We start from the raw sequence: 59,316 nt of genomic DNA, 5'->3' as shown, positions 1-59,316 counted from the left end.
TTCTTTTCTCAGCAAGGAAAAGTGGAAGGAAGGGCAGGGGCCAGCTCTGAAAGACACACTGGCCACCAGACTCTGGACCTAGAACTTTCAAAGGGATAAAAACTACCTGTTCATTTATAACGTAGAGAAGACTCCTGGTGGCATGAACAGTGAACTGCCTTGGAGGGCAGAAACCTGAGAGATGCTCCAGGATCTCCGTTTGCTTGTCATGTGATCTTGGGCAGGCCATTCAAGTCCCTGGAGACAAAAGTTTCAATATATATAAGATGGGAGGAACAATCCATCCCTCTCAGCAGACCTCACTTGGCTATACCGATAATGATAACAGTAATAATAGTGACCTTTTTGAGTAATCATTTTGTGCAAGGGTTTTCTATTATTTCATTTATTTTGTCACATCAACAAAACAGGATGATCTAAAATTATCTGCAATCTATAGATGTGGAAACTGAGGCTGGGAGTCATTACATAATGTGTCTAAGGTCACTGCTATTAGATGCCCACTCTGAGATTTGGCTCTAAACCACACTGCTTCAGAGTCGGGACTTCTAAACACTCTACTATGCCAAGAGCATTTGTTCTTACAAAAATGCATAAAACCTCATGCCTACCATCATAATTTCACTGATGTTGACCAAAGGGAATTATTATTATTGTTCCTTCTTGTTGTTGTTATTGTAGCCACAAGAACCTGGGAAAAAAAAATAAATCCAAGGTGTAAGTAGTAAACAATTTTTAACAATGGACAAATCTGGAACACCAGGTGATGGGCTTTCTTTAAGCAACATACATAGTTGTTATCATTTCCTCGAGCCAGTCAGACTTCCTGATGGAAACCACAGACTTGTGACTGAACACAGAAGTTTTAGGGGAGCGTCTGAAAGGTGAAGACTTTCTATGTGGTTGGAATAAGGTAGCACACCCTATGCCCTTATGGAGAGCACCAAGCTTCAAAATCCTGTGGGGTAAAGGAGTGGTGGAAGGAACCAAACGCATTGAGCACCGTGCATGCTTACCTGACTGTTGCTCTGCCCTGTAAGTTAGGTACCATTCTCCCCATTTTAGTGATGAGGCCATGGCTGCCCCGACAGGATGAGTAACTTGCCCAAGGTCGGAGCTTGCATGTATTAATCACAACAATGGCTAACATCTGCTGAGCTTTTGATACATGACTGGCACTGTTTTAATTCTTGTAATAATTCATTTAATTTTTAAAATGATCCTACAGGGCAAGTATTGATAGTTTTGCCATTTTACACATGAGTAAATGGAGGTGCAAAGAGTCAATTGTTCAATGCCACATAGCAGGAAGGGGCAGAACCAAGGTTTGAACCCTGGCCTGCCTGATTCTCAGGCCTGTGTTCTTTCCACCATGTATCCTGGGCTATTCTACATGGGGTACTGCTCTGACAGGGGTAATTAGAGGAAGGACTTGAGAACAATTTAGACAAGGTCAGATACTCCCATGCCAGCTAGAATCTGAAATTTTAAAAGATGGAGTATGCTACCCTCCTTGATTTCCACAGCAATAGAGATGGTACCTCCCTGTGACAGTGCTAAGTGACAATTCTGGGTTTAAGTGTGCTTTTTGGCACAAATTGTCCTGTCCTAATAGTCTTGATTATAATTATAAAATAATGGGTTTCTGAAAGGCTGCAAGCAGTTCTGGGAATGGCATTAAGGGGTTAGAAATGACATTTTGTTTACGAGAGAAGTGTTTTGTTGAACATTAAACTCAAGTTTAGGAGAAAGGATTGTGTTGTGTTCTCTTAAGAAACCACTCACTCTTTAATTAAATCAAAACCAGTCAGTTGCCGATTTGAGCTCTTGTTTCACAGTAATGTCATCCCATCTCCCACGTGCCAAGCAAGGCAGAGCTGACCTGAAATAACCCTGTCTGATTTGCATCCACTGCCTTCCCAGGCCCAGCTATGAGATGCTATTGCATGGTCCTTCTTGCTGGGATTTGGACTTACTAATACCTTTTAGACTTTCTTGGGGGTCTCCCCATCTCCATGGAAAGGAATGAACACACTTTCCACTTGAGGAATTTACTAGAGGTATTATATGGAAAAAGGGACTAAAAAAAGTTTTATGTAAAGAAATTTCAGAAGTCATAAACTTCTCAAAAATCCCCAGAAAAGCTCTCTTCAAAGGTTAGAAAAGTCATCTCTTTTCTAAGATGCTGAAGACAGACTAAAGTACTTAATCTAACTTGTTTTATTGTGTATCTAGGTCTGTCTCTCTCTTTCTTGCTCTTTTTCATTCTCTCACTCTCTATCTACATTTCTTCCTGTCTCTCATCTCTTTTCTTTTCTTTCTTCTTCTGGCCTCTCTCCCCACCTCATTTGCACTCCATTTCCAACAAGGACTTGAGGCAGCTTACAGTTGAGATCATCTCAATAGAACTATTAAAATGGAAATAATATATCAAAATGGCAAAATTCACCAAGCTCCAAACTATGACACTCAAACAACTGCTTGGTTAAAGAATCACTTTGTGTTGTGTGTATATGTGTGTGTGTGTGTATATATATATATATATATATATATATATATATATATATATATATACACAAAATATCCATATTGTTGGACATTTTGATTCAGTATCACAGGTTGGCAGTAAGGAATCTGTATTTGAAAATATTCCTCAGGTGATTGCACTGATGAGAGATACAGGAATGCCTGTTATGATGGAAAATGGAAGATGATATCCCAAGTTTAATATGATTACTGGTTTTATCCATGAGATTTTGTTACTGAGATTCATGATGGCCAATGCAAGAAGGCCAACAGGATGAAATATGCAGTCATGCTTGTTAAAGGAAGAAAGGCACTGTACTGGGTAGACAATTTTTCTGTATAATTGGTTCTTCTCAAACCCATTGGATCAGACTCTGTGGTATACTACTGCTGGCCTATTTGATTCTGAGCTTAGTGTATCCATTTAGACTTTGTGATCTGGGTAATTTATTTAGTTCTAGTTCCTACCTAATGTCTTGCCAATTTCCCATCTCCATCCTTCATCCATCCTTCATTCTTCCCAGCATAAACTTAAACCACAAAACTGTCATGGCCTGCCTTGAACACTCTGAAGCATCTGCTGCAATTTTTTTTTTCTGATTTTTCAGCCCAAAGATTAAAATCAAACTCGTTAGCTCCACTTTGCAAACTCTGCATTCAGCATGTCATTGACCATCAAGATTCCAAAAATGGCAATTTTTTTTTTTTAAACACTTAGACCTCTTGTGTAAAGAATTGCTGAGTCATTGTCGAAGTCTTCCCAGGAAGCTCTTTCATTATTGTAGGGATTGGGGGCACTGAGCACTGTAGCTTTGGCCATCAGGCCATCAGGCTTGGGACCACGAGTCCTCTGGAGGAGTTCTACCACTCCCCAGTGGAAAACACGGGCTGTAGACATTTCCTATGTGCAAAAGGCGCTTTTGAAATTGACGGCAGAGGGTGAATCTCTGGTTTCCTATCACTATTAGGTCCTGCTTAGTCCCTTCTAAGTGTCATCTTTGGCTGGATAAGCTGTGATTTCAGCCTCTGGTCCAGGATTGAGAACCATTGCATGACTAAAAGTAGGAGGTATCTTTGCCAGTTATCACAACATTAGCCTTTGAGATCAGGCAAAGCGAGCAGAGGATGGAGGCAGTGGGGTTCAGGGGCGCAAGTCTGCCACTGGGAGCCCCTCTCTGGGCTCAAGTATCTCATAGTAAAATGGGAAGTTTGGATTGCATCAGTGTTCTCCAAAGCATGGTATGTTGGTAAACCAGATGATTTTACATAGTCAACAGATGAATATATTCCTTTTAATAGTTGTGTATTTATTTTCATGGTTATTGTCTATTTATGATAAGCTTTGTGAATACAAAGGAAACAATGATCCTTTAAAAATAAATTTAAGTTTAAAATGTGGGCTTATTTAGGAAAAAAGTAGAGAACAACATGAATTATGCACAAGATATGCAGAGGTGGAAAAAAATAACTAAATGACAGTACCATGAGAAAGACTGAAGATGGGAAAGCATTGGGCTAAATGGCTGCTGATCGTTGGGCTAGCTCTCTTACTTTTTGGCATGTGCACATGCCCAGCTCTGTTTCCTTATCTATGGAATGCAGGGGTTGGGGTAAGTGTCCTTCCCAGTAATTATATTCTATGATTTGTGGTGTAACTCTATCATGTAGATGCTCCCTCATTCTTAACACAAGGTTCTAGTATTTTTACACTCCTGATATTCATGAAAAGGGAGGACATTAGTTTCTTAGGGCTGCTATAATGAATGATCACAAACTTGGTGGCTTAAAACAACAAAAAATTTATTTTCTCACAATTCTGGAGGCCAGAAGTCCAAAATCAAGTTGTCAGCCTGGCTATGCTTCCTCTGAAGTTTTAGGGAAGAATCCTTCCTTGCTTCTTCCAACTTCTGGTAGCCCCAGGCATTCTTTGGCTTGCGGCAGCATAACTCCAATCTCTGCCTCTACCTTCACTTGTTTCTTCTCTGTGTACGACTCTCTGTTTCCTCTTAAAAGGACACTGGTCACTGGATTTAGGGGCAACCCTAGTCCGGTATGATCTAATCCCAATCCTTAACTAATTAAGTATGCAAAGGCGCTATTTCTGAAGCAGTTCACTTTCTGCAGTGGACATGAATTTTTGGGGGACTCTGTTCAACCCACCACAGGGAGACTCATTATTCAGTTGGTTGTTTACTCATGTATTTCTAACTTTCCCCATCGTCCCCCTTGTCTGCAGAGGATTCAGCCTGCAACCAACTGAAGTGGTGGTGGAAGGATGAGGAAGCAGGAATCATTAAGAATTGTGTGGCAAATTGGCTCCGCCATGGACAAGCTGTTTAAAAAAGGTAAGCCCCTTTTCTCCTTGACCCTCAGTTTCTGTCTCTTTGCCCGTGGGATGAGATACCTCATAGAGTTGCTTCTATGGCAGCTTTGAGAATCAAATGGGACAGAGGATTCAAGATTTCAGGAAGTCCTATATAAATGTTGAGGAGTTATTATCATAATTGATCAAAGATCCTTTGAAGGAAAGATTCCGGCTGCACAATCCCAGGAACACCTCCATCCTGCCCACACACCAAAGGAGCTTTTAAATTAAGTCAAATGTCATGATTTTCAGATTTCTCCTATAATTCAGCAGTATGTCTACTTAGCTATTTTGAATGATCTTAAGGAGAAAAATACAGTTTGTCTCAATTCAAGTACTTTCTTGGACTAATGCCTGCAATTATCCTTCCCCTCTCCCACACTTGACATTTAAAGTGATATCTCACAGGCTCCCTCTAAACAGTTCGCTTGGAGGCACTATCTGACCTCTTGTGCCTATCACCATCTGTGAATTCTTAGCAGTGGAGAGTAAGCACCCTGCATAAATCTCACAGTTGGAGTTTTACAATGTAAGTGCCCTCTGGTTCCTCATCCCCTCCTGCTTTCCTTCTTAAAATGCCATCGGTGATTGTGCCTCATTGCACTGTGGGGCTGCCACTGTCCCTCATCCATATGCCACTGTATGCAGCCACCTCAGGTGTGTGATGTGGCCAGGCTGCCATACCTCCCAGGCACTTCCCTTCCCAAGCAGCAGTTCAAGCCTCTGCCTTCCTGAACTGTGACATCTGCCTCTAAATCATTCTTCCTCCTTTGCCTGCTGCAGGGGCCCTGTTTTTTGCCCTTCATTCTCTTCTGGCTCCTAAAACAGTTTTGTAGAAAATTCTTGCAATTATCTGGGGTTCAAGTCTGGTGCCATTCTAACCTGTCTAAATGTCACTGCAATCTTCTTTCCTTTGTACCTTCTTATTGGACACTAAGTTGGTTTTTGCCTAGTAAGTCTTGTCTCCTTCTCTGCCTTGAACTGCCAGTATTCCAACTTCTTCATTCTTTGATGTCCATTCTTTCTTTGCTCTTTTCCTTCCCTTCCTAACTCCATTAACTGCTTCTGCATGTGACACTGTCTACCACCTTCCCCAAAGCTTGTGCCCTTCCTTCTTCTAATGTTTTGAAGAAAGCACAGCCTTGGGAATCAGACAATCTGTGTTTTGATCCTAAATCTGAGAGTGCCTTTTTTTTTTCCACTTCAGATATAAAATGGGGATAATAACGTCTACCTCTCAGATTTGTTGGAAGTTTAATTAGTTGAAATGAAGATCTCACCTTCCCTTTTCTCCTTGAAAGTTTTCTTCATTTTACTCATCCTTTCACCTAACATTTACTGAGAAGCTACTCTTGTTGTAAGTACACCGCAAGGCACACTGGGATGCAAAGATAAAGAACAAAGATGTGCTCCTGATTTTGGGGAGTTGAGATTCGATTTGGCAAGAAGACATAATAAATGCACATACTAACTGGTATGCCAACAGAGGGGGTGGCAGGCAGGGAAGGCTTCCTAAAGGGTGTGCTGCCTCAGCTGGATATTTTAAAAGAAGATCTCTGCAGATGGGCCATGGGGGTGATGAGGGAGGGGGATTCTTAACAGAGGGACTAACATGAAAGCAAAGGGCAAGTCTGAGAAACAAACAGGAAGTAGAAGAACGTGGCTACTGCGTAGAGTGAGAGAAAGAGACAGTTTGCTAGAAGTGGTTAATTTGTAGACACCAGCATCAGGTAAACTGGGTAAAGTCATTCACCGGGAATGAGCTTTAGTATGCTTTTCTGTCAGATAAGGATAATCTATTAAATGAGTTGCTACAAAGTGCTTAACTCAGTTTGATGCACTTAGCATTCACTCAAAAAATATTCATAATTTTTTTGTGTGCTTTTTGTTAAGAGATAAGGAGGATATGGCCAGGATGGAAGTCCATGTAATTCCTGATCATTAAATCAACTGGTTTGTGGTGCCTGGGATTTAGGAGACCCATGTTTTCATCCCAGGGTTGCTACGCACTTGCTGTGTGCCACTGGGGAAGTTAAAACTCAGACTTGAGGTAATGTGCTCTATTTGTTTTGATTTAAAAATTTTCCGGGAATTAGGGTGACCCCACCCTCCCTTTCAAGAAACAGGCAGACATCCGGGAATGTTACAGCATTAGGGATGGTGAATCTCTGGTGTAAAAGTGCCGTCAGTTGCATAATGGGGTTACGCAATTCCTCCTTCCCCTATTTTTATGCCAAGGAGTCAAAGATTCATGACAGGGCAGTTTTGCTTCCCCATAGTAAACACTCCAGTTGAATAGAGCCCATCACGGAGACATTAGCAGCTATAAGCCAGCACCCAGAGAGCATTCAATGAATGCAAAATTTTATACCAGGTGTTGAAAACTTCAAAGAGAAGAGACAGCTGCCTCCTGTCCTCAAGGAGATGCCAGTAAGAGACAGAATGTGAAACACCAGGAAATGAAATCTTCCCAAGACTCCACAGGATGGGGCACAGACACACAGCAGCCTCAGGCCCTGCCTCCTCTGTCCTCCACAGCTGGCCTTAGGTCCTGCCCATGTCACAGGGCCAGTGAGAAGTAAGGCCTGGATTTGAGCCAGACTTGCCTGTCCCCAGCACGTGATGCTCCCTTTGTATAAAGGAGACACCACCATAATGGTAGTGGCAGCGGCCTTAGGAAGAGTGGTGAAATGATACTAATATTAGTAATCATAGGAAAGGGAAGGGATGAAGGAGGAGGTAGGAGAGCAAGTGAGAAATCAACTGCAGCAGTTCTACCTGAATCTTTTTCATGTTTTGGGCTGCTTTTTAAGAGTTTCATTGTTGGGGTTTTAGTTTTTTTAGTTGATTTTTTTTTTTTTTTTTAAACTTTTGGTCATTTTAGAAACTTTCACTCAGCATCCTATCCAATGCAGGAATTCCTTCTACTACCACAAAATAATAACAATAAGAACCATAACAGTGAAAAAATAAAGGATTATTAATTTTATTTATACTAAACAAAAGAATCTCTGAGCAGTTATCATGTGCCAAGCACTATGCAAGTGTTCACATGTATTACCCATTTAATGTTCCCAACAACCCAGGGAGGTAGGTGCCCTCATTGTCACTGTTTGGCAGAGGAGGAAACTGATTTTTCCAAGGTCACTCAGCCTGCAAATTACAGCTTGCAAGATCTATGACTTCAATGCAAGTGCACCTGATTCCAAAGGCCGGGTTCTTAAATCCAGCACTTCAGTATCTCTGATATGTGATTGTTCAGATTATGTGTAAAACTCCAGTGATGTGAACTGATTATTTTGCCAAGGGTCTCATTTCATTGTTCAATAGCTCTGTTGAGAGAGAGGTATAGATATAGATACAGATGTAGATATAGATATATAGATACAGATATAATTTCAGTTGAACCCGAATCAGCTTCCCTATGCATGAGGGCTGGTCCATTCTTTTCATCTGGGATAGGGAACAAGTGCTGGGTGCTGTAGCCTTAAATATATTTGGATGTGGAATAAAGATTTGTCCAGAATGGTTGTGGGAGCCAGACCTTGACTTTTGCTCATGAGGAGCTCCTGACTGGCCTGGAGCAGAGAAAGCCTTTGTCCTGGTGGAGGGACCCCATTAGTCTGTCTGGACGAAATCCCCTGCAGAGACTTCTCTTTCCTTAGCTGGGCTGTTTGACCCTCAGCAAGGCACTGCTTGAGCTCTCCGATAGGTAGGAAATGCTAAATGAATGCACAGAGATGTTCCCTCCTCTCTGTGTTCCATGAGGAACATTGTGTTCTGACATTCACTAGAATGGGTACCATAATGTAATACATTTACATGAAATGGGATAATCCATATAAAACATTCAGCATAGTTCTTGGCACATGGTACTGGCATGGTCCCAATGCGTGGTGAGTCTCAGTAAACAGCCGCTGAAGAAATTTTGCACGAAGCATCAGGAAGCAATAGGATGCAGCTTTTACAGATGTGGGTTCAGAAAACAGGATGCCCAGAATCCAGCTGATTCTGCTACTTTTTAACTGTGTGATCTTGGTACAAGGTACTTAATCTAAGTTCAGTTTCCCTAACTATAAAATGGAGATTAAAATGCTATTGGTCTCACAAGTTTATTGTAGGATTAAATGAACTTACTGCTTATAAAGCTTTTAGCGCAGTGCTTGGCATATAGTTAGGGTTAAACAGTTGTTGGAAGTCACTATGACTTTTACTGGTATTATTATTAGTAGTACTACTACTTCTTTCAGTCCTGAAGTTAAGGCCTAGGATTCCCTAAGCACCATTATGAATGGAAGCTGAGGGCATTTTGTGGATTTGGAAGACAATATTCTTTCTCAAATTCAAAGAGTCAAGAATTCCAGAGTGGGAAGGACCCTTGGAATTTGTGATGCCCAACAACCCCATTTTATGGATTAGTCAAGTGAGACCCAGAAAGAGGTGATTTGCCCAAGGTCATCTAGCTAATACGTGGACTCTTTGTCCAGTATTTTTTGGGGGGTCCCCTTCAAGAGTTATGCTATTTCCTCTCTGGTTTTGTACTATTTTCTCATTTTTTCTTTTGTGTTTTGTCTTCATCAGAAATTTAGTGTTGTTTCAGGGCATCAGTGGAAGGTTCAACTTACTTTTTTTTTTTTTTTTTTTTTTACCTCATCCATAATATTTAAAAACTTCTTGAAGTTACATGGTGTGATGGAATAAGGGACCAAGCTTTTGAGTCATACAGTTGTAGGCTTGGATGTCTGCTCAAGTAACAGCATACCTTGGATATTTCTTGGTTTCCTCATCTGTGGGATAGGCAAATTAATACTTTCCTCCTGGTGTTGATAAAAAGCTTGAATGCATTAATGGATGTGAGATACAGGCAAGCTTTCAAGAAACCCACATGAACCCAAAAGGGAACATTTGATAGATCACTGGTGATTGATAAATTGTCCAGAATAGATTGGCATCATTATGTTGAATGGATTTTCTCCTGTACGTTTTTTGTTGCCTTATTCACACTTCCAGATAAGATCTATTCTAGAAACTGGAAGAGGCAACTGAGAATTCCTGACTGGATGACAGAACAGGAATACTTGAGAACACTATGCCCACTCATTCATGGTATATGCCAGGCTCTGAAGGGGGTGGTGCAAAAACCCAAATAAAGCATGGCTCCCATGCTGAGGAAGGTCAAGGCCTAGTTGAGTAGACTGGCAGGAAAGAGCAGTATGATGGGTGCTTTCCTCAAAGTGTGTGCAAAGTGCTCAGGTCACCAGGGAGCCAACTGATAATCATGGCTCACATTTATGGAGAGCTTCCTCCACGTCCTCACTCTTCTCAGTGCTAAATATGAATGAGCTCATTTACTTGTCACATCAAACCACATTATACAGATAGGAAACCAAGGCACAGAACATCTAAGAGCCAGCCACAGATCATCACAACTCTGGAGAGTCACAGAAGCATGATTTGAATCTGAGTAGTCCGGTGCTAGACTAGAGCTAGTGCCCCTGCCTCTCTTCTACCTCTGTGAAACAGAATGTAATAGAACACAATTTGGAAAACATTTACTGAGTGCCTCCATAGCCCTGTTCTTGATAAGGATGGGAAAAAATGAAAAACCTATTTTTCTTCATCTCTAGTAGTTGGTGATTTAGTAGACAGAGAGACAGCCATGCAAATATGTTGCACTGTAGTATGATGTGCACAAGAGAAAGATTTAGTGATGAAGAGTATGGGGTTGGTGACAGACAGACCTAAATTCCAGATTTACCATATACAAGCTGTGTGACCTGGTGCAGGTTATTTAACCCCTCTGTCCCTAAGTTTCTTTCTCTTGCCTGGTAAAATGGGAATAATGCAGATACCTGCCTCAGAGAATTGAGATAAAATAAATGATTATATTGAAGACTAAGTATTCACATAGTAAATCCTCAATAATTTATTCATGATAAAATATGGGTGACATAAAGAGAAAAGGCTGGAAGGCAACAGGGGACCAGATCATGAAGGGCCTTGGATGTCTCTTAAGGCACTGGGAAGTAGAAAGATCTTTATTGGTGAAAGGGACAAGATTTGAAGTAAGCTTTAGGTCTGTCACTTGGGATGGTGTGGTGGATGGATCAAAGGGGGAAAATCTGGAGACAAAAGGCAGGTCAGGAGAAGATGGAGGCCATATCTTTAACTGCTTTGATGAATGTCAGAGACTCCTGACCTTTTTACAGAAGAGACTAAGAGATCAGGAGACCTAGAAACCTTGGCGCCTTTAGCCCATCCCACCTTCAGGGCCCAAACACCAATAGGTTCTTTTTGGGAGGAGGCTGCAACTGTGGGGTCTCCTGTGACCTGACCTCAGAACATGGGCTCGGCTCATTTATCTCAATAGCTCAAGCACTAGGTATTTATAAAACTGTGGAGACAATAGGCAGAAGGTAATTTAATTTGAGCAAAGGCCCCAAGTGGAAGAGACAGGTGGCCCTTCTGAATGGAAGTGCCGAATGTGCACAACTTTGTTTTTTTATTATTTTTATATCCCTTAGCAAAGACTCTGTCTCTTCATGTCTCCAGTTGCATTGGGCCAAACACCAGAGGGAAAAGAGATAAAATCTAGGCCAGCAGTTATGAAAGGAAAAAAACTATTCTGTAAAAGGAGAAGGAAAAAAAATTGCCTTAGTGTTTTAGAGGGTTTGAAAAGAAGAGAGTGGGATTGTTGGTAATTCTCTTACTGTCATTCGCTTCCTATGAACTGACAAGTCATTCCCAGATCCCCTGAACTCACCCCAATATACATTAGGCAGAGAATAATGGGACAGGTTCGTTTAGAGTATAATAAGTGCTGGTCCATGTATGCTAGTGTATATGTGTGTCTGTTTTTTCCTCCTCTTCTCTATCTAGATAGTCTCTTTGTTTCCTCTGCAAATGCTACTGCTACCGTTTCCTCTGTTTACCTGGTGTTGAATCGCGTGCCTCAAGGTTCCTGAGATTTAGAGACAGGCCAACCTGGGTTCAAATCTTGATTTTTACCTCCATGCTTAGGTGGCCTTGAACAAATCATGTAACCTTGCTAATCCTCAGTGTGTTCACACAGTAAATGGGGATAAAGTTGCTCGCCTTCTCAGATTAGAGTAGGGATGGAGTTAGATAATAGAACATCTGGCATATGGAAGGGGCTATAATGCTAGATTCCCACTCAGTGACTGCATGGGCCCCAGGTTCCCTCTGGCTGTGGGCTTTTCCCTGTATACAAAGCTCAATTTCCATCACTTTACATCGTCTCTATGATTCATGCCCAGCTAAAACTCCATTTCTTCTACAAAGCCTTCTCTGACCAAGTCAACTCTCCAGTGTGTGCCAATTTATTGAATCCCAGTATGATTTATGGCTTGTAAGGCTCCCTTGGATATTTCTTAAGTACTCCCATGACCATGTGTTTACTCCCCACCTACACTCTGCTTGACCCTAAGAGGTAAAGCTAAAAGGGATGGACAGACATTATAGGGAAAAAGGACTGTCACAAGCCAGTCCTCCTCAAAGCCAGATCTAACCAAGGTGGAATGAACTTCCCTGGAAGGCAGTGACTTCCCAGATAGTGCTCAGCCTTGGTTCTCAGTGGCTTCAAATGCTGGTGCAGGGGCTGGTGCAAGAGAAACATCCAGCGGTGGGGCAGGGCCCGACTTGGATAGGAAATAACCTTAACTCTGGTTTACAGATACAGGGGCCACCAAATCTGGTTGATCACCAAAATCTCCTGGGGAGTGCTTTTAAAAAGAGATAAATTTGTAGGACTTAATGAGACTTCTGAGTCAGAGCTATAAAGTATGTATTTTTGAAGCTCCCTGGTGATTCTGACAATCCACCAGATTTGAGAAGCCCTGGTGAATCCCATCCAGCCATTGCACAGGAAGGAACTTGAGATCTCCATAATGTATTTTCAGTCATCTCTTGACCCAAGAGGAGTTTAGGTATCCCCTATATGTTGGTGTCAATTATTTCAGCACTTGAAAGATTAATTTCCACTATTACCCTAGAATGATCAGAAAAGGGGCATCTTTCCCTTTAATTCTTACCATCTCTGTTCTTGCTTGTATGTACATCGTACCAATTCTCCCGTGTCCTTCTGAGACTTAACACCCTCCAACCTTACCGGCTAAATATGACCATGGGTGCCGGCATTTAGTGAGTGATCCCCGTGTGCTGGGCACTCTGTGAATCAATTGATGCACATTGCTTTGCTGAGTCCCACTGGCTTGCTCCAAGGAGCACTGTTATGATCTTCATTTTACAGATGAAATTGCAACTCAGAGAAGTTAATTAACTGGCCTAAGATATCACAGCTACTAAGTGGCAAAGCCAGAATTTAAGCCCAGAAGCATTTATTTCAGAAGTTACTTTCATAAATATCACTATTCTACTTCAACTTTGACATGTGTATCTGAATATCTGTTGTCAAATCTCAAATTTAAACAGGTAGCCTCATAGGTCCCACTTAGCCATTTCCTGATATTTACTTTTCCCTAAGACAGTTAAAATTGTCTTTCAAATATACCCATTTTACTGCTTCAAGAATATCATCTTATTTCCACAAGTATATTTTTCTTTTGTAATTTTTGGGAAAGGCAAATGTACTAAACATGCTGTTTTCCGTCTCCTATTACATAACATGGATCATACATCTTCCCACCCAGATCAGGTACATTCACTAACGTGCTAGTGAATATTTAACAACTAGGTCTTGGGGGTGGGGTGGGGAGGGCTGGAAACTCTTGATTTATACTGTTTGCCTATTTCTGGGGTGTAAATACTCCCACCATGGCTAATTTCAAGCTACTATGATGCCATTAGATGTGGTATTGGGAAGAGATGCTTACAATCAGCTCTTGGCAGTCGAATGATTAGCAATGCTGCCATCTCATCCTCTATCTTTTAAAATAAATGTTATTGCTCACACAGATCACATGAATTTTCCAGGTCCAGTTTGTTTGTGGAAGCCAACATTCATGGAGTTATCTCTGCGTCCCAGGCACTGTGCAAATCACTCGTTATATTTTAGCATCACCACTTCTATTCTAACATCAAAGGGCGCGTTAAATAGAACTCCCAAACCTAGGTGTCTCTGCACTAGTGACCAATAGTGGTGCAGACACACTCAGTTCTAGTCCTAGCTTTAGCCCTATTGGAGCTATGACTTTAATCAAGCCACAGTTTCTCTGCTGGATCTGGGAAATATGGATAAACTTGCTGATCATTAGGGGCAATTAGGAGGATTACATGACAGACCATATGTAAAATGCTGAGCACATTTCAGATGATCAGTAAATGCTAGCCACCAATCACTCATCCCTTCATGGATCATTTATATTTTCTCTATCCACATTGCTTTCTTTTTGTGCTCAAGTCATCCCCACTTGTTTTTCACTCAGAGCCCACATGCTTTGTCTCCTATTTTTTTTTGCATGTCCTCTATTAGGAGTTGTGTTTTCTTTGTATTCGTGTGATTCCATTTTCATCTTTCAAGGCTTCCTTTCTAAGCCTTCTGTCTTTTCCCCTTTGTGTTACTACTTTTTTACTCAGGCTGTGACTTTCTCAGTCATGCATTTCTCCTTCCACAGGGATGTGTGCTCCATCACCAGTGAGACTCTAAGTCTCAACTCTTTGCTTTTTCCTCCATTAATTTCTTACAATTCTCCCCATTTCTCCTCTATAGACTTTAGACAAAGCTGTCTTTACTGATGTGTCTCGTGTTTCCTTTACTATACAGGAGCAGCGTTTTCTTTCCTCTTCGTGTGTTACATCTTGTATATCCCTTGCTTCTGCCGACCGCCCCCCACCACCAACTCCCAAGTGCCCCCACTGCCTCTGTCTGAAATCCGTTCTTTATTTTCCCATTGCTCCCAAAGGACATGCATAGCCTTCTTCCATCAACCCCATTATTTTTCTTTTCCTTTTATTTTTCCCAGAAACTCCTCTAGCTGAGTACTTTTCCCTTTTAAGATGCAAAGGACTCACAGGGAATTTGCACTGATGTATCTATTCACAGTATAAAGGTAACACTCATTTTTGGGGGTTGTGTAGGTAGGTTCTTGACACTAACTTGCAGAAAAAAACAAACAAAATGGTCCTGCCTCCATACTGAAATCTCTTTAATGAGACTCAGTGCAGAATGACAGTGCCAGGTAGTGGAGTAAACATGGACCTGGGCTTACTTTCAGATTCTACTTGTCACAGCCATGTGATTTTCCACAGCGGGTGAACAAGGGAATTTACTATCCCTACTCCCAGTCTCCTCAGCAATAAAATGGGGCAGCAGCACAGGGCAGGCTCTAAGAACAGAGTCTTAGGGATGGACAGTTCAGAGTCCAATTACTGGCTCATCTTATTAGCTATGCAATCCAGGTCACCCAGAGCCTCTCAGTAACAAGTACTTCATCTAGAAAATAGGTAATTCTTAGAGCTGATGCGAGGATTCAATAAAATTGTGTGTGTAAAATATTTAACCCATTGCTTAACCCATCATCAGTGCTGGGATTTATTATTACTGGGGTATTTACGCCTTCCTCAGACATGACACGGCCTGTCATTCATGTCTGACTTTGCTTGAGCTGTTCCCTCTACCTCGAATATCCTTTCACTTTGGCCCTAAAGAGTTTTCCACAACTCTTTGTATGATCTTTTGCCAAGCCTTCTCCAAACACCCCATTGCACCATTGCCCTAAAGAAAATCAGTCATTCCCCACTGCTTGTTCTCAGAGGACGTGCTTGCATTTATCGTTCTAATTTTCACCTAATTTTGTAGCTGTAAGTTTATTTATAGGTTTATTTCTCACATGTCGGTCTAGACTATAAGCATCTAGAGAGCTAGACCATGTTTGTTTGTTTGTTTGTTTTCTCAATTTCTCAGCACCAGACACAAAGTCTGACATAGAGTAGGTGTTTGGTATCTGTTTGTTAATAAATGGATGAATGGATGAGGACAAATGGTAGCTACTGACTATAAGCTTGTGATGAATGAATGAATGAGCACAAAGACCCAGTTTCTATAATTAAGCCTCAAGTTAGGGGAATATTCATGGGCCATCCAGGTAGCAGTTCCAGTTTGTGGGAATGGGTCAAATTTGTTCCACCAGGTTGGCTGACTTGCCTCTGAGACTGTGAGTTTCTGGTCTGGGACCTTTTATATTTCTATATGCAAGGTACAGAGTTTGGAGCATATGTATAGGGTTAAATGGCCCGAGCTTGGAAGATGAGAGTAATGCAGGGCAGGAAGCCAAGCAGACAGTAGAGTAATGTGCTCTATTTGGCTCTCTCAAGTAGTAATTCCCAGACAATTTGGAGTTTTGACACCTTATCATCTTTCATTTTGTTTCCTCATACTTGTACTTATTTTCTCACACTTATGAAAACGGCACAGGGAAATAAGCATGATGGGACTTTTTTTTAACCAAAATAAACTAAAATTATAAGGCCTTCTAGCCCACCAATTATTTGCCCATGCTTCCGAGGATAAGACCAACATCTGATTAAGGTCCACCAGGCTTTTACCAAGTAGGTTGTCACGTTCCTGGAGAATAATTTCACCTAAGAAATAGAACTACTTTATCATTCATTCTATAAGAATTTATTGATTGCCAAGTATATTCTAGGCACTATGGGATATACTAAGAATAATAAAATGTGATGGTTTTTGGAAGGCAGAACTAAAAGAGAAGTCAAGGGCTTGGAACTCTAGTCTGTGACTCCACCCCTTGGCAGCTCTATAATCCACAGATCATGTGAACTCTCCACAGCTTAGTTTCAGAATCTCAGAAATAGGCCTAATAAGAATTGCCTTCTCTCTGTATCACAGGGTCATTGAGAGATCAAATAAAATAGTGTAATATAGAGCTTTGAAGATTGAAAATTGTGACAAAATGACAAAGGGTGACCTTAAGGGTTTTGGCTCTTTTCCATCGAAAACCATGGGCTTCATTTTGGGGAAATTGGTATTACCAAATGTGAGCCTTGAAAATGAAAGCTGGTAAGATGAGCCATAGGACCAGCCCCCACCCCCCTTTCTGCCTCTGGTACAAAATGACCTGTGTGACTTTAGTCAGTTCACCTCTCCTGTGTGAGCCTCAATTTCCTTGCTTATAAAATGAGGTGGCCTGACTGGATGAGCTCTAAAGAACCTTCTGGCTCTGAAAATGTTCTTCTGTGATTCCATGAAAATGACTACTGATTGCCTTAACTTAGTAGTACCTTGTGCTTATGACTCTACTCATCTGGAAAGATGGCAGGACAAGAGCAAATTGTTCAGGCCTAGGAACATAGCTGGTGGATGGAGGCCTCAGGAAGGCACAGGAGTTCAAGTCTAAGAACCGAGGAGGCGAGCATGCATCCATGGTTGCAGGACTACATTATGATATTTTTGGGCCGGAGACAGTTTTGCCTTCATGGGTCATTTCCTCCATAAAAAATATTAAAATTCATATGTTATGATTGCATTAGTATAAAGATGAAAATAATCCAAGCTAGATTCCATTTATTTTTTCCAGGGATTTTGAAAAGAAATTAATCCTCTGTGGCCCTTTAAAAATGGCATGGGCCCTAGGAACTGTGCTCACTGTGTCTGATGGAGAAGTCAGCCCTGCTAGGTTCTCCTAAAAGTGGTGGTATATTTTAATCAAAGGACTCGGAGACCACGAGACAACTGAATCTTGACTTCCTGCTGGAGCAGGCTTTTTCAACCTCAGCACTATTGACATTTTGGCCTGGATAATTCTTTGCTGTGGGGGTTTGTCCTGGGCATTGCAGGATATTTAACAGCATCCTTGGCTCTACTAGCCAGATGTCAGCAGCACATCTGCTCCTCTATTCCCTTACCAGCACTGAAAAACAAACTTGTCTCCAGACATTGCCAAAAGTGCTTGGGAGGCAAAATTGTCCCTGGTTGAGAACCACTATTCTAGAATATTATTTCGAGATCATCGTCTACCTTCTGTTGGAAGCTCATGACCTTCTGTGGCAATGGCTCTCTGTAACATTCTAGGTGAAAACTGAAGTTCCTACATTGACCTATTAGGGGCTGTCTGATCTGACCCCAGGCACATGTCCAACTTTATCTCATCACCCATACAGCTCCAGCCTCAGTATCATCCTTGCTGTGTCTTGAACTTGCCAAACACGCTGCGACTGCCTTAAGGTCTTTGAAATGGTTCTTTCCTCTGCCTGGAACATGCTTTCACCAGATAATCCACCTGGTTAACTCTTTTACCTTGTTCCAGTTTGCTAATGCTGCCATTATGCAAAATGCCAGAAACAGATTGGCTTTTATAAATGGGTTTTATTTGGTTACACAGTTACAGTTTTAAGGCCATGAAGTGTCCAAGGTAAGGCATCAACAATCGGGTACCTTCACTGAAGGATGGCTAATGGTGTCCGGAAAACCTCTGTTAGCTGGGAAGGCACGTGGCTGGCATCTGCTCTGGAGTTCTGGTTTCAAAATGGCTTTCTCCAAAATGTCAGTGTCAGCTTCCAGTGGCCATCTTCAAAATGTGTCTCTCAGCTGCAGCTCTGAGTTCTTTCTATTTGTCAGCTGTTTTATATGGCTCCAGTGATTTAATTAAGACACACCCTGAAGGGTGGGGTAACACCTCCATGGAAATGATTCAATCAAAGGTCTTGCCCACAGTTGACTGAGTCACATCTCCATGGAAACACTCAATCCCTAGGTTCCAACCTAATCAACACCAATACATCTGCCCCCACAAGAATGCATCAAAGAACATGGCTTTTTCTGGGGGACATAATATATCCAAACTGGCACATATCTCTTCCATTTCTTTCTCTAAATATTACCTTCTTAATGAATCCTATCCTAGTCACCCTATTTAAAATCATAATCCTAACCTCTAGCACCCTCTTTTCCCCTTTTTCTCTGTATATACATACGTATTTGTATTTTCCATATCCTTGTCACCTTCTAACATACTATATAATTCAATTATTTACTATGTATATCATTTATTGTTTTCTCTCTCTACTAGAACATACATTCATCAGGACAGAGATCTTTGTTTTGTTTGCTTTGTTCATGGATAGAGTCCACAACTGGTACATAGTAGGTGCTCAATAAATATGTATTGAATTGAATTGAATTGAGGTGGTCTCCTCCGTTTTTGAGCAGACCCATTAGAACATTCTTCTTTCTACGTGTATCCCTTGCTGTGGATCATTTCTTCTCCAGTGGGGTTTTATGTGTCTCCTCTGGAGTGCTCCCACTCTCCCCTGACCATGTTTCCATTTGACTGTGACCCTTGGTTCCTTTTCTTGCCCCTGGACTGCCTGGAGCAGCAGAGGGGACACCTGGATGCCAGGATTTCAAAATAGCTGACTGTCTCACTTCTTACAGCAGTTTTATCCAGGTAAAGGAAGGATGTAAGAGAGATTTAAAAAAAACAAAACCTTTCCATCCCTATAAGCACAAAGAATGACTAAAAGAACAGAGGAGCCCCTTTCAATTTTCATTTAGGGAATTGTTTACCACTGGAGCTGCTGAATAGAAGCGCCAACCTATAAGGTTATTATGTCCTCCCCTCAAAGCCAGCGAGGGAGAAGCAGCCAACGAGCCTTTGCAGCCTGGGTTGGCATGTGGGGACACCAGGAGCCCCTGTCTTGCCTGAGAGACAGCCCTTGCTGACCCAGTTTCAGCACAGCACCTGACACAGCGCTGCAATCCGCAACTCTAATAACTTGGTGACATACAAAGCAGTTTTGATGCAAAGTGGAGCTGACAGAGCAGCGGAGAGAAAGCTCTGCTGCTAGGGAAGGCTCTGCTTTCAATTGTGCTGTGTGGGGAATCCACTCAAGGTGACTGCAACCTTCGTAGCCCAGCTGATAGTCCGAGCCTACTTTTGCAAACAAGGAAAGCTGGTTTGTTTTCCAGGAGGGCAGACAGAGGGGACCGCAGACAGTGAGTGGAACCAACTTGGAAGGACTGGTTGATACAGCCTGTCTCTTCTGCTTTGATACTATGTCCCTAGTATTCCCACTCTTCATCATCGCTGCTGCCCCTGCCTTAATTCAAGCCTCTATCACCCAGACTTATAATAGCTCCAGAAAATTCTTGAGGTTTATTCCCTCCATTCAGTCTTGTGCATGGTCAATAGAGTGAGTTATCTTCAAAAAGCATATCAATGATGATCACATCACTTCCCACATCAAATCTTCCCACGGTCCCCCATTCCCCCCAGAAAAATTGTTAATACAAAACCAAGTTCTCTGTGCTCTATTTTTTATTTTCTCACTGCAGTCCTGCATATTCCTCATCACTTTTGGTACTACCACCTCCATCACCCCAAACTCTTGCTTTCCCTTTGTAATTTACCAAACACACATGATGCTTTTCATTCCTGAATATCTTGGTCTATATTGTCATTCAATGTCCTCTTGAATGCTCCCTGTGCTGGGGAACTCACTACCTTAATTAAAGCCTTTTCTAATATTGAATAGTTTTAAAGCTTTACAAGCTTTTCCTTATAAGCCACAAACTCTCCTCTACAACTTTCATCTTTTGCCCCTAGGCCTGTCCTCTGACATACCACAGAAAAAGTTCAGTCCCAGGACACCCTTCTAAAAAGTGAACTTTGTGAAATAACATCTTTTAAGCCTCTTCTTAATTGTGCCAAAGTTCTAAGATCCCGTACCCACTTTCATACGATAAGATTTCTCCCATCCCAGCCCTCTCCATTACCCTTTTCTGTACCCATTTCGTACATTCAAGATTCCCCTTAGAATTAATGGAGTAAATGTTGTACATTGTACATTTGAATGTAATCAGCATCATCATAATAACAATTAGCAACAATAACAATTAACAAATGTTCTGAGCGTATGGAAATAGTTTGACAAGACTGTGCAATTTGAGTTACTTGTTCTAGTATTATTTATTCTACCATATATATATTTGTGGACTGGAGTGGAGTTGGGGAAGGGAGCAGGTTACCATGTCACCAGAAATTATAATTCAGGAGGTTAGAGCCATGACGGGAGCTATACAAGCATTGCTGAGGGGTCTCTAGCCCAGTATGGGGAGACTGGAGGGAGGTGAAGAGATCATAAAAAGCACTGCGGAGGAATTGCTGTCTACACTGAGACTTGGAGGATAATAGGAGTCAAGCAAGTGAAGGGAATGGGCAAGGGTGTTCCAGGTGGATCGAGCAGCAGGCGCGAAGGCACAGAGGGGAGACAGCATGGAGTATTCCGTGACCTCAGAGGCTCTTATTATTTCCTTACCAGGGCAGTGTATATTAAGAGGTCGATTGCTGCATCCCAACTGCAGTTCAAAAGGAGTTCCAGAAGACAGAGATTACTGGGGCTTGAAATTGTCAGAAAAAATCTCCCTGGAGGTGGAGGGTCCTGAGGTGCACCTGGAAGAAAGAACAAATTATGGATAGCAGAAAGGTGGGGCGATGGATATCTGTATGCAAATATGGCCACACACATGCATCTGTTTCATATGCATTTAAACCTTAAATTGACTTTCACTTGCCTTCCACTTTAGTTTCCATGGTAACCCTGGCCACTTATTTTTCTTTTAACCTCCTTTTCATTGTTTCAGGATGAGGTGGGCTGCATGAGGGTTAACCAGTCAGAGGAAGACAGGAGATTTAAAAGCAATTATTTGGATTTTTTTTTTTTTTTTTTTAAGAAAACCGCCAACTTTGCAATTTAATGCAAACCGTCTCTGCTATATTTGCCCTGAAGGATGCTGGAGGGAGAAACAGGAGCCAGAATCCATTTCATCCCCTCTTCCCTGACGTCTACTATTACAATGCACTTACTGCTAATACAGCATCTCAACTTGCAATCTCGGTAACTATGGCAATAAAATGGGTGAGAGTCCCCTCTATTACGACTTGAATTGTTGGGACTTTGCAAAGGGCACGTGCGTTTGCACAGGGGAGGGGGAGCACGCACTCTGGGAAAACAGTTATTTCAACTCCCTGTGGGGAGCCGGAGACTGTTGTTATCAGTCCACACCCACGCAGAGAATTATCACAGTTCCTGTGTCAGAGGGTGCAGGCGCTGCACCTGGTGGCTGTGGTGTACCTCCAGATCTAGCAAAACACTCTTGTGCACAGCTTGTAGGCCAGGAGGCCAGGGACACACAGACTTTAAAAGGAATGGTAGAGTAGACAGGAGGATCTAACCCAAGGGCTAGCAAATTTTTCTGTAAAGAGCCATGTAATAAATATTCTCAGCTTTGCAGGCTATGGGGTCTCTGTTGCAACTACTTACTTAACTTGGGAGGAAGCATGAAACCAGCCTCAGACAATATGTAAATAAATGGGTGGGCTCTGTTCCAATGCAATTTATGGACACTGAAATTTGAATTTCACATCATTTTCATGTGCCATGAAATAGTATTCTTTTGATTTTCCGCAACATTTAAAAATGTAAAAATCATTCTGAGTTACTGGACGGTATAAATGGTGAGCTGGATGGGACCTGCGGGCCACAATTTGCAATTCTTTGTTTAATCTATGCCACCAGCCATGTATGTCTATTGACGAATTTTGTTATTGTTACATATTTTAATTTATCAAGATTACTACATGTACTGATAGCAAATACTACTAGTACTGATATTTATCACTTACTCTGTGTTAAGCACTATATTACTTAAGTATTTATTCTTTTTTTATCTTCATTTTATTGAGATATATTCACATACCATGCAGTCATACAAAACAAATCGTACTTTCGATTGTTTACAGTACCATTACATAGTTGTACATTCATCACCTAAATCAATCCCTGACACCTTCATTAGCACACACACAAAAATAACAAGAATAATAATTAGAGTGAAAAAGAGCAATTGAAGTAAAAAAGAACACTGGGTACCTTTGTCTGTTTGTTTCTTTCCCCTATTTTTCTACTCATCCATCCATAAACTAGACAAAGTGGAGTGTGGTCCTTATGGCTTTCCCAATCCCATTGTCACCCCTCATAAGCTACATTTTTATACAACTGTCTTCGAGATTCATGGGTTCTGGGTTGTAGTTTGATAGTTTCAGGTATCCACCACCAGCTACCCCAATTCTTTAGAACCTAAAAAGGGTTGTCTAAAGTGTGCGTAAGAGTGCCCACCAGAGTGACCTCTCGGCTCCTTTTGGAATCTCTCTGCTACTGAAGCTTATTTCATTTCCTTTCACATCCCCATTTTGGTCAAGAAGATGTTCTCCATCCCACGATGCCGGGTCTACATTCCTCCCCGGGAGTCATATTCCACGTTGCCAGGGAGATTCACTCCCCTGGGTGTCTGATCCCACGTCGGGGGGAGGGCAGTGATCCCACCTTTCAAGTTGGCTTAGCCAGAGAGAGAGGGCCACATCTGAGCAACAAAGAGGCATTCGGGAGGAGGCTCTTAGGCACAACCACAGGGAGGCTCAGCCTCTCCTTTGCAGCAACTGTCCTCCCAAGAGTAAAACCTATGGTAGAGGGCTCAACCCATCAAACCACCAGTCCCCTATGTCTTTGGTCATGTTAGCAACCATCGAGGTGGGGTAGGCCAATACCCCTGCATTCTCCACAGGCTCCTCAAGGGGGCACTACATCTTTTTTTCCTTGTTTTTCTTTTCTTTTTTTTTTTTTTAACTTTCCCTTCTTTTTTAAATCAACTGTATGAAAAAAAAGTTAAAAAGAAAACAAACATACAATAAAAGAACATTTCAAAGAGACCATAACAAGGGAGTAAGAAAAAGACAACTAACCTAAGATAACTGCTTAACTTCCAACATGTTCCTACTTTACCCCAAGAAAGTTACCTAATATAGCAACATTTCTGTGAACTTGCTCCTACTATATCCATCAGAAATTAACAGACCATAGTCATTCCTGGGAATCCCCAGAACGTTAAATAGCTTATCTGTTCTTCTTGGATTATTGTTCCCCCTTCCTTAATTGCTCTCTATTGCTAGCTCCCCTACATTCTACATTATAAACCATTTGTTTTACATTTTTCAAAGTTCACATTAGTGGTAGCATATAATATTTCTCTTTTTGTGCCTGGCTTTTTCGCTCAGCATTATGTCTTCAAGGTTCATCCATGTTGTCATATGTTTCACGAGATCGTTCCTTCTTACTGCCGTGTAGTATTCCATCGTGTGTATATACCACATTTTATTTATCCACTCATCTGTTGAAGGACATTTGGGTTGTTTCCATCTCTTGGCAATTGTGAATAATGCTGCTATGAACATTGGCGTGCAGATATCTGTTCGTGTCACTGCTTTCCGATCTTCCGGGTATATACCGAGAAGTGCAATTGCTGGATCGAATGGTAACTCTATATCTAGTTTTCTAAGGAACTGCCAGACTGACTTCCAGAGTGGCTGAACCATTATACAGTCCCACCAACAATGAATAAGAGTTCCAATTTCTCCACATCCCCTCCAGCATTTGTAGTTTCCTGTTTGTTTAATGGCAGCCATTCTAATCGGTGTTAGATGGTATCTCATTGTGGTCTTAATTTGCATCTCTCTAATAGCTAGTGAAGCTGAACATTTTTTCATGTGTTTCTTGGCCATTTATATTTCTTCTTCAGAGAACTGTCTTTTCATATCTTTTGCCCATTTTATAATTGGGCTGTCTGTACTATTGTCATTGAGTTGTAGGATTTTTTTATATATGCAAGATATCAGTCTTTTGTCAGATACATGGTTTCCAAAATTTTTTCCCATTGAGTTGGCTGCCTCTTTACCTTTTTGAGAAATTACTTTGAGGTGCAGAAACTTCTAAGCTTGAGGAGTTCCCATTTATCTATTTTTTCTTTTGTTGCTTATGCTTTGGGTGTAAAGTCTAGGAAGTGGCCACCTAATACAAGGTCTTGAAGATGTTTTCCTACATTATCTTCTAGGAGTTTTATGGTACTTTCTTTTATATTGAGATCTTTGGTCCATTTTGAGTTAATTTTTGTGTAGGGGGTGAGGTAGGGGTCCTCTTTCATTCTTTTGGATATGGATATCCAACTCTCCCAGCCCTATTTGTTGAAAAGACCGTTATGACTCAGTTCAGTGACTTTGGGGGCCTTATCAAAGATCAGTCGGCCATAGATCTGAGGGTCTATCTCTGAATTCTCAATTCGATTCCATTGATCTATATGTCTATTTTTGTGCCAGTACCATGCTGTTTTGGCAACTGTGGCTTTATAATAAGCTTCAAAGTCAGGGAGTGTAAGTCCTCCCACTTCGTTTTTCTTTTTTAGAGTGTCTTTAGCAATTCGAGGCATCTTCCCTTTCCAAATAAATTTGATAACTAGCTTTTCCAAGTCTGCAAAGTAGGTTGTTGGAATTTTGATTGGGATTGCATTGAATCTGTAGATGAGTTTGGGTAGAATTGACGTCTTAATGACATTTAGTCTTCCTATCCATGAACATGGAATATTTTTCCATCTTTTAAGGTCCCTTCTATTTCTTTTAGTAGAGTTATGTAGTTTTCTTTGTATAGGTCTTTTACATCTTTGGTTAAGTTTATTCCTAGGTACTTGATTTTTTTAGTTGCTATTGAAAATGGTATCTTTTTCTTGAGTGTCTCTTCAGTTTGTTCATTTCTAGCATATAGAAACATTACTGACTTATGTGCATTAATCTTGTATCCCGCTACTTTGCTAAATTTGTTTATTAGCTCTAGTAGCTGTATCGTCGATTTCTCAGGGTTTTCCAGATATAAGATCATATCATCTGCAAACAATGACAGTTTTACTTCTTCTTTTCCAATTTGGATGCCTTTTATTTCTTTGTCTTGCCGGATTGCCCTGGCTAGCACTTCCAGCACAATGTTGAATAACAGTGGTGACAGCGGGCATCCTTGTCTTGTTCCTGATCTTAGAGGGAAGGCTTTCAGTCTCTCACCATTGAGTACTATGCTGGCTGTGGGTTTTTCATATATGCTCTTTATCATGTTGAGGAAGTTTCCTTCAATTCCTACCTTTTGAAGTGTTTTTATCAAAAAGGGATGTTGGATTTTGTCAAATGCTTTTTCAGCATCTATTGAAATGATCAATTGATTTTTCCCTTTTGACTTGTTAATGTGTTGTAATACATTGATTGATTTTCTTATGTTGAACCATCCTTGCATGCCTGGAATGAACCCCACTTGGTCATGGTGTATGATGTTTTTAATGTGTCTTTGGATTCGATTTGCAAGTATTTTGTTGAGGATTTTTGCATCTATATTCATTAGGGAGATTGGCCGGTAGTTTTCCTTTTTTGTAGCATCTTTGCCTGGTTTTGGTATTAGATTGATGTTAGCTTCATAAAATGAGTTAGGTAGTGTTCCATTTTCTTCAATGTTTTGAAAGAGTTTGAGTAAGATTGGTGTCAGTTCTTTCTGGAAAGTTTGGTAGAATTCCCCTGTGAAGCCATCTGGCCCTGGGCATTTATTTGTGGGAAGATTTTTGATGACTGATTGGATCTCTTTGCTTGTGATGGGTTGGTTGAGGTCTTCTATTTCTTCTCTGGTCAGTCTAGGTTGTTCATATGTTTCCAGGAAATTGTCCATTTCCTCTACATTATCCAGTTTGTTGCCATACAGTTGTTCATAATATCCTCTTATAATTTTTTAATTTCTTCAGGATCTGCAGTTATGTCACCTTTTTCATTCATTATTTTGTTTATATGGGTCTTCTCTCTTTTTGATTTTGTCAGTCTAGCTAGGGGCTTGTCAATCTTGTTGATCTTCTCAAAGAATCAACTTTTGGTGATATTTATCCTCTCTATTGCTTTTTGTTCTCTATGTCATTTATTTCTGCATTAATCCTTGTTATTTCTTTTCTTCTACTTGGTTTAGGATTGGTTTGCTGTTCATTTTCTAGCTTCTTCAGTTGATCCATTAGTTCTTTGATTTTGGCTCTTTCTTCCTTTTTAATATATGCGTTTAGTGCTATAAATTTCCCCCTTAGCACTGCTTTTGCTGCATCCCATAGGTTTTGGTATGTTGTGTTCTCATTTTCATTCGTCTCTATATATTTAGCAATTTCTCTTGCTATTTCTTCTTTAACCCACTGATTGTTTAGGAGTGTGTTGTTTAACCTCCAGGTATTTGTGAATTGTCTAAGTCTCTGATGGTTATTGACTTCTAATTGTATTCCATTGTGGTCAGAGAATGTGCTTTGAATAATTTCAATCTTTTTAAATTTATTGAGGCTTGTTTTATGTCCCAGCATATGATCTATTCTGGAGAAAGTTCCGTGAGCACTAGAAAAGTATGTGTATCCTGGTGATTTGGGATGTAATGTCCTGTGTAAGTCTGTTAAATCTAATTCATTTATCAAATTGTTTAGGTTTTCAATTTCCTTATTGGTCTTCTGTCTGGTTGATCTATCTATAGGAGAGAGTGATGTGTTGAAGTCTCCCACAATTATTGTGGAAACATCAATTGCTTCCTTTAGTTTTGCCAGTGTTTCTCTCATGTATTTTGTGGCACCTTGATTGGGTGCATAGACATTTACGATTGTTATTTCTTCTTGCTGAATTGTCCCTTTTATTAGTATGTAGTGGCCTTCTTTGTCTCTCAAAACATCCCTGCATTTGAAGTCTATTTTATCTGAGATTAATATTGCTACACCTGCTTTCTTTTGGCTGTGGCTTGCATGAAATATTTTTTTCCATCCTTTCACTTTCAGTTTCTTTGTGTCCCTGTGTCTAAGATGAGTCTCTTGTATGCAACATATTGATAGTTCATTTTTTTTTTGATCCATTCTGCGAATCTATATCTTTTAATTGGGGAGTTTAATCCATTTACATTCAACGTTATAACCATGAAGGCATTTCTTGAATCAGCCATCTTATCCTTTGGTTTATGTTTGTCATATTTTTCCCCTCTCTCTATTAATATCCTTTATTGTACCCATACCGAATCTCTTTAGTACTGAACCTTTCTCCAAGTCTCTCTGTCCTGTCTTTGTTTCTCTGTCTGTAGGGCTCCCTTTAGTATCTCCAGTAGGGCAGGTCTCTTGTTAGCAAATTCTCTCAGCATTTGTTTGTCTGTGAAAAATTTAAGCTCTCCCTCAAATTTGAAGGAGAGCTTTGCTGGATAAAGTATTCTTGGCTGGACATTTTTCTCACTCAGAATTTTAAATATATCGTGCCACTGCCTTCTCGCCTCCATGGTGGCTGCTGAGTAGTCACTACTTAGTCTTATGCTGTTTCCTTTGTATGTGGTGAATTGCTTTTCTCTTGCTGCTTTCAGAACTTGCTCCTTCTCTTCTGTGTTTGACAGTGTGATCAGAATATGTCTCGGAGTGGGTTTATTTGGATTTATTCTATTTGGAGTTCGCTGAGCATTTATGATTTGTGTATTTATGTTGTTTAGAAGATTTGGGAAGTTTTCCCCAACAATTTCTTTGAATACTCTTCCTAGACCTTTACCCTTTTCTTCCCCTTCTGGAACACCAATGAGTCTTATATTCGGACGTTTCATATTATCTATGATATCCCTGAGGTCCATTTCGATTTTTTCAATTTTTTTCCCCATTCTTTCTTTTATGCTTTCATTTTCCATTCTGTCATCTTCCAGGTCACTGATTCGTTGTTCAACTTCCTCTAGTCTTGTACTATGAGTGTCCAGAATCTTTTTAATTTGGTCAACAGTTTCTTTAATTTCCATAAGATCATCCATTTTTTTATTTAGTCTTTCAATGTCTTCTTTATGCTCTTCTAGGGTCTTCTTGATCTCCTTTGTATCCTGTACTATGGTCTCATAGTTCATCTTTAGTTCTTTGAGTAGCTGCTCTAGGTGCTGTGTCTCTTCTGATCTTTTGATTTGGATGCTTGGGCTTGGGTTATCCATATCGTCTGGTTTTTTCATATGCTTTATAATTTTCTGTTGTTTTTGGCCTTGTGGCATTTGCTGAACTTGATAGGGTTCTTTTAGGATTTGTAGACCAATTGAAGTCCTTATCTCTAATTTATCAGATCTACAGCATCGTGGAGTACACTTTCTCTAACTAATCAGCAGGTGGCGTCCATGAGCCACCTGTTCTCCACAAGCCAGTTCTCCCCTGCTTAGACTTTTTGGTGAGTGGGGGAGTGAGTCTTGTGGGGTCCAATTGGTGTACCAAGCTTGCGTGTGTAGTTGGTGTTGCCCGCCCTGTATATGGGGCGTGTTTCTGGGCAGTCAGGGAGGGGGGGTGGCTCTAACAATCAAATCTCCCTGGTGATCCTAGAGTTTTAAAGCTGCTGTAATAGTCTAATCCTTCAGTTCAGTCCTGCCACAGTTTGTCTCTGCCACTGACCCACAAGTCCTTGGTATTGGCGTATGGCTCCTGAGACTTGCAAGTGGGCCCCTCTTCCAGGCTGTGCACCCCGGGTCCTCTGTTGAGGGATGACTGTGCTATGTCACAGGTGAGTGCTGTCCCCCCAGGGCAGTTCTGGGCTGCTGGGCTGTGTACGGAGGCTCCCAGTCTGCTGAAATGATGACTGAATGGGGCTTTGTTAATTCACACTGCTCCACCTTCCAAACTCTGGGACAATCAGCTGAGGTTGCAGGGAAGGCTAATGTCCACGCCCAGTTTTGTGGTGTGTGCCTGTTATTTTAAGCGCTTCTGTCACACTGGGTTGTGTGGGGCAGTTCTGGGCTATGGGGCTGGCGATGGGCAGGAGTGTTTCCTGTCCACCAGGACGATGGCTGTGAGCGGACACCCCCCTTTTCTTGGGAAGTTGTGGTGTTTAGTGAATTTTCTCAGCCACTGGATTATTGCCTTTTGTCTCAGAGCTCTCTTAGTTCTGCTCTTGTCTTGACCTGCCCAAATTGCAAGTCTTTGAAGCTTTCTGTATTGGGCTTCTTAGAGTAATTGTTTTAGAAAAAGAAAAAAGGATTAAAAAAAAAAAAAAGGGCCCTCCTCAGAGATCTAATGGGCTATTGAAATGCTAAGAGACAAAGCAATTAGGGCCATTAAGGAAAGGTCCACAGGGCAAAGAGATCAGCTTTTCTTTGGGATTTGCATATGAGCCTCAGGGCCTGAGCTCTGACCTTCCCCTTTCTATGTTCACCAGAAGTCCAAAAATCCTCCGCTTTTATTTTGGAGTTTTTCGTGTTGTTTTTTTCTATGCCTGTCTCCTCTCTGCTGGGCTGGCTGCTCTCAGATTCTCTGGTGTCTGGTCTCAGTCTATCTATGGTTGGAGTTTGGATCAGTAGAATGAGTTTCTGATAAGGGCTGCCACTGCAGTTCTCCCTTCTCCTTCCCGGAGCTGACAGCCCCTCCTCCCACGGGACTGAGCCTGGCAGGGAGGGGCGCGGGTCCCCTGGCCACAAAAACTTACAGATGCGGGTCCCCTGGCCACAAAAACTTACAGATTTCGCTGATCTCAGCGTTCCACGTTTTCATGAGTGTTGTATGAAGTATGCCCAAAGTCAGATTGCTCTGTGGTGTCCAGTCCACGCAGTTCCTGGCTTTCTACCTCCTTTCCTGGAGGAGTAACTAAAACATACAGCTCACCAGTCCGCCATCTTGCCCCGCCTCCAAGTATTTATTCTTAAGTACTATAAATAGACATATTGTATATATATCATGGACATATATAGACAATCTCTTTTTTTAATCATCAACAAAATGCACTTTACAGATGAGAAAAACAAGGCTCAGAGATTGAGTTGCTCAAAGTAACATAGCTCATAGGAGCAGATGAAATTCAAGTCTAAGTTCTGCCTGATACTTCAAACACAGTATGACTTTTCTGCTCACTGACACACTAGCCTTCAGTCCTTGGGGAGTGTCTGAAGCCACCAGGCTCTGCAGGTCCTACTTCCAGAGGGCTGGACTTTCACACCTAACTGAGGTACACCTGTGGCCCAGGACTTTCAACACCTCCCATTGCAATGCTCCAGAGTTTACAAGAGTTCATCGGGAATGGCTTTATACCCACCCTAGCTCCTGAGCCTCCTGATAAACCTTGTTAGACCTAATCTCCAACTTGCCCTTGGCCTTGGACTGTGTAACACCATATTCACATTGACTGACTCTGGCTGTGACCCAGGAAGAGCTCTTAGCATTCCAGCCTGCATCCGCCTACCCTCCAGCCTCTGCTCTGTTCATGCCTTGCTAGCCTGGCTCTGTGTTGATACCTCAACCCTACGTATGGCCTGCTGGTGTCCACTCCACCTCATCCCCTCCTCCCAAGGTCCTTTGGGGAGTGGTCCTGAGAACTTTGGATGCTCAGTAGGGAGAGAAGAATGCTCTGGAGAGAAGGTCGCTGTTTTCTAATCTCTAAGGAGTCAGGGAGGTTTAATTATTAAGGACAATCCTGGAGGGAAAAACAAGGAACCATAAGTGGAATTTGTAAATTCTGCAGATTTCTCTCTTACAAATCTTATCTAGATCACTAAATAGACTTTCTGCGTCAGGCAGCTGTGATGGGATGGAAACAGTACTGGACTGCGGGCTGGAGGGCTGGATTTAGTTCTTTAGTTCTTTATTAATAGTTGGACCCAAAAGTCTCATAGTTTCCTTCCAGCCTGAGCAAAGTGAGTCTATGAATTTGCTAAATAAAAAGTTCAACCACAGCTGACCTTGATTCTCTTGTCAGGTTGTGTGACCTGGGAAAAATGAAGGTCCCTTTTCTGGGCCTTATTTTTCCTGTCTGTGCCAGGAGAGTAGGAATCCTCTCTAGCTCCAGAGAATGCCAAGATTGCAACCCTTTCTGCTCCGCTCCCGAGGAACCGATACATCTGTTCTTTGGATCCATTACTTTGCAAAATTTTAAAGGATTCTCCTCCCTGCCCCGCCCCGCAGTCCCTGGGAAATTACTGTAGCTCTTTCTTTGGAAGGAGCATTAACCAGGCCTTGTGCTAAGCAAATGCACTCAGCTTCTCCCTATCTGATTTGTCTTTTTCTCATTTGTCAGCAAAAGAGAAACCTCCCAGCTATTAATCAAACTCTTGGCTGTGGATGGCTTTAATTGCAGAAATCTTTGCTGTGTGAGGGACGCTCAACTTTTCCAAAGAAAGCTGGCTGCCTATTGCAGGGGAGAAACAATTAATTACCTGCTCCTCCTGTCCCCAGCAGAGATGCAGATGAATGAACAATATTGCTGCTGGCACCAAATTCTCCCTTCCCAAGGTGGAGGAAAGCTAATGCAAACTCAGACAGCATTCATAAAAGTCAAATACCCAAATAGAAGTTTAGCTGTAAGGCTCTGGTGGTACCAAAGTTTTGCTGCTGTCTGGCATCTTGACTTCAAGATGGATGATGACAAACTCCAATCCTTACTGAGAAGCGTGATTGGGGATGTTGACATGACTGAAAATAATATTCTCTGGGGAATGGTCTAGTGCAATGGAGATGTTAAATTCAGAAAAGAAACAATTATGGTGTTGGGGAGGGGAGCAACCTTTAAAAAAAAAAGTCAGGATAGAGGGATCACAATTGGTTTGCGTATTTTAATGGACAGGACTAAATTGTAGGTGGAATTTATAGTTCCATATTATGAGAAACCTTTGGGGCTTTGTGCCATTTTGGATGTATTATGTACTGCCAAACGCCATTATCTTTAATGCAGTCTTGTAGGGGACAGACCTATTAGTGTTGATTAGGTTGGAGTCTTTGGATTGGGTTGTTTCCAGGGAGATGTGACCCACCCAACTGTGGGCAATACATTTGATTGGATTATTTCCATGGAGGTGTGACCCCACCCATTCAGCGTGGGTCTTGATTAGTTTACCAGAGCCCTAGAAAAGCTCAGACAGAAGGAGCTCAGTGCTGCTGAAGCTTAGGGAGACATTTTGAAGACAGCCATTGAAAGCTGATGCTAACATTTTGGAGAACGCCATTTTGAAATGCAGCCTGGGAGCAAGCAGATGCCAGGCACGTGACTTCCCAGCTAATGGAGGGTTTCCAGATGCCAATGGCCTTTTTTCAGTGAAGGTATACTCATGTTTATGCCTTGGTTTGGACACTTTCATGGCGTTAGGACCATAACTTTGTAACCAAATATGCCCCCTTTCTAAAAGCCAATCCATTTCTGGTGTTTGCATTCTGGCAGCATTAGCAAACCAGAACAGACTTGAAATTGTGTGCTTGTGGAAGGGGCTGTACTCGAATATAGTCAGCCTCTTGTCTCTAGAGGTGTTCAAGAACCACTGAGGATGTTGTAAGAGGGTCTTTGCATTGATTAAAATATCTTGGATAGATAACTGTTCCTCCCTAGGGTCTTGCTTTACTAATATCTTTGGTTTACTTCAAAGTCTTCAGTTTTATGGACAACATAGAAATAATGGGGGGTGGGGTGGGGGTGGGGAGAGGAAGGACTGAGCCCAAGATTGGAGTCTGTTTGAAGTAAATGCCATGTATTGGAGAGCTGTGGGATATAATGCTGGAACACTTTTTTAAAATCTTTAATTGCCACAAGGATATGATGGTCCCTTTAGGACTTGGTGGTAGCAACAGTGTGTTTTTTCTTTATCTCCCCACTGCCTAGTAGGTGCCTGGCTCAGGGGAAGTGTTTAAGGCAGGTTGAAACCCTTTTGACTGAGGCAAATTTAAACTTATACTTGTGGTCTGAGTCCTGGGAGGCAGGATCATGGCCCTGAGTGAGACTACCCTGGGCCTGGAGTTTAGCTTCTTGTTTGCTAGATTAGTGACCTTGGGCAGGTGGCATAAATTCTCCATGCTTCAGGTTCCTCAGTTGTGAAACAAGGATAAACTCACAAACCTCATGGCACTGTCATGAAAATTAAATGAAATTATATATGCAAAATGCTTGCAACAGTGCTTGACACATAGTAGCAGATATTTATTAAGCACTTACGACATGCCAAGCACTATTCTATGCACTTTGCATATATTATTTTCTTTAATCCTCACAACAACTCTAGTGTTGATTAAGAAGCTGAATAACAGAGAGGTTAAGTGCTGCACCCAAAGTCACATAGTGAGAAGGTGGTAGCACCAGGATTCTGAGCCAATGCTCTTGACCACCATTGAATTCTGCTCAATCAGCATTGGCCATCATTTGTACTATCATTCCTCCAACCTGCCTTCCAATAAGATGACTTTCCATGCTTTCCATTCCTTTCTACCTCTGAGATACATATATACACATGATACTTCTCCACTGCACAATGAGATACCCTGCTAGGACCTTGTTTGACTCATTGCTTATTCTTGCATGGCCTTCCCACTTGACAGATGGTTTTCACATGATGATGGAGTGAATGATTAGTATAATCATTTCACTTATTTAATGGGCCCATATTATCCAGACAGCAGTCTGAGAATGTTCATTGAGGCGCCAATCTTTTTTTTTAATTCAGTTTTATTGAGATATATTCACATACCGTACAGTCATCCATTGGGTACAATCAGCTGTTCACAGTACCATCATATAGTTGTGCATTCATCACCTCCAAACTATTTTTTAACATTTTCCTTTCACCAGAAAGAACCAGAGCAAGAATAAAAAATAAAATTAAAAAAAGAACACCCAAATCATCACCCCCCCATCCCATCCTATTTTTCATTTAGTTTTTGTCCCCATTTTTCTACTCATCCATCCATACACTGGATAAAGGGAGAGTGATCCACAAGGTTTTCACAATCACTGTCACTCCTTGTAAGCTACATTGTTATACAATGGTCTTCAAGAGTCAAGGCTACTGGGTTGGAGTTTGGTAATTTCAGGTATTTACTTCTGGCTATTGCAGTACAATAAAACCTAAAAAGTGTTATCTATATAGTGTGTAAGAATGCCCACCAGCATGACCTCTCTATTCCATTTGAAATCTCTCAGCCACTGAAGCTTTATTTTGTTTCATTTTGCATCCCCCTTTTGGTCAAGAAGATATTATCAATCCCATGATGCCAGGTCCAGATTCAACCTCGGGAGTCATATCCTGCGTTGCCAGGGAGATTTACACCCCTGGGAGTCAGGTCCCACGTAGGAGGTTGGGCAGTGAGATCACCAGCCGAGTTGGCTTAGCTAGAGAAGGCCACATCTGAGCAACAAAGAGGCACTCAGGGGAGACTCTTAGGCACAATTATAAGTAGGTTTAGAGGCTCCAATCTTTTGAGAGTACTGCGTTAAAATCCCATCTCAGCCACTGTCTTCCTTTTCCTTTCCTCCTTTCATTTGTTTATGTACTTATCTTATTTAGTTACAGACTTGCAGGCAAGAAGGCATGTCGAATCCAAGTCTCAGCACCACGGCTGTGTTAACTTGGGTAAGCTACTGAAGTTGTCTGAGCTTTTTGTTTCCCTCTCTGGGACGTAAGCAAAGTAAAACCTAATTTTGAGGATTCACTGGTGATACTGGGGAAGTGAACTAACTGCGAAGGCTTCTTTGGGGTGAATAATTTCCATATTTACCTGCAAATCTGCAAAACTACCAAAGAGGAACTCTATGGTTTATTATAAAAAGCCACTGCAGTTCAAATTGATGACTTCCCTTCTCTTATGTCCCCTTTCAGTTCCATCCTTCCCCAAATTATCTCTCAAAAACCAGTAGTGGCCAGTAGGGGGGTAAGGGGCCTTAATGTCTCAATCAATTGTCTTTTCAGTTGCTCCCTATTTTTTCTAATGACTTTCTTTTTTCTTTGTTTGAGGCATTTTTTTTTTTTTTTTTCAGTTTTGTTTTGTGTGGGTTGGTTTGGTTAAATCTTGCTCTTTCTTCTTTTATGTCTATCAGGCTTTCATAACAGCTTCAAATGGAAAACTCTGAAGTAAGTGAACTTAAAAGAAGAACTGAAAACTCAGTCCGATGCCCTGAAGTCCCGTGGGTAGCCTTGCCACAATACCGGCTCTTGGTGGAACTCATTAGTGAAGGCTGTTCTCATCGGCGCCGCTGAGGTCGGGGACGCCAGGGCTGCCCGGCTTTGAGCCGGCTCCCGAGCGCTCCGCGCTTTCTCAGGGCTGCGGAGGGCCTCGGGGACGCAGGAGCCACGCCTGGAGGCCGGAGCGCACCGAGCGCTCCCAGGGTCTGTGCAGCCCCGCAGGGCCCCGGCTCCGCGCCGATCCCACTGTGCAGCCGGCGCCGCGGAGCAAATTACATCTGAGCCGCCTTTCAAGCCACCGGCCGCTTTCAAAACGGGACTTTGAAAGGGTGGGCTCCGCAGACTCTGAACTGGAGAACGGAACTCGGCTTTTCTGGGAGGGTGGGTTGACGCAGACGTGCCTGCCTCTCTGGCTCTCGCCTGGCGTTTATAGCGAGGATGAAAGGAAGAAGACGTTGGTGGGTGTTCTGTGCACCGTTTCCATCGCTTTATTTACGAAGGAAATGTTCCGACGACTCCGGGATTCTGACTGGCCATTGGGAATGAATGGGACTATTTAAAGTAAGGGGATTGAAAGCTTTTCTTTGGAATACACACATGCGCGCGCTTTCTTTTTGTCCCCTCCTCTTAAATCTCAGATGGTTTCATTGTACTTAGGGCTCCAATTCCATTGGAGGAGGGGTAGATCATACAGATACATGAAAACTGGAACTGAATGGTTCAGCCCTGTTTGGGGCTTGGACATACTATTTCTATTAGAGAAGGGAGAGAGTAGCTGTCACTCAATCCCTCCTGCCTCGTTTTTGCCCCTTTTGGCACCTGGATGAATGGCCCCTCTTTTCACACAGCAGGAGGTGAAGTAGAGAGAGAGAGTGTGGAGAACAGAGGCTCTGGAACCAGGCAGTTGGGTCTGAGTTTTCTGCAAGTCACTTATTGTGAAAGTGCCTGACAATAGTAGCTCTTCAGCCTTTTCTGTCAATAACACATTTCCAGTAAAGTGGCCTTTTGACTTTTTGTCTTGGGCCTGCTCTTACTCCCATTTATGTCATTTCCTTCTTTGCACAAATGTTGAGTTTCCAACAATTCATGAGTCCCTGGTGCTTTCGTTAGCACAAACTCTTATTTGTAGTACTCTTTCTTAGTGCAACCACCTTAATATTCTCATACCTACTTTTAAAACTCACTTTCTTCCAAGTTCTAATCCTCTTCACATGTGGCTGGCACACAATTCTTCTGTTTTCAGAGCATGGCTCCACTTGGAGGACTTCCAAAGCCATTTAGCACGTCGTACTGACTTGGAAAGGAATAAGTACTGTACCCTAGGACACTCCTCAGATGGTGGATTACTTATTCCAGGTATCTGAGGAAGATTGTCAATAAATTAGCATCAGCCTGGAAGAAAGGGAATATGGAATCAGTGTGCTAGTTGTTTTTTTTTAATGTAATTTTATTGAGATATATTCACACACCATACAGTCCATCCAAAGTAGACAATCTGTGGTTCACAGTATCATCACATAGCTGTACATTCATCACCATGATCAATTTTAGAACATTTGCATTGCTCCAGAAAAAGGAATTAAAAGAAAAAAGAAAATCCAAACATACCATACCCCTTATCTCCCCCTTATTGACCTCTAGGATTGCACTCTACCCAATTTTAAAACTTACAATAAAGATAGGTTAACTAAGACAGTGTAGTATTGCCAGAGATAGAGATAGTTATATAGATCAGTGGATCAAAATTAAACATCCAGAAGTAGATCCATACAAACATGTGCAACCAACTTTTTTTTTTTTTTTTTCTATACAGCTATACAATCATTATCTAAGATCAGGGCTACTGGATTACAGCTCAACAATTTCTGGTATTTCCTTCTAGCTATTCTAATACACTTGAGAAACTAAAAAGAAATATCTACGTAATGAGTCAGTAGTCATAATCATTTGTTAAGTCCTGGTTTATCAGTTGCATCCCCTCTCTCTCATTTGATCATTCTCTCAATCTGCAGGTATATCTGGGCAATGACCATTTTATCTTGTTTGTACTGGAAAGGGGTGCCAGACTGGTACCTCTGGGTATCTGGCATAGGAGCCATATGGAGGCTTTAGGTTTCTGAAAAAACAAACTTAATAGGTAAAACATTTATAGAGTCTTAGAAAGAGCCCAGGATATTCTTTAGGATTTTCAGGAATACTGTTGGTTGGGGCTTGACACATGGTGGCAATTTGCAATATCTGGCTGAAGCTTGCATAAGAGTCACCTCCAGAATGACCTCTTGACTCTGTTAGTGCACTAGTTTTTGAGGCAAGTCTTGCTATCCCATTTTACTCACAAGAAACTAAGATTTAAGCATCTCTGTGAATTGTCAAGGCAACACAGAAAGTGGTGACACCAGAATACAATAAATTGTAGATGTCCTGACTCCATGTTGGTTCATGCTCCACAACACTATGCGGGGAAAATCGCCATCTACTCTATTCCCGTCCCCTTCCTCTCTCTTCCAGGTTAGAACTTTATCTCTTAATTCCTTACCTCAGACTTTTGTGCCCTGAAGCCTTATCAGGCTGTGACAGACAGTCCTGGGCACACAGCCCACTCAGTACCCTGTGAATGCGTTTCTCACACATATACCATGTCGTGTACCAAAGCCCAATTCCCTTGAGCAGGAGGAAACTGTTCATTATAGACGCTCATGGGCTCCGTGTTCCAAAAAGACCCAGTGCATGTCTTTGTGTCTGACCCAGCCCAGGAGAGAAAGGCTAAATTGGGTTTGAAAGGCTTACAAGGGGAACTTTAATTGAGGCATAAAAGCATGTGCCTTTGATCTTCCTGGGACCTGTGGTTCTCCCATTACCTGCGTCTTGTTCCTGATGACACAGTTTGGAGCGAAGCCTGCAGTGAGATCGGTGCCAAAAGCACTGGGCAGGATGTAAAAGCTGCTACCCTCCCCCTTCTTTCCATCAGGGTTGAAAGCTCTGCCTGTGTATATTTATCGGTCAGATGCATTTGATGCAGCTCTATCCCTGATCTCTGCAGTCATCTCCTGTCCTATAATACAGGCCTATGTCCTCAGCTTTCAAGTACACCTGTGAGATTTTCTACTCTTCCCTTTTAGAACCATCCCCTTGTCTCTCTATATCTGTCCCAAACCCCAGCCTTGAATGTATGACTTACCAATTAAACAACTGAGAGTCTGTGACTAAATTTCAGTGTTTTGCAGTATGCCTCTTCCTTCCTTCCTTTTTCTTTCTTTCACTTAATCTTTCTTTCACTCAATCATTAATTTATTTCTTCAAGCATTGACTCATTTATTTGTAACATTTTCAGCCTTTTATTGACTGGACCAAGGGAGACTAAACGTGTAGTAAGTTGATGATTAATATTTAATTGTAAATATATGAAATTTTGTGTGAATGTGCCTTTTGATTTAGGGAAAATGGCTCGAGGGACCCGAAGCAGTGAGCAATCAGTAAAACCCTATAGTTCCTAGAGGACTGTTCAGCCAGGGGTTGTTTGAAGGTCCACGGCTGTATATAATGAACAAGTGAGCTTAGTGTAGTGTAAAGAACTTAGGTTTGGGAGTGAAAGACCTGGTTCAAAGCTCAGCATTGTGACTTAGCAGCATTATGACTTTAGGCAAGATACTCAAGTGCTCAGAGCCTCAGTGTTCTCATCTCTTAAAGGCAGCCAGGATTACCGACCTTGCAGGGTAATGGTGTGAGAGCGAGCATGCCTATAAAGTACCCAGAACAGGGCCTGGTACTCTGTTGTAGGGGCTGGTGTTATTATTGTTATTATTATTATTGCTACTGTGCTCATTTGTAACAAGAATGGTGGGTTCGGACCCCTGTGGTTAGCATTTCTGGAGAGTTCCTGTGTCCTCAGGGGAATCACAGATGCTCTAAGTCTCTCATGAGACAGCACCTGGAAAGTGGGCCTTCTTTGAGGAAGACATTAATGGAAAATGGAACTGCTGGCACTCTAGATTTTCCCTTTATCAACTCCTATGGGGGAGCAGAAAGCCCTTGTGTACAGGATGACAGTGGTGAGGTCTGGAAGAGTCACACGATCAAATTGGCACTGCATTGGCTTCTCTGCCTCCATCTCCTGATGCATCCCCATTTAAATACATTTGTTCATTCATTCATTCATTCATTCATCTATCCATTTATAACGTATTTATGCTTGATCTGCTAAGTTCTGGGCAAGGTACTGGGGGGCTTACAGAGGGCTACCCTAAGTTTGTCCCTTCTAGGGCCTATTCTAGTTGAAGTGGCATCAGCTGCCTGTTACCGTCCATTCTGTGTAGCCCCCGAAGGGGTCCTAGGAAACCACTTTAATTTAAGAACAATGTGGAACCCTGTTTCATCAGAAGCATGAAATATTAACCATCTGCACTGACATTCTCAACAGCCAAGATTGGTCAATTTATCAGACTCATCAATTTGGAAGGAAGGAGAGTGACCCACTTCAGGAGAATGGGATAATGGAAGCATAGGGAAGATGTGAATGAGGACATCACACATTTTATCTCACTAAATTATCAGACAGTCTCATGAAGTGAGGAAAGTAACGTCACCACCATCACTATTCCCATTTTATGAACTAGGAAACTGAAGCTCAGAGAAGTCACCCAGATGAGAAGTGGCCAAGTTGAAATTTGAATTCAGGTCTTTCTTTCCCCCTGTGCACTGCGGTGCTTCTGATGCTCCCTCCCCCCGCTTTCACCTGCATGAGTATCGGCGTTCACTATCCCTCTTCTCCAAGCATGGGAAGGATGTATGACCCTAAGAATACACTCCCTGCTCATCAGAAGGCCACTTCCCCTTCCCTTATTGCTCATTATCCCTTTATCTTTCCCTGTGCCTGACAGATTAGTGTGCGTTTCGGGAAGATAAATGCTCCCTCAGATCCTCTGACAGAGATGCCTCATCTTGGGAGAACAGCTCACAATACCCCTCCTAGATCCAACCATACAGGAGGACCCAGAGTTTGTATCTGCCCCCCTTCCTCAGCCTTCAAGGAGGAGGCTGAAAAAGGCACAGCCCAGTGTGGCCAAGGGGAAACTTCCAGAGCCAGAGAGCAATAGCCTTCTAAGCCATCTACAACTCTGCATCAGGCATGCAGGGGGATTTAGTATCTGAAGCCACTTTCCTTATCTCTCCCTTGTAACTTACCTTTCAAGAGAGAAGGGTCTGTGCTGGGAGGAGAGGACAACTATGGTTTCCCTGTAGTCAAAGAGAAGGTTGGCCAGCCCTTCCAAAACATATAAATGTATATTGTGTGCTATGGGGCTTCTCATTTGGGTTTGGTAGTGCTTTGAGGTTTGGTGTGGAGGAAGGGAAGTTACTGATAATGGAAGTACTCCCCGTCATTTGAGAACTTGGCAGTTTAAAAAAAAGTATTCTGGTGCATTATCTCATTTGATCCTCATAATAACCCTTTCAGGTAGGCAATACAGAGGTAATAAATCCCACTTTACAGAGGGGAAAACCGAGGTACAATGTGACTACCTGACTGACCAAAGATTACACAACTATGAAGCAACAGAACCAAATTGAAATCCAGTTCTTCTGCTTCAAATGCAGGAGTATCACTATTCTCATCAGTATTATGAGAGTGTTTATCTCCATGCTGATGACATCCAAATTTTCCAAGGATGGAGTTTGAGTTCAAGTTTCTTACACATTTCAGTGAAATTTTAAGAAGACATTCTATGTAGCATTGTAGAAAGAATTAGAAGGATCCCTTATCAAGTTAACAACTGCACCTCCAACATTTTGCACCACTTTCAAGACAGGCAAAAACTTATTTTTCTTGAATGATATCCTGGCATATGCACTTTGGAAAAGACCATGGTCACATTTATACCAAGTAAAACTTAAAACTTTGGGGGAAACTAAGTCAGTCAAACTTTCCTGTACATTAGTTTATCATGTAGCATTTTCCTGAAAGAGAAAAAGAATTCAGTATCTTGATGGGAATGATATCTCCCAAGCTCAAATGCCATTCTCCTCACCATTTTCTTAGGAGTGTACTCTGTTAGTGCAGTGCTTCTTGAGCTCTGTAGAAATACAAATCCTCCAGGCTCTCTCCTGTGCAATCCCACAATGCCTGCTTGCCTCAATGCCAGATTAGTCTGAGAGCATGGCTTTAGGCACATTGCTAACATCCCTGCTTGGACTGGTTCAATGGTTCCCTGTTGCCTGCTGCATCAAGTCAAAGCATCTTAACCGAGTATTTAAGACACTTAATATCATGATCTTAATTAACCTTTCCAACTTTACCTCCTTGATAACTACTCTGCCTACATTCTCCTCTTCTTCCTTCCATTGGCCATTACAACTTTGCTCAGCCAGTCATGCCTGTGCCCAGCCCACCACATCCCAGGGGACTCTTGCTTTTGCCTCCTCTCTACACACCTAGGGTCACTCAGCCTCAGCCCCAACCTATGGGATACAACACAAAATTAAGATGTAGATCAGTGATCTGGGGACCCAATATCTTCTAGGCTGTGTGCTTGTCCCCTTATCACTCAACTATCAGGCACCTGCCTTGTTCCTAAAGAGGAAGACCCTCACCTTGGCCCAGATATCATCCTTGTATTCCTGTCTAAGTTACCTGCCCAGCAGACATTTCTGAAAAACAGAATCCTTGCTTTGTGCCACAAGGGGCTACCTCTTTTGTCCAGGGGACCAGATTCCTTTCCTCAAACACTAGTGCTGGTTGGTTGATAGAAAATACCTACTGAGTTTTCCAATTCTGGCTGCTACCAATACACTACTGCTATTTTCTAAAAGCGAAGCAGGACATTCTATCTCTCCACATTGACTTTCTCTAAGGTCAACCATTTGTGCTTTCTCACCACTTGGTTAGTGGCTCACTCTCTGCATTTGTAGTTCCACCTTTTGGATTAGACTTTAGCTTACTCTTACCACCCACCCAAATACCATCTCTTCCAAGAAGCCTTCTCTGATCTCCTTAGCTACATCTGATTCTCTCTCCAAGGCTCTTTCTTGGCAGAACTACCATTGTGCAATGTGGTAATATGCAGGGGTGAGCTGTAAATGCTTAACAACTGGCTTGTGGAGGGGAAAAAAGAGGTTTCCAAATGTATAATGTTTGCCAATTCCCATGGTATAAATAGCCTACCATGGCTGATTTCAAGCTACTACCATATTTGGAAGAGATGTTCAGTGTCCTATCCTCATCTCTCCTGCTATTCTTACTCTATTTACAGACCCAGTGGACTTCTCTCACTCTTGAATATGGCATGCTCTATCACGCTTTTAGGTATTTGCAAGTTCTATTCCTCCACCAGTCACATTGTCCTTGTCCAATACCCCAAGTCCTTACCTATTATCTGTCTACCTAATAATTAATCTCCCACCTCTGCTTACATGTTATTTCTGCCCTTGTTAAAATATCACTCCCACTAAATTGTTAGGCAACCCTGTTGTCTTCACATCACTTTGCATTTTTGAAATTTGTATTTAAAAAAATTAACTGTCTTTCCACTAGACTGCCTCCAAGAGGCATATATCATGCTTGTTCAGTTCCCATGATGTCCCTAGCCCCAAGATCTTTGACTGACACACAGTCAACTCTCAATACCTGCCTGCTGACTATCTTATTATCCCTTTTTGGGTGATAAGCTTTCATCAGTGTATTTCCTCTGAAGAATTCGTGCATATTTTTTGTATAAAAACTGAACATCAACTAACCAATTGTGTTTTCCTCTTTGTTTCAGCAGACAGGATACTCAAAGCTAATTTTGCTGCTTCAATTTAATAATGTTTATATGTTAGACACTGCATACCTAGGTTCCAATATTATTTACTTTGGTCTGGATCTTCTATTTTGCCTATATGTATAGTTTTTAATTTCACTTTGGGTATTTTTGAAAGCTGCCTCATATTGGATGGGCTATAAAGTAGGATGTAAACAAACATAATTTTTCACTGCACTTTGTTTCATCATTGAGCATTCACCTGCACTCTTCCCTAAGCAGAACCTCTAACCTACCAGGCCTTGCAGTGGGAGGAAGTACAGTGAAAGGGTTATGACACTGGCTTTAGAATCTTAGGGACCTGTGTTAGAATTCCAGTTTTTCACCCGTTTGCAATGTGACCCTGGGAAAGTTAATTGGCCTCTCCAATTTCAAGTTTCTTTATCTGTTGGGAGGAGTTGGTAAATTTTTCCCTCCAGGGTGTTTATAGAGATCCAATTAAATAATGTGTGTAAAGTGCTAAGCATAGTTCCTAGAACTTAGCAACTGCTCAATAAATGGTAGATATAATTATAAATAATGCCACTGAAGAAGAAAGAAGACATGAGTCACAGCAGATTCATAAAATCAGGGGTTTGACAAAAGCCAACTTATTTGCAGAAGCCAGCCCTTCTACCTTCTCCCATCCTTCCAAAGCTGCCCTTCCCCCGACCCATTTCCAAATACCACAAAAGTACCATTGTTCAGTCTCTGATTTGCTAAGAGTGCATGACTAATTCCCCCAGGTATAACATATGGTTGAAACTAACTCCACCCCTGCACTCCCCCCCACCCCCCAAGTTTCATTTGCTGGGAGAGAACTTTAATTCAGTATACTGAAGAAAATGCAATTTGGTACATTTCATCAATTTGCTGCAACCTCAATTTGCTCAATTTTCTGCAGGGGAGGAGAGGTAGATACATAGAAAGCAAGTCTAGCATGTTTAAGATTGTACAAGACCCAAATGCAGCCTCCTGCCTTGGCTGATTGCAGCTGAGACTCTGCACCTCTATTTGCCTGATTCCTGCTTGGCATGTGTGGCCTCCACTTATTTACCTGGAACACTGTGTCAGTCTTTTGGGGGCTCTAGGAGATGAATACAGGTGGGCCCATTTTGTCACCTTTCCAACTGAAAATTTGAGTGAATTTGATGGAATTTCTGTGCTCACTTTAGACTTTGTCATCAAAGTTTAGTGTGTACTTATTTTCTGTACAATTTTATCAAGAATATATTGAAGACTGCTCTGTAAGGGATATGGTCATAGGTACATCTCATGAATGAGTGGTGTGCATCAATCTTCTATTCCAAACAAATTGATTTTCCCACTGTCCCTTAAAATGCCATGGCTCCCCACACTAACTTGTCTTTGTTTGTACACTCTCACTAGTTTGAAATGCCTTCCTTCCTTCTCTCAGATCAAAATCAAGGGTTATAATTTTAGTTCATATTGAGTTAACAATTATAAACCACCATTTGCTCATTCTTCCATTCATTCTTTCTCTTTTAGTGGATGTTTATTCATCACTCACTATGTGGCAGGCCCAGTGTTTGATGCTGGACATACAATAATCATTGGAACAATGTACTTCTTCACCTCCAGGGGCTTATCTTCTACTAGATAAGACAGAATTAGTGAATAAACTCAAATAAATATAAAATATCTACTGTTGATACAGCACTTACTATGTGTTAGGCATATTACATGTTCATTGTCTTAATCCTCAAAAAAAAAAAAAAAAACTTAGAAAGTAAATATGATCATTCTCTTTTTATACAAAGAGATGGATTTTTATGAAAACTCTGCAATTTACCCAACTTCTAGCAGTTGTAATAGCAAACTGAAATTAGAAACCAGGTCTATATGTCTTCAAAGCTATGCTTTCCCACTGTGCTACTTTACCCACTGCAGATCTGTCCTATATATATTGCCTAGAGCTGTGACATTCATTTGACTTCGAGAGTCTTTGTCAGGTATCAGAGCCCAGATACACACAAAGAAGTCACAAACAGGAGCTAGAGATTTGAGATCTATAGGGGATATGAATGGAACATCATCATCCAGTGGTGGAGGGAGAACTAGCAGCAGGGATGGTTTGGGGTCAGACTCTGAATCAAACGTAGAAGTCAAGGTCAGGCAGGGGAGGAGAACAGAATCTGAAGATCTGCCCAATGCCTGGCTAAACCTTGGTAAGAAGGCAACCAAGAGGGGTTAGGGAGAGTGCTTGGCAGTTCTGGAAGAATTTGAGTGTATGATGTCCTCTAATCACAGAGCTTTTCTGAAGTTTTGAGATCTGCCTCCTATCACCTTCTGCTCCCCTCCACCCCCCACCCCAACTTTTAGCTCTTGGTTGGTTTTAAAGGTTAGTGCTCTTGGGCTTGCTTCTAACCGATATTTAGATTGCTGGTCCGTTTCTTGAGCCAAGCAACAGCATCTAAGTTTTCTCGAAAAAGAGCACTAAACTTAGAGTCCGAGGAGCATAGTAAACTCTGTTACTGCCATCTTACTCAGCAATTCTGGGGAAATCACTTATTTTTTTTCTCTGAATTTCACTTCCTCATTTAAACATATGTGCACATAAGAATATAAAATATATGAAGGAAGGCACAAATGACTGCTAACAACAGTTGACTTTGGGGAGAGAACCTGGGATCTGAGGGAAAAGGAGAATTTCTTCTCTCTTTATAGCATTTTAAATGGTTTGTTTCTTTAGCATTTTCATCTGTATAGCTATATGCCTGTGTATATATCAATATCTAAAATTATGTCTATGTCTATACTTCCATCTATGTATATGTTATCAAATTGTGGTTACTGTCTTTTATGCTCTAGACATTTATTATGGTGTGTTGGAATGTCATCCAAAGTAAACTGTGGACTTTCAGAAGGAAGATGAAATCTTGGTCATCTGTGTCTCCCTGAAGCTTAGCATGGGATATGGCACATGGTAAGTGTTAAATATCTGTTAAATCGTTTACTTTTTAAAAATAAATAAATCTATAGAATGAAAAGTAGGACGAAATAAGAATCTCCTGAGTTGGCCTCACCAAGGAGATTTCTGCTTCTCTAAGCCTTGAGTGGGCTTGGAATCTCCGTATTCAACATGCATCCCAAGAAGATTCTCATTCTTAGGCAAGTTGATGAATCTCTGTGGTGTAGGATGTCAGGGTCCGTGGTCTGGGCGGCCACGGCCAGCACCAGGGAGCAGAAGCAACAGTCAGTTTGGATCCTTTGGTGGAGACTGTTTTCCCTACATCTTTTGCCCCTTGCTGAGGGTCACTGGTTGAGGGCTTCCAGGTGCTTATAGCCAAAGGTCAAGGCAAAGCTCAGGGACATATCTTGTTCCCAAAGAAGGCAAAGGGCAAGTGTGAAAGGTGAAGACTTCAGGGAAATTTTTATGCACTAAGCCTTCCCCTCGGGTACAGTGTGTGGGCAAGTGCTGGGGGCGGGGGTAGGCGAGCTGCCCCCTAGGACCCAGGCTGTCAGCTTCCAGGGCCTTCTCGTGTGACGTCTGCTCTAGAGCCAGGATGCTAGAGGGTCACAAGTTTTCTTCCTCTCTTGCTTCTGTGCTGCGTGGTCCAGAAGCGATGGGAAGTGGAATAAGGGAGAGAGAATGGGCTGCACATGGATTTTAAGTGATGTCTTCAGGGCATGGTGGAATGTAATTCTGTTTGAGCAGTTTGCTGGCAGTTTTGCAACACATCCCCCTGAATTAGGGACTGAATGAAGTCATTAGGCCCTAATCAAAAGCAGCTAATCAGGAGTCAGTGGGAGATCTACCAATTAATTGTGGCTGGAACCCAGTGAGCTGAAGTACCCAAGGCTGGATGAATAAAAGTAATGAAATTACATATTAGTGCGGTGAGAGACCGCACAACTAAGAGAATGGGTTATGGGCTGTTCACCCTGCTGCCATAAGAGAAGTAAAGAGTCGGTGCCAAAACATGGTTGAGCTGGGAAGCAGTTTTGGAGCTTGCCTTGGGCTTTTTCTGAGGTTAAGATGTGTGTACGCCAGGGTAAGAAGTAGGATGATATGAAAAAGAGGGTGAAACTTGATTTTTGTAGGTGAAATAATATGATAGAAGTATCTCTTTTGTAGCACTTAACTAATTCATATGCAGATTCCTTGTTGATTTGCCTTCTCTACAGCTAACCTGTGAAGATAGGTTGTTTCAGACACGTCTCTGGCCCCATATGCAGTACAGCACCTGGGACATCACGGATGCTAAATGAATAATTATCAAATCATTTAATTATTTCAGGGGTAGAGCAAGGGTTTGATCTAAGGTTTCTCCAATTCCCACTCTTGCAGACTGTTCTTTTTATCACTCAGGCAAAATGGCATCAGTGCCCTTATTTAATCAAAATAAGAGTTGCTACCTGGTGACATTTTCTGGTTCAGAAATGTTAAAACACTTTGAATTACGGTTTTAGGGCTTTTATAAAGTAGATTTTCAAGTCCAAACCTCTCATGTCATAGGCGGGGAAATCAGGGCCAGAGAGTTACAGGAGCTTGTCTCAGGTCCTGCAACAAATTTGTGGCCGCGGTGAGACCAGAACCCAGGTTCCGACCCTGGGTTCAGTCGCTTCCCTCAGCACCTGGCCCTTTGCTTTCGTTATTAACAGTCACGCTTTCTCAGTGGAATTTCTTTGTCCTCTGAGATTTCCAGAGCTATTGGTCTGTCCAGATTGGGACCAATTTAAGGTTTGCAGCACGGTTTCAGGAGGGAACCTGGGCCACCAGCCAGGTAGGGCAGAGGGCTTATTGTACTAGGAGGTCTGTGTTAAAAAGAAAAGAGGCCTCGTTTGTGTCTGGGGAGATTCCTGCAGTGATGTTCTTCTGAATGAAGGTTAGACTCCCAGATGAAAGGGGAGGATGTGTTGGCAGGAGAGGCAGGACTGTTCAGTGTGTGTGTGTGTGTGTGTGTGTGTGTGTGTTTGTATGTGTGATTAGGCATGAATGTGTTTCATGTGCTATATCCTGTATGTGGTCCTATATTTAAGAGCTGGTGCTTGGATTTATCTGTAGGAATGTGTCAGTGTAAAGGGGTTTGTTTGAGCACGAGCATCTGTGTATGTCCATAAGATGGTACAGACTCCTGGGAGGTGGCATTTGTGTAGGGAATACTGAGGGGTTGTTTTAGCATGCAAGTCTATACATAGTTTTTTTTTCCTTTGCATGATGTTTTCATGCATGTTTCTGTGTCTGAGAATCTGTCAGTGTCTGTGAATGGGTGCATGTTCTTTGGGGAGGGAGCGATTTAGGCAAGGATTTGGAAGCGTATATTTAGAATTTGAGGGCATCTTTGTGTTCTGGTGACTGTGTGTGCATTTTAGAGTGACGGAATATCTGTGTGTGTTTGGGAGAAGGGGGATTCAATGTCTCTGTATGTGTTGCAGGTTTGTATATGTGTCTTTGGATGGTATGTTTTATTGTGGAGTATACCTTGGATATTTGAAAATTATGGTGACTGTAAAATTTATCATCCAAATGATAAATACATCTCATATATTTCTGAAGACTGTGCCAGTGGCCAGGGCAGGGAACCTGGGCCACCAGTGAGGCAGGAGCTGTCCTGGGCAGAGGGATTATCTGCACTAGGAGGTCTGTGTTAAAAAGAATGGTATGTGTGAGTGTGTCTGTGTGTGTGATTGATAATTACACTGGGATAATAGGGGAAATCCATGATTGCCCAAAGCAATCCATGATGTGTTGTCACCCTGGTATGTGTGTGTTTGTGTGTATGTGTGTGTGTATGAAAGAATGTCTGTGAATGGACTTTTATGTGTACTTAATTTTGTGCATGTTATTGGTGTCAGGAATTCATAAGAAGAACCAAAGAATAGGAGAAGCCATGAATAATAATTCCTAGGTCTTTCTTAGGTTGTAGGCTAACAAGAGAATTAAGAGAATGAACAGGTAAGAGTGTGTCAGCCCCAACGAGATGTGCTAATTTTTTTTTTTTTATCCAGATCAGTGAACTGAGAAAAGAGGCCATACATATCTTGTGGTGACAAAAACCCACATGGTTTAAAAAAATTAACACAGTCAGTAAGGAAAAGAAATGTGAACTACATTGTGCTAGACAGTGTCTTTCATGTACAATATCTGCTTTGCTGTGTCCCTTTTATGCTTCCTGCTTTGTTCTTCATGAGTAACTCTGGCTTGTGATGGCCAAGATAGCTAAGACCTTTCATCCTCTTACTTCAACAGTTTGGAAAAATAACTCAGTTGACCTCTGTGATGTAAGAGACAAAAGAGAGGCTAGGGAGAGTCGGCTGCTTCATTTCAGGTGATGCAGAAAAAATCCCAGGGAGGCTCCTGGCATTCTTGCAGTCTCACTCCTTTCCAGAGAGTGCAGCCCCTGACTCCCTGGTTTATACATGCACCCCCGGGGGTTGGGACATCCACTTACTTAGTTCTCACTGGCTTTGCAGGGTGAATTGAGGAGGTTGGCAATGTTGATTTCCCTTCCATTCCACCTTGTTGGTGCAATACTCAGCAGCTTCATGCCTCACAGTCGTTCCTCCTCCGTGCGTGCTCTATATGCTTCTCACAGTGAGTATGCACTATTGATTCTCAAGGTTATAATAGTAGTAGTAGTAGTACTGGAAGAATGCTAGATTGAAGATGGCTGCAAATTCTTTGTCATTGAAAGGTAGAGTCTAATGGTCTTCTTGAGAATCTGGGCTAGCCTTAGTGACATATTTGATCAATAGAATGTGCCAGAAGAAACTTTCTGAAGCTTCTGAGGCTGTCATCTAAGAAGCCTTGTGGTTTCTTCCCAGACCTCTATCCCCCTGGGAAAACAGTCAGCATTCTGTGAGAAGCACGGAACATGGACAGACCAATATGGGTAGAACATTGTCATCTATCTTATCTATGGAGGCATTCGGGTCATCAAACAGAGGTTGGTGCCCAACTGACAGCTAACATCCTTTCCCCACACAAATGCCATCCTAACCCAGGTGCCAGACAAGTGAGTGAAGAAGCCATCTTGGAAATGCATGCTCCAGGCTCAACCAATGCAGCTATTACCACATGGATCAGAGACAAACCAGCCAGCTGAGCTCTTCCTGAAATCCTGACCCATACAATAAAATGGTGGTGTGAAAACACTAAGTTTTGGAGTAGTTTCTTCTATAGCAATGGATAACTGGAATATCAGTACTTGTGGAAGCTACTGTATGTTGCCTAATTGCTGTTGGTCAGAGAATGTTCTTAGGGCTTTTTATCTTTTATTTCATTATATCATATATATATATATATATATATATATATATTCTAAGGATATTGGAGCTCTTATTATTCCCATTATACGTATGAAGATGCTAAGGTTAGGTGACTGGCCTAGATCAGTAATCGGCAAAGATGTGTTCAGACTAGGAACTTTTCTTAACTACCCCACTCCATCATAGCTCTCTGCCCTTGCTCATAGGGACATTGATGCTTAGGAACGGACTCCTGTTTTGCTTGGAATAACCTTCCCACTAACCTACTTCACTCCAACTGACAAATTCCTATTGATCTTCATGGCCTAGCTCTACGAAGGCCCTTTGGCATAGAAAACCTCTAACTGAAACCACTTCATGCACAAATCCATGTCGATTTCCTACAGCAGGTTACATAGGCCCTCCTCTGCCTTGTAATAGCTGTGTAAAAACAAACGAATTACTCAATCTACCTGAGGCTCAGTTTTCTCATCTGTGGAGTGAAATTAGAATGCCTGCCTTGCAGGTGTGTTGTGAAGATTAAATGGGGTGAGAATCTATAGTCAATTACCTTTGCTGTGTATGTCTCTGGAATCTATGCCTAAGGCACCTCTCCTGCCTTCTAAGAGCACATAGTTTAGTGGGACAGAAGACAAGTTAAAGAACCATGTTCATGGTCAGGATACAGCAGGGTGGTGCGGGTGGTGTCATGAAAGGTGGTCTGGAGGAAATGAGCTCTGGAGGATGAAGAGGCAAGAGTGAGAAGAGGGAACAGGAAAGCCAGGCATTCTAGGTAAGAATGAGCTTGAGCAAAGATGTGAAAGAATCCAGGAGCAGGATGTATGGAGGGAACCCCAAGTAGCTTGGTACCTTGGGAGCATAACAGGGTTCAAGTAAGGTTAGCCTGGAGAAGAGGCATGAGAAACCCTTAGAGATGACTTTCAAGCTACAGGCTTTATCCCAAGGTCACTGAGAAGCTACCAAGAGCAGAGGGGTGATGAACCAAATCGGCATTTTAGAATAATTAATGTGGGACTGCTTTAGGAGGGGCAAGACTAGAAGCAGAGGGATCCACATGGAAGGTTTTGCAATATTCTAAAGAAGGTTGGTGGTTGCATGATTCAGGGGCATGGCAGTGGAAATTGCCAAATGCCAAATCAAGGGATGGATAAGAAGGAGGAAGGTGGGAAGGGGTCTGTGTTGGTGCTTTGGTTATTGACTTGGGTGACTTGCTGCATGGTGGTCCCTTCAGTGAAACAGAACTAAGAGAATGCAGGAGATGCAGTTTCTTTTCCCCCATGGGAGGGGGAGTCTAAGTGGGGAGGACAATATGTGCAGGTCACAGGGCTGTCAGAGCAATGAGCCAAGCAGGTCATTAAGGGCACATCAACGTGTCTGATAAAAACTGAACTCTAATCATGCTAGACCCACTCTGGCATAATAAGCGTGATTTTCAACATAATGTACTGCTGGAGTGAAGTTGTCAGGAAAGCAGCGGGTGGAGGAGGTAATCTGTGAGACTTCAAAGGAGAGAAGATTGAAGCCGTTTAATGTGGCTGGAAATGAGTCATTTGTCAGCAATGCCAACAGGCTGTCAGCTCCATGGGGAGCAATGACTGGGCACCCTGGGGGAGGGAGGGTGAAAGTGTCAACCTCTAGTCACAGGCGGCCATGTGTGGGGTAAGACATGTCAGTCACAGTGCATCCCTGTCCTGACCTGGGTCAGAGGGTAACCAAGGTCACTGCAGAGCATCTAACCTTGTAACCAAGGAAACTTGTAACCTACCTCTATCAGGAGGGAACTGATGCACTCAGCATTCTCAAAGACAGTTCAGAGCTCTAATTCCCAAGGAGATTTGCACTGTAAAAGAAGAGTGAGAGGGGCACTCTCACTTTGGAAAAAGAAATAAAGAGGTAAGAGCAGATTTGTGGGACAAGGGAGAGGAATATTCTGTTCAAGAACTTGCCTAAGGTTACTGCAAGTGTACCACATAGTTGCACAGTCCTACTTGCTACCTAATTGCTAAGTCCAGGGGAATCTTTGAGTTCTAACGGCCTGGAAGCCATTCAAGTAAGTGGTGACCTGTCTAGATGCAATAATCCCTGCTTCTTAAACCATTGCATTGTCTATTCCCTCCCCAAACCCCCCATTGTACCATTGTCTACCACTTGTGTCCATGGGCTATTGAGAATTTTATTCTGAGCTGGCCTCCCTGCTTCCAAATGCTTCTTCCACCGTTCTATTCTAATCCGTTTTCCTCACTGCAGCCATAGTGATTATTTTAAACTTAAGCTGAATTGTCTCTTTACCCTGTTCTTGGTAACCTCCCAGGCTATTTGCCTCTGTACCTACCAACAGGATTTCATCTCAATTCAGACACTTTCTCCCTTGTTCTCTGCACTCCACCTACACTTGCCCTCTTTTAGTTCTTTGAATATACTGAGGTTTTGCCTTTCTTGGAGTTTTAACACAGATTGGTCTTTCTTCCTAGGATGCTGTTACTCTACATCCTTAATTGGTTAAGCTCTACCCATTTTTCATCTCAGCTTAGATATTGCTTCTTCAGAGAGATAAATCCTGACTTTCGTACTAAACCCCACATCCCCTCACACATACAGATTATTTTATCTCATAACATCTTGTTCTTTTTGTTTGTCATTTTAATGGTTATTTTGTTGTTGTCTGTTTAATTTTGACATCCCATTTGGCTCTAAACCTCATAAGGTAAGGATAGCTTTTGTCTTGCTTGCCACTCTACCTACAGTGTCTGGAAGTATCAAACATATTGTAAATGTTCCACAAATATTCGTAGGATGAATGAATGAATGAGTAATTCTGGTGAGCAGTAAAGTTTGGGACTCAATGCACCAGTTAATACTACAGAAGTAGTAAGCTACTTTTTAGGCAAAAAGACAGACAGCAAATCAAGGAACCTTATTAATAAACTTCCCATCACTGTAATCTCTGTTTCCCATTCATGCTTTCCATGTCAGGGTTGCTTTGAGGGACGGAAGTTGCAGAAAATATTACACTAGACCACTGGTTCTTAAACTGTAACATGCATCAAAATCTCCTGGAAAGCTTATTAAAACACAGATAACCCTCAGAGTTTCTGATTCAGTAGGTATGAGTTGGGACCTGAGAATTTGCCTTTCGGACAATTTTCCAGGAGGTGCTGATGCTGCTGGTCCACTTTCAGAACCACTACCTTAGACCGTAAACTCTATGGGGAAAGGTCTGTGGGAGAACTTTGGTGGGCACCTGGTGTGCATCTGGTTCTGTCCCGAGGGCCAACTCCACTTTGCTCTCCCCATTCCATCTTAGATGATCAACACTATCACAAATGCCCATTCCCACTGACCACTGGACCTGCTCCAGGTAGCTTTCATGTTTCAGGAATCCTTTTATGGATGTTCAACCTCACAGAAAATCATCCTGTACCTTTATTTTATCAGTGTTCAGGATCTATTAACACCCTGATGATGGCTGGTAAGTCCCATTATGTTACAGTGTTAATGAACGATGGCAGACCAACATCTTACCTCTCAAAAGATAAATTTTATTCTGACATCTAATTGAATAATTGTATCGAAAGAGCAATGATTAATATCTCCAGCCAGGATGTGCGAACATAGCTTGCTGGCTGGACCAAGGCTTCACAAATACTATTCAAAATGTTTTACTTAGCAAACTATATAGTATTAAAAATATTGTGGAATAGGCAATGAGGGATAGCTTGAAAAATTGCAATGAGAGAAGTTGCTTCTCTGTATTTAAAAAATATTCACATGTATGGAATTAAGTGGTGTGCTAATTACAATAATTTCTTATCAATCTTACATAGTTCTTTGTTGAGCAATATTTTGATATTGTAGGGGGACTTGAAACTTCCATCTGAAAAAAATAAAAATATGCATACATACATAGATAGGTATAAATACAATTAAAGGTGTATGTGTATATGATTTTTCTTCATGAAGTCCTAAAATTCATTTTCTTGCCTCATCCCATTTAATCTGTATGTAAGTTTTATTCTATAAAATGGGACAAATTGCAACATGCATTAACTGCTCTCATACATATTAGATTATGTGTTACTAGCTTCACACTCATTAAATAAGTACAGAATGACATTTTTAAATGAATGGCCCCCCTAGATCAAGCCGGAAACTATAGGGGACTTGAAGCAAACTTTCTTTTTTGAATGGTAACACACCGTAATCCCTGAGCTGTTTACCAGCTTGATTTAATTCAGAGTCACTCCCATGCTTTCCCGTACATCTACCTTAAATCTCTAGCTGAACAATGTTAGAAATTGATGAAATGGCCTATCTGATGTCACACACAGACACAAAGTTCAATTTCAGCATGGATACTCTCATCTATCGGCTTGGTTCTACTAAGAGAAAATCAAATATTTCCTTTTCTCCTGAACCAGATAGGTGTTCTTGACTGAAAGAGATTAGGAAGAGAACTAAGGCACTGAGCACAGGCTGTGTGCTAGGTGTTCTTTATGTATCAGTAATGATGCACACCAACTCTGGGAGGGAGGTATTTTCATTTCCTACAGACAGATTAAGAAAAAAAAAACTGAAAGAAAAATGAAAAGAGAAGGTCTGGGAGTGAAATTATATGGTTGAGGTCACATGCCTAGCGAGGGGCAATGAGTGGATTCAGACACAGGTGTATCTCTCACTAACAACAGTGTAGTCTATTTGGGCAGCACCAGTGCCCACAGTGGAAGCATTCATGGCAGCTGCATGCCAGTTTTGGAAATAAAAACCAAGAAACATGAGGAGTCAGAAATAGTCTTTCAATCATTTCCCTCCATTGGTTTAACTCCAAAGAGACTGGGGAGTATCTTTTTTGTTTTTTTCCTAGAAAATTATAAGTCAAGGTTCTTTTACCATCTTCCCTAGGACACCCTTCTTCCACATCTCCTTTTTGCTTTATTTACTTTTGAACGTGCCCTTCATCCATGAGTCCTTCTTTGGTTCTTAGGAGTAAGCTTTTTGTCCTTCAGTTCTTCTTGACTCGTGCCTTTCATCTAGCATTTAACACTTTGCAACTCGATTTAGACCTGTTTGTCCACAGGTATTAGGGTAGGTGAGAGCGATGTGGGATGCTGAAATTATGGATCAAATACATGACATTAGTTTGTTTAATCTCTGATTTACTTCACAAAATGGAAGGAAAAAACACAGAATTAATTGGTATTTCCAACCAGTTCTTTCTGAAGATCAGTTTCCTCCTCTGTTAAGTGGAAAAAAAAATAATCCCATGATTATCACAGGTCTAATATGAACATTGAAAAATAATATAAGGGAGAGCACTTTTAAAAAATCTCTAAAGTGTGAAATGCTTAATTGTTATCATTAGTCTTACTATTGTTGCAACAACAAACAAACGACCATGAATTCATCTTAAAAAAATTCTCCACAAGTTAAAACTCTTATATGCTTGCGAGTATCATATATGCTTTTCTTGTTTTGCTTATTCCAGAATTCCTGGTGAAGTCCAAGTTATTTATTCACTTTAATGTTTTAGAATAACTAGCTATTTTAACAAGCGTCAGCCTATTTTTAATAGTTTCCTAGGCAGTAAAGATTGAACGGAAAATTACCAGTGGAGGTGGGGAAAAGATGATTTAAACTTTTCAAGAAATCAGTCATTATTCAGGAATTCATAAAATCTGTTCAGCCGTATCCATTTGTTTGCCAAGAATATGCAAGCCATTCTCATTTATATTCAGCTCTTCCTATTTCAGTAAATTTGCATCTACGAAAGTGGCATTTAAAAATGAACATAGTCTACACCCCTTTTTTCCCAATGTAGGGAACTTGAAGAAGTTGGTAGGCTCTATAATTCTTGGTTTTCTCATCTGTAAAATTAAGAAGATGGACTAGATCAATAAAATAGAACCAGTCCAACGTTCTCCAACTCCTCACCCAGGGCAGACATCACTAATGGATTATAGCACTTTCCCACCCACCTAGGAAGTAGCCTCAGAATTGGATTCTCCTCACTGCTCTCAGCAACCACTATCAATCCATTGGAACTTTGCCTTTGTAGGATTAGATGATTTCTACTATTTCATTGTTTTGGTCTGACATATTCAGAGTTTATGAATCCAATGAGTTTGCCTAACTCCTTAAATTTGTTTCATTAAAAAACAATCTGTTCTTATTCTCTGGAAGGAAATGACACATTTCAGCATTTAAGTTGGTATTTCTCATTCAGTTGTCTGTCTTTTCTCTCCCTATTCTGTGAATGGTACCAGTGTCTCTCCATAGGAGAGGCCAAGTAATTGAAGCTTCCCAGCAGGAAACCCTGTTTGGAAGTTCTAACAAGGCTTAAAGAATTGGTTTCCTCATTAGAAACAACAAAAGTTTCCAATCTGGTGAATACACAAGTTCTGGGCACAGTTCTGACGAGGTGCTCTACCTGAACAAAATAGCAAAGGTTAAGGAATAGAAATGAAAAGCAAATATTTGGAAACAATGAGATCAAGCATTCACCTTGAGTATAGGGAATAAAAATTTCAATCTCTTCAATGCATTGTCTGAATTGATAGTCTCATCTCTGGGAGCAGACCTTCATCCCCTGGATGGGAATTACCACTGGATGAACTTCTACTATGTGCCCAGGTACTTTATGTGCATCATTTCATTTAAATCACCATAATAATAGCTCACATGTATTAAACCTTTCTTATGTGCCAGGGATTGTTCTTCACTTTACTTGTTTATTAAGTTAACTCATTTCGTCTTTACAAGAACTCTGTAGCATCTTTATCTAAAAAATGAGGAAATAGAGGCAAATAGTGATTAAATAATTTGCCCAAAGTCATACAGTGGCATGTGATATAGCTTGCATTTAAACCCAGGAAATCTGCCCACAAGATTCAAGCTTCTAATCACTATATTATAATGCCTCATGATGTTCCAAAGAGTTAGTTGCTATTTTTATTTTTCTGATGAATAAATCAAACTTTAGAGAGCTTAAGTCACTTGCCCATTGCCTTGCAGCCTGCAAGTGACACAGAGAGGACAGCAGGGTAGGGCTGGCCCTTTTCCTCTGTTATTTTGTTTAATCCTTGCCACAACCCCATGCTGTAGATGGTAATATTTCCTCCATTTAACAGATGAACAAACAGAGGTTCCAAGGTGGGGGTGTGAGGGTTACCACTTAGTGAAAATCACAGTTAGTCAATGACAGAACCAGTCTTTGAAATAGCCACTCTAATTGCAGGGTGTCCATGTGATACCAGATCTCAAAAAAGTGACAGTCAAATTGAAGAGAAAGAAGAGTGCAAACATGAAAACAGTCTTCTATGTCTGATGGACCAGAGATGTCATGAGGCAGTACTAAAAGTACTAAAAGAGAGTGAGGGCTGCCATTCCCACTATGTGGAGCCTGACTCCCAGGGGTATAAATCTCCCTGGCAATGCAGGATATGACTCCCAGGGATGATCTGGACCTGGCATTATGAGATTGAGAACATCTTCTTGACCAAAAGGGGAATGCAAAATGAAATGAAACAAAGTTTCACTGGCTGACAGATTTCAAAAGGAGTCAAGAGTTCACTCTGGTGGATATTCTTACACAGTATATGGATAACCCTTTTCAGGTTTTAATGTACTGGAATAGCCAGAAGTATATACCTGAAACTATCAAACTCCAACCCAGTAGCCTTGACTCTTGAAGATGATTGTATAACAATGTAGGTTACAAGGGGTGACAGTGTGATTGTGAAAACCTTGTAGATCACACTCCCTTTATCCAGTGTATGGAAGGATGAGTAGGAAAATGGGGACAAAAAGGAAATGAAAAATAGAGTGGGATGGGGGGATTCTTTTTTAATTGTATTTTTTATTCTTATTCTTTTTGGTGTAAGGAAAACATTCAAAAATAGATTGGGGTGATGAATGGACAACTATATGATGGTAATATGAACAGTTGATTTTACACCATGGATAACTGTATGGTATGTGAATATATCTCAATAAAACTGAATTTAATTAAAAAAAAAGAGGGTGAGGGGATTGGGGAAAGTTCACAGTGTTGGGGCAGCTTCAAGGATTAAGAGGAATATCGACTGACTCTTTAGGAATAAATGGAGGATATATTAAGGGGCCTTCAAAGAAAAATGTGTCAGCATCTGAGGATGGGTTTGTATGTATGTGAGACATATTCGAAGGTGGGTAGTAAGGACCTGATGTGTCAATCTTCAGATAATTGATTAACGAAGGAAAGGAAAGTTGTATGAAGATTTCTTTGTTCAATGTTCAATATCTATTTCATCAAATGCAATGAAAATTTTCTGAGCCTTACTTTAGAGCTCAGACAGAAACATCCTAGAATTCAGTTTTCCTTAATATTCTCTTTCTGTGTGTGTGTCTCTCTCTCAATTTCTGCACACCTTACAGCATTCTTGAGACCTCTTTTCAGCCTTTAACAGAATTCTTGTCTTTGAATAGGGCTTTTAAAAATTGTGATCCTTAGTTTATTTTCATTCCATTTCAGCCTTTTGATGTCTTGGCAGTAAATTGCTCTTAAGTTCATTCCTGCCAAACCTTCCCCTCCGTCTTGCTATAATTAGCTTTATGCTGCTCACCTGCCTTTCTCTCACACATGTAGACACACACAGACACACACACAGGCACACACACACACACACACATGTAAACCCTCAAATAAAATGTATACAC

General features: G+C 41.5%; 2 long non-coding RNA genes across 4 annotated transcripts; both read left to right on the top strand.

Moving 5' to 3' along the window:
* The first annotated feature begins 2,619 nt into the window (after positions 1 to 2,619).
* On the top strand, positions 2,620 to 37,148 carry LOC119505719. 3 transcript variants are annotated; one of them, XR_005210803.1, is made up of 5 exons: positions 2,620 to 4,871; positions 21,149 to 21,313; positions 21,561 to 21,724; positions 35,006 to 35,071; positions 35,536 to 37,148. It is a non-coding gene; the product is annotated as an uncharacterized LOC119505719 (long non-coding RNA). The 3 variants fall into 3 exon arrangements; XR_005210804.1 differs by lacking the exon at positions 2,620 to 4,871 and adding an exon at positions 6,109 to 6,248; XR_005210802.1 differs by lacking the exon at positions 21,149 to 21,313.
* Positions 37,149 to 46,251: 9,103 nt separating this feature from the next.
* LOC119505720 lies at positions 46,252 to 50,439 on the top strand. Its single transcript, XR_005210805.1, has 3 exons — positions 46,252 to 46,339; positions 49,831 to 49,951; positions 50,182 to 50,439. It is a non-coding gene; the product is annotated as an uncharacterized LOC119505720 (long non-coding RNA).
* Positions 50,440 to 59,316: the final 8,877 nt, after the last annotated feature.

This window comes from Choloepus didactylus, chromosome 10 (assembly GCF_015220235.1).
Source record: "Choloepus didactylus isolate mChoDid1 chromosome 10, mChoDid1.pri, whole genome shotgun sequence".
Lineage (NCBI taxonomy): Eukaryota > Metazoa > Chordata > Mammalia > Pilosa > Megalonychidae > Choloepus > Choloepus didactylus.
Note: the sequence above shows the minus strand (reverse complement) of the source record. Positions and strands in the feature narration are given on the sequence as shown.